This window comes from Chiloscyllium plagiosum, chromosome 41 (assembly GCF_004010195.1).
Source record: "Chiloscyllium plagiosum isolate BGI_BamShark_2017 chromosome 41, ASM401019v2, whole genome shotgun sequence".
NCBI classification, from domain to species: Eukaryota; Metazoa; Chordata; class Chondrichthyes; order Orectolobiformes; family Hemiscylliidae; genus Chiloscyllium; species Chiloscyllium plagiosum.
Window position 1 is genome coordinate 19,737,973 of NC_057750.1, and position 72,089 is coordinate 19,810,061.

A 72,089-nucleotide genomic window follows, 5' to 3' on the forward strand; every position below is an offset into this window, starting at 1 on the left:
CAGGTCGATGTGTTTGTTGATGGAGTTTGTGGATGAGTGCCATGCTTCTAGGAATTCCCTGGCTGTTCTTTGTTTCGCTTGCCCTATAATGGTAGTGTTGTCCCAGTCAAATTCATGTTGCTTGAATTCATGTTGCTTGAATTATAAGTGGCTTCGTATGTTATATTTGGGATATCGGTATATATATTTACCACCTTTTGTGCGAGAGCTCGGATTGATGCTTCAGCTCCCGAGTTGTTGCACAAACACTTGTATATATGCAGTGACCCAGAATAAATTCAGAATACAGATAATAAATGCATTAACGTATCCTTTTGTTGTAATATTCAATTTCATTAAATTTATAAAGTAATGGAATTTTCTTGCCTGCAAGTATTTTTTGTCTGATTTGCTGATGTATGGTGCATATGGGTGGTTGTGGCACTGCTATTTACACGCTTGCAATTTAAATCGGGCTGTTACAGATTCCCATTCCATTCCTGGCCAGTCTTGTCGGAATTTTTTGTCTTCTAACAAGGCATCTCTCAAATTGAACAATATGGAAATCTTGCATTCACTTTCTCAGATAGAGGTTACATATTCAAAAACACGATTCTAAAGCAAATTAGAGGCATTATTTATGAAGTCCTGGTCAATCTATATCCTAGAAATTTAAATCGTGTTTTGTGGGTTAACAGTACAACAACGCCATGCTTCAAATATGTTCCGCTGGATGTGAACCACTGTGACGAAACTTTGGAAGTGCATAGTGCCATATAGACATTTACCTCCTATGCTCTGTGGAATGTGGTTTCTGCCCACTGTATCACTCTCTCTTCAACTGAAACAGAACTGTTGAGATAATTTGACTTCTAATTTAGGAGTCTTAATTTATAATAAGAATTAATCTGGGGGAGTTCTGTAATAATGAAACAGCCATTAGCCTCAGTGTGGCGTTTCCGATGAGTGGGCCAGCGTGAATATTTTCTGGCTCAGTCACAAAGTTGTCACCTCGATGTTTTATTTACAATTTGCCAGTGACTGGGCGTTTCTTCCACAGCACGACTCACAGAATATGTGCACTTTGCCAGCTTCGACTATTCCTGGAAAGTGGTTTAATGCATGAGACCCAGACAAAGCATTGGCAGTTAAAAGGGATAAAAGGCCAGGTCATCTAGAGTGAACGCCTACATTTGCACACTGACCACTTAACTGCGAATTGTACAGGACTCCTTTGTGAAAATATGGATCGGCTACTGACATTCAGTTGCACTGAGAGTGTACACTGGCACCAAGATAATGCACATATACTGTCAAAATTACACTGCAGGGTCTCCTTCAGGAATGCTGCAATTGCCTTCAGATCTACCATACCATCTTGCTCTCTTGAAGCTATCCATCCTTCTCTCAATTCTTTATCCATCCATCGCAGTTGAAAGTATCCAGTTTCTAGACGTGGCTATATTTCTCTCCGAGTCTGAACTGTTTTCCTGCCTGGAGCAATTCAGTCCAAGTCTCTCATTCATCTGAGAAGCTGTTAATGCAGGCTGATAAGTATTATTCCTCCTTCGCCTTCTTCATTCTCATCATCTATGAACACACATGCTTTCTGGACTTCTCTTTTGTCCCAGTCTGGTGGTGAGGCAAACGTTCGCTCTCGAGTGAAGTCGAACTGATACCAATACATCTCAGGGTTGTAATCCTCTCTTCTCACTATCTCTTACAGCATGCAAGCATTCTTATATATCCCCACAAGGGGCAACACAGTAGTTCTTCTGAGTTGTAAATGGGGGAAAGTGTTGTAACACAAGTATCAGTTCCGGCACCACTGCTCGTCAAAACTTACACTGATCATTCCTACATCAGCAAAATCACCATTATCCAAACTTTGTGAATGGCAATCACTGATTCCAATGCAAATAGATGTTCAAGGGAACTTGAGCAGAGGACTAGAAGAGAAGGAATTCCTCTGATGGAAATTAATGCAGAGAAATGTCCGGTGAGGAATATCATTTTCAAAGAACCTAAAAGAGTGCATGTTCTGATCACATGCACACAGTCACGCAATTATGTGCAAAGAGAATGGTTTGACAGATGAGAATAGTGGACGATTGATGTTTGTTGCTCACAACGTGACAATGTGACAAGCTGCAGGAACATTGCAACCAGACAACAAAGCATGATTTAAAAGGTAAAAACAATGACTGCAGATGCTGGAAACCAGAGTCTGGATCAGTGGTGCTGGAAGAGCACAGCAATTCAGGCAGGATCCGAGGACAGGCAAAATCGACGTTTCGGGCAAAAGGCAGCATCCGAGGACAGCTCTTGCAAGGATGCCTGCCGTGAAGAAGTTTTCCTCCTCTCTCTACAAGCTCTGCTTTTATTCCTGATGAAGTGCTTTTGCCCGAAACGTCGATTTTGCCTGTCCTCGGATGCTGCCTGAATTGCTGTGCTCTTCCAGCACCACTGATCCAGAACAAAGCATGATTGCACGCTGTGAGAGAGTGTGAGAATAGAAGCTTGCAACTTTGTGGCATATTGGTATCAGTTCTACTTCACTAGTTGAAGGAAGTTGCAAGAAAGCACGATAAGTCATTTTGACTGAAAGTTGAGACAAATTAGATTAGATTAGATTAGATTACAGTGTGGAAACAGGCCCTTCGGTCCAACAAGTCCACACCAACCCGCCGAAGCGAAGCCCACCCATACCCCTACATTTACCCCTTACCTAACACTACGGACAATTTAGCATGGCCAATTCACCTGACCCTGCACATCTTTGGACTGTGTGAGGAAACCGGAGCACCCGGAGGAAACCCACGCAGACACGGGGAGAATGTGCAAACTCCACACAGTCAGTCGCCTGAGGCGGGATTCTGACTTCCTGATTTTTCTCTGCCTAAACGCATGTGTGCAAGATAAGATAATACATGCTGCATTGATACCTTGTGAAGGGTTTGTGTTACTTCGTGAAGATTTCGTGTCCCCTTGTGTTTCTAAGCAAGAAATTTCCTCCTGAGGCAATAAAGTGATGATTGTACTGTATTGCAGTCTCTGCTAAATCCTCTAAAACTGAAGACAGTTAGTTTGTATAGTCAATAGGATACTGCTATTGGACGTTCGATTAATTGAAAGTGTAATAATCATTTTGATTGAAGCATAGTGAAAACGAAGCACACAGGCAGGCAATGCTTTCAAAATTATGTGTCATGCTGATCCAGATGTAAACAGGAAGTCAAGACAAAATTCTGGAGACAGAGAGCAAATTCGTTTCCGGATTGGGGACAGGAGAGAATGATGTATTTGGCTGTGGGTGGAAGGGTCAATTTAGTGGGATTTTTGTAGATGTTGGTCTCGGGAACAGGATATCTCGCACATAAGGTCAGGAACCAATTTGAAACCAGAAGGCATTGTGTTTCCTTTACAGGCGGAAACCCGGAAGTCCAGAAAGCAAGTGGGTTCATAGAAGTTGAGAATGCGGAAGGCGAAGGAAGAATAGTCCTTATCAGCCTGTATTAAGGACTTCTCAGATGAATGATGGACTTCTGAGTCTTCTGACATGAATGGCTGCATTGCTCCAGTCAGGAAAAGATTTCAGGCTCGGAGAGAAATGTATCCACGTCTAGTAACTGGAGTATTGCAGGGGGGATTCATAGATTAAAAAATGGAGTGATGGATGGATACCATCAAGACCGAAAGACAGCAGAAATATTGCTTCAAACATTGGACTGACCAGGCTACCAGCACTGGAGTTATTTATTGAATTCACTGAGCATTTGGAAGCAGTAATTCACACTTGGATAAGGAACTAGCCTCCAGCCTTTTCTTGGAATCAAATCGGAGAGACCCCCCAGTGTGATATGTATCTCAGCGCTTCAGCATTTGTCCAGCGTCATGATGCACATCCATATGTGCACTCTTGTGCATATGAAATATCATTAAATCTATTTCAAAGATTCTTCAAAGACATTAAGTGCAAGAGGCTAACTAGACAGAAGATAGGGCTCTTTACAGATCAAAGAGTTAGTCTTTGTGTTGAACCCTGGGAGATGGGAGAGATACTAAATGAATATTTCCCATCAGGCTTTAATGCGGAGTCGAGGGAATACAGAGAAATAATCATTTAATGTTTTAAAAACAGTTAATATCAGTGATTAGGAAGTTTAGGAGGTCTTAGAGAATATAATGGTGATTTAATCTCCAGGACCTGATGTGGTGCATCTGAGAACATTGTGGGAAGTAAGGGAAGGAATTGCAAGATTCCTTGCAGAAATATTTATATCATGTATAACTATAGTTGAGGTGCCCAGTGACTGGTGGGTGGCTAACATGGTATCTTTGTTCAAGAAAGGTTGGAAGGAGAATCCAGAGAACTCTCAACCTATGAGTCTGCCTCAGTTGGGGGTAAGTTGTTGGAAGTGATTTTAAAAGATAGGATTTCTGGACATTTAGAGAGGCAAAAATGATTAAGGATAGTCAGCATGGTTTCATGTGAGAAAAAATATGACTCACAAACTTGGTTGTGTTTTTGAATGAAATAACTAAACAGGTTAATGAGGGCAAAGAAGTAGACTTCACTTGAACTTTAGCAATGTCTTCAATAAGGGTTCTGCATTGAAGGCTAATTAGTACAGTTGGCTCACATGGCATTCGGATGAGCCTACTATTGGATACATAATTGATTTAACAGCAGGTGATAGAGAGTGATGGTGGAGGGTCGCTTTTTGGATTGGAGACCTGTCACCAGTTGTGACCCACAGGGACGTGTTCAGGGTCCCCTTTTGTTAGTCATTTTTATAAATGATTTGGATGAGAATATAGATGGCATGGTTAGTGAGTTTGTGGACATCACCAAAATTCTGGCATAGTAGACAATGAAGAAGGTTTTCTCAGATTCCAAAGGGATGTTGATTAAATGGGTCGACGGGCTGAATAATGGCAGATGCAGTTCAATCTGAATAAATGTGGGGTATTGAATTTTGATAGAACAAACAAGGGAAAGGCCTGTGCAATTAATGGTCAGGTCTGGGATAATACAGATCAAATCAAAATAACAAAAGAAAGGTGCAGCACAGAAACAGGCCCTTCGGCTCTCCGAGCATGTGCTAATCATTGTGCCTGAAGTACAGTAAAGAACAAAACTTATCCCCTCATTCAGTATCCCTCTAATCCCTCTTTATTCATTTAACCATTCAGATGCCTCTTAAATGTTGCCAATGTGCTTGCTTCTACAAGCTCGTCTCCCAATATATTCCAGGTCTCTACCTCTCTCTGTGTGAAAAACGCCCTCATACATCTCCCTCAGACTTGCCGCCTCTCACCTTGAACCTGTGCCCCCTTGTAATTGAAACTTCAATCCTATCAGTGTGAAAAAGCCTCTGACTATCCACTCTCATAATTGTGAAGAACTCTATCAGGTCTCCTCTCAGTCATCGTCTTTCCAGTGAAAAGAATCCTCCTCTTTTTAAACATTCCTCATGGCCAATCCGCTTGAGACCAGGCAACAGCCTGGTGATTCTTCATTGCATTCTCTCCAAAGCTTCCACGTGTAGCAGCTGAAATACCATTCTGCATTCCTAAAATGAAGTGTCCAGCTGGTGCAGCCACGAAGTAAGGCCGAACTGTGTGACAACACGTATAAGCAGTAAGCATTAGACAGAACTAAACACTCCCATAACAGGAGGCTCAGATCAAAATTTTTCTGTCCTGCCACAATAGGCAAGGTATCTCACATTTGCAGTAATGGTCATGTCCCATATTATCAATGCAAAATTCAAGGTTTTAGAATTTGAAGCACTTTTCAACCAAATCTGTGGAGAATGAATCCGTCTTGAAATTCTTCTGTGGTTCCAATATTACAAACACTCGTCTTCAGCTTGTTAGATTCACTCCACCTGAGTATCAAGAAAGTGCTGAAGGGACTGAGTACTGCAAATTCGAGGAACACTGACAACGTTCTGATAATTATCCTGATGTGGTATACACAACAACTGGCTATATCCCTGGACAAGGCCTTTGAACCCAACAACAGCACTGGAACCAATATAGCTGTGTTTAATATGTTGTCAAAGTCTGCTCTTTGCATAAATGATTAAAAAAATCAAACCCTGCCAAAGGCTGCCCTATCATTGATGATATGATGGAAAAGTTGTGAACAGTACTATTATAGAACATAGAACATTACAGTCACAGAACAGGCCCTTTGACTGACCTGTGGAACCAATCCGGAACAACTATTCCATGCTCAATGATATTCAGTGTTTCTGTCACGGCCACTGATTGAAAATGTAATCTGGTAACAAAATAATCTTAACTGCAGAGTTCAGTTGAGAGTCACTGAGTCCGCACTTGACAAAAATATGAAGTTCATTAAATCTGGAATCAACTGGAATTGGAGGAAATCTCTCCATTTGTGGCCGTCAAAGCCCACATACAACAAAATATTTTTGGTCCTTCTAGTTCCGAGATATCACTGTAAAACTATCTTCAATTAATAGCCCAGACCAGAACATGTTCATTGCTCATCAAAGGCCTTTTTTGCCCATCACAAGGTCATAACTGGGGCTATTTGCTCACTGACTTCCACAAGCCTACAAACCTATGCATCTTCTCCAAGACACTACCCAGGAGTGTGACAGAATTCCATGCTGTGGCTGGGATGAGTACACCTTCACCTATATTTATGAATTTTATGCTATTCATTGCAAAGCAGTTGGCTTGATTGGTGCTGCAACTGTAAATGATCACCACCTCCAGCTCTGGTGAACAATAGTAACAGTATGTTTCATACACAAGATGAGTGGAAGAAATTCTCCAAGGTTTCTTCTCAGCACATTAAGAGCAGACTAAGTTTCACTTGGAAAGACAAGTGCAAGGGGCATGGGAAAATGCTGCCGACAAGATCCCATCCAAGGCAATCACAATCTTGAAGGAGAAATATAATGCCATTTCTTTCTGTCACTGTGCAATCTTCTGCAAATCCCTGCTTTACAGCTTTGTGGGAGTGTCAATACCAAATTAGCTGCATTGTCTCAAGCCGACAGCTAACAATCTCTGAATAAGACCCTTTAGGGTTGAGCATTCCTGAAGAAGGGCCTGTGCCCGAAACGTCGAATCTCCTGTTCCCTGGATGCTGCCTGACCTGCTGTGCTGTTCCAGCAATAAAGTTTCAACTTTGATCTCCAGCATCTGCAGACCTCACTTTCTCCTTGAGCAATAAACCCTCCCTATTGAATTAATTCACCCATTCTGAATCAACAAAAAGGCTTGTTTCAGAAATAAAAACTCGACATTTTGTTGAAACTTTTCATTTTAAGAAGTTAGCCCAGACCTTAATGTTTCTAGCTGTTTGAAGGCGATTTATGGTGAATATTCCAGGTGCGACCCAGTTGGTCAAACCACTCAGTTTTAAAGAAAACTGAATTTTTTTACACATGAACAAAATAAAATCGAACTGAGAATAACAAAATTATTTGAAAACCCAACCGACACATGAACACAGCTTAAAAAAAAGAGCTGGTCTGATTTCCTTCAACATCCCGTAAACACCCCCCACCCCCCGGCAAAGTGGTAAATTCAAACACAAATTCTTGCAGAAAGGGGATATCAGAGAAAGAGAGGATCAGCAGAAAGCTGTTTCTTTGGGTCCCCAGCTGAACCAAAAACCAAACCAGAAAATCCCCTGAACTGGGAGAACTGGCCACTCCCATTTCATTGTTGTTGTTGTGTCGCCATAGCATGGACTGCTCTCTCATTAGAAATAAGCAGTGGTGATTCAACCTGAGGGCCAACAAACCTCAGGCGAGTGAAGAGGTTGAGAAGGAAGGTCCTTCATGGTAACCTCAAACAGATGATGGAAATTGAACCCATGCTGTGGGCATCACACTGTTCTACAGACCATTGATCCAGCCAAACAAGCGAAACCAATTCCCCAGCTCATTGTACAAGTGTTGAAAAAAACCCAAAACCTTTTTCTGATTTTTGACTTAGGGAAAATCTGTTTGCCATTATTAAAGTAGCCAATTCAGACATTTCGGCACCTCTGCCTTTATGACCCCTCTCAATAAACAACCAAGGACAGAATAAACTTGTTAAAGGAACAGCGTAATCACACATTGGAGAAATCAGACAGGACTGGGAATGTTAACTTTGTTTCTCTCTCCACTTATCCTGTCAGACGTGCTGATCACACATTGGAGAAATCAGCAAGTCTGACAGAATAAGTGGAGAGAGAAACAAAGTTAACATTCCCAGTCCTGTCTGATTTTCATTCAAAAGAGACAACAGAGGATATTGTTTATATCACACGAGAGAATAAAAATGGACTGTGAATGTTTGCGGCATTGCTGTGGTGAATATATCAGATGATGAATGAGGGTTAATGTTAGATTTAGCTGAGACTTACACGCATGCAGTTAGACCACCATTTGTCAAGGGATTGTCCTGGGAAAGGAACTAGAGAATGAATATACTGCATTTCCTTGTGTTAAAGTAGGCACAGTTTGTATTGTATTGCGTCTATGAATAACACAGGTACTTATATTTATACATGTAGCTTCTTGTACATATAACTGCCCTTCGACGTTAGCAGAACCAAGAAACTAATTCGGTTTCCAGCAATCTTTCATGCACTCGGGATTATTTAGCAGATTTTCATCATTCTGAAATCTCACCCAATATTGGTCAATGCATTTTGAGTTTTTCGGCTGATCTTAACCAACTTCCTTTGTGTCACAAAGATCCAGACATGAACGTTGTTTGAAATAATTGAATTCATATCTGATACATGACAACAGTTAAAGTGTTCAGGGCACTTTTTGGTATAAACTCTGAGACAGTCGGTCCTGAAATTGTCAGATGTCCATGTATTTGAAACTATTCAGAGCAAACTGAACATTTTTGGAGAATTCAAAATAGCATCTTATTGCTCAGTACTGCATTCAACAGATTTATTTGTTGAAATGCTGTAAGTAACATCACACTCAATGATACGATATCACAAAGCACTGTGCTGCGTTAATCAGTCAAAAATTGAACTCGACATTGTGATGCATAACGTTTCTGTAATTCATCAGATCGTGTAGATGATTAAAATTGGAAGATGGTAGAGGAAAAACAAACGAGTGGTGTTCAGTTGGATCTAATGAAGGTGAATATTAATGTTGTAGCTTCATTGGCTGCACACATTGGGGTAGCACGATTACTGCTTCAGTATTTTGCGGGAGTTAGTCTAGTATCACAGGATGTACATTCAGGTCTCCGATTTTCCGTTTCTCTGAGCAGTTTTGGACAGCATCCATGCTCGTGATCCTACAACCTGTTTTATATATGTTTGCTGTAATACATTGTAAAGTCAACATGTTTGTTCGGTGACTGTAATGCATTCCAGTTTCCATGGGCTGGAGCCTTCCTCAGCAGGATAAAATCTCTGTCGCTTCCTGGTAGTTGCACACACTCTCTGGAGTCCCGACCGATGACTAAAGTGGAGAATCTCCTGATTGTAAAATAATGAACTGGAGTCTAATCTTCCAAATAGAAGATGTTCTTTATAATTCCCAAAAGGTATACTACCCTCTACTCCCCACTATTTCAATTCCAAGTAAGCCTTTTTATACAATTATCCATGGTATTAACTATATATTGTTGTTATTCTGCCTGCCATTCTATGGATGTTATGAAATACATGGTGTGCTGTACCTGCTGTACATGGAGTTTTTAAAATTGGTTTTCATTTAAATTTAAACAGAAATCTTCATATTCAGTTTTGTCTTTTAAAACTTTCAAAATGTATCACACTTGTGATTGCTTTATCAGTTTGGATTTCTATTTCAATGGAATGCACAGTTTATTGAGATTCAATGAACGTAGTTTGTCTGTACAGGAAACCTTTGTGTGCTGCAAATTGCTAAAGCCAGTGTTTGGCACTATTAGTTTTCCAGTGCACCAAGCTTCATAACACTTTTTCAATTTCCATTATTCAAATATTCACAAGCGACTGTTGAAATGCTTGGTATTAATCAGACACTAATTAAATTGTCTGCAAGCTGAGACAACTATAGAATCTACCAGCAATGACGAAGATACTGAATAACCAGATTTTTAAGACTGCTTTCTGAAACTCAATATAAATAGTTTGATGCAGAATCTTTGTAATCTGTTAGTATTTACAAAAACAAAAGTTCCACGACTGTCAGAGAATCTGTGGAGAACGTATGTTTTTAGAACAACAATATTACTTTATCTACATTGTGGTGGTTGGAGAAGATAACTTACTGTTGCCTTTCTAAATGCAATTAGATGTTAGATATAAATGCAAACTAATCTAGTGGAGCAATAGAAAGAACAGAATTACTATATTGCTAATATTACTAATATAACTGTTGGAGTAGCAACAATACTTATATTTCTCACCGGAAATCTGCAAATTTATATTGAACCCATGTAATTTGGAAAATTTTGTAAATACGTTGGGCAACGTATTAATCCTTACACATGATGTTTAGTATATTTTCTTTTGCAAACATCATCCTTTGAATATTTGCTAAAATTCTTGGAGGATGCACGTCATTGATTCTTCCCAAGTTTACTGTGTGCACAATGCATCCATTGTCTTATTTCTTAGAGTTAATGCTTCAGTATTTCCACAGAGTATTTGGATAAACCCACTATCTTCAGAAATAACAGCGTTTCTTTGGAGTTTATGGAAAAACTTTGCATTGTGCTATTATGAACAATCTCTAAGAGTGCTTCAGTATTTGCACCTGACACATAAACTGTTGGTCTTTACAGGGTATTTCTAACTTAATACATCTATTTACATTATATTGCTCAGTGAATTTGACCAGCAATGACAGCAGGTAATTTTCATACTTGTGCAATAAATCTCAGGAGAACCTTTACTGTAAAAAATGCGACAGATTAAAGTCGAGGTGAAGACCAAAACATGATGTCCGTTCATTCCATATTACAAGTTGTTAATGAACACCTTGCAGTACGTTTCATGTGTCTGAAATAAATGTAACCGACATTATTTGGAGAAACCATTCAACCTAACAAAGTGTGCAGAGATTAGTATCAGCATTTACACCGATTTGAGCATCTGGATATTTTGTGAAATGTGCAAATACTGCACATTCTCGTGTACAGAATCAAACTTCTCAGCCAAGTTTTCCTCGATAGGTTGCTGTAAATAGGGACAAGCAGATACAATGAAAGGATTGAATAGAAGCGATGTATTACAAAATATTTTTCTTCTGTTCATTACATTTAATTTTGCATTGTTTACCCACAATCTATGCTTCAGTTAAAAGTTGTCTCGAATGGGAAGTCTTTGCATCAGTATAAAATTAACATCCTAAAGTTGGATCATAAAGGAAACGCCTTGGTGTGGGAGAAGTTCATGAATTTCTAAGGAATTGGATTGGATTATGGGCTTTAAATACTGAGAAAGCGAAAACAAAACCAAAAGCTTATTCACAACACTGGGGGGAATTGCTCTGAAAGACACCTAATTCAGTGATGACTGTTATGACAATCAGGTGGCAAAACCTTGGAGATCAGGAAGTTCTTTGCAAGTGATCAAACACAGGACAAGTAGCAACAGAGCATAGAACCATTTCTTTTATACTGGTAACCAAGGTGATGCTGAAAGAATACTGTCTCAGTAATAATAACAAGGCTGACAATGGACAACACAAACAAGAGTACTGCTCTCACATTACAGAGAGAAGGCTGGTTGTGGTTTAACTGCATCTTGGGCATCGGAAGACGTTGAGAAAGAGGAAGCTTCATTGTCATCACAGTCAGTCCTAGAACTGAAGAAGCACTGTTAGCATCAGTGTGCCATCCCAAACCATCCGTGCACCCAACTGATCTAACTGACGCCTACAACATGGAGGAGAGAGAGGGATAGTACAGAACTTTTACTCATAGCTTGTAATCATAACCTGAGAAGACAGGCCGAACCAGTTTCATGGTTCTTTCAAAAAGATAATTATCTTCAGGGTCACAAATATAACAGTGAGATTTGGACTGACTATATCTGTTAAATGTGGTCAAAATGCATCATTTCACCAGCTCCTCATCAATCTTCTGAGTCTTGTTTTACTGTTTGAGTGATAATAATCTTTTGCCTCTTTATATGGCAGTTAACATTCTAACAGTGGTGATCCTTTCACGAGACAACTGTGGTCTCTCCAGGTGTGTCACTTCCTACCTAGTGGCCATGGCAGCAGCTGATCTCCTAGTGGCCATATTTGATCTAATCTTGAAGCAGATTCCAATTACATATTGGAGACATTTTACCTTTATTGGAATGTCCCCATTTGTAACATCCATGCTGTCTTGTTTTTTGCCAGCACAGATTGTTCTGTTTAGCTCACTATCAGTTTCACCTTTGATAGATTTGTGGCAATTTGTTGTCAGAAGCAGAAAATCAAGTATTGCACACAAATAACTGCAATTGTTATTATTGGAATAGCAACCACATCCAGCTGCTTAAAAAATATTTTCTGGTATGCTTTGTTTCGAAATACCACATGTTTCTGATATTCAAGATGGTGGGCTCTGTACTCAAAGCAATGGATTGTTGTCGAACTGCTTCATTATATTCTGAACCCTTGTGTACCATTTGCCATGGTACTGCTGCTTAATACCTTGATTATTAGATGTATTTTATTGGCCAGCAGAGAACGCAGAAGCATCCGGAGTGACAGCAGTGGAGGAAGTTCCAGAGATCCAGAGTTGGAGAACAGAAGAAAATCCATCATTTTATTGTTTGCTATCTCTGGGAATTTCATCCTGTTATGGGCAATATTTATGTTATATTATATGTGGCGTCGTATGTTACATTTGGTATATTGGTACATATATCTACCGCCTTTTGTATGAGAGCTTGGATTGATGCTTCAGCTCCTGAGTTGTTGCACAAATACTTGTATATATGCAGTGACCCAGAATAAACTCAGAACACAGATAACAAATGCATTATTGTATCCTTTTGCTGTAATGTTCAAATTCATTAAATTTACACAGTGTAGGGATTTTCTTTCCCGCAAGTGTACAGGTTATTTTTTGGTCTGATCTGCGGATGTTTGATGCATTTGGGCGAGTTGTGGCACTGTTGTTTATATGCTATGTTACTAAATTGGGCTGTTACAGGTTCCCATTCCATTCCTGGCCAGTCATAAGAATTTCTTATCTTATAACAAGGCATATCTCAAATGCAAGAATACAGAAATCTTGCATTTTCTTTCTCAGATAGAGGTTACATATTCTAAAACACTGTTTCGAGGCAAATGCTTCAAATATGTTCCACTGGTTGTCACCCACTGTGACAACACTTTGGCAGTGCAAAGTGCCATATAAACCTTTACCTCTTATGGCCTGTGGAATATGGTTTCTGCGCACTGTATCACTATCTCTTCAACGAAAACAAAAATGTGGAGATTGTATGACTTGTAATTTAGGAGTCTGAATTTATAATAAGAATTAATCTGTAATAATGTGAGTTCTGTAATAATGAAACTGCCATTAGCCTCAGTGTGACGTTTGTGATGAGTGGGCCAGTGTGAATATTTTCTGGGCTCAGTCACAAAGTTGTCACCTTGATGTTTTATTTACATTTTGCCAGTGACTGGGCGTTTCTTCCACAGCACGACTCGCAGAATATGTGCACTTTGCCAGCATCGACTATTCCTGGAAAGTGGGTTAATGCGCAAGATGCAGACAAAGAATTGGCAGTTAAAAGGGATAAATGGCCAAGTCATCTAGAGTGAAAGCCTACATTGGATCACTTAACACTCAAGTGCTAATTGCATGAGACTCCTTTGTGAAAATATGAGTCGGCTCCTGGTGTTCAGTTGCACTGAGTACAGTGGCACCAAGATAATGCACATGTACTGACAAATTTGCACTGCAAGGTCTCCTTCAGGAATGACTTTAGCTCTACCCAATCATCTTGAGCTCTCCTCTTTTTTCCTAGTCTGATCGTGAGGCAAACGATAGCTCTATCTCTCACAGCAAGCATTCTTGCACAGTACATCCCAACAAGAGGTAACGCAATAGATCTTCAGAGTTGTAGATGGGGAAAAGTGTTGCAACACAAACATCAGTTCCAGTACCACTGCTGCCCACAACTTACACTGATCATTCCTGCATCAGCAAAGTCACCATTTTCCAAACTTTGTGAATGACAATCACTGATGCCAATGAAAATAGATGTAAATGGGAACTTGACCAGAGGACCAAAACAGAAGGAAATTAATGCAGAGAAATGGTGAGAAATATCATTTTCCAAGAACCTAAAAGAGTGCATCTTCTGATCACATGCCTGCCGTCACAAAATTAAGTACAGAGATGATGGTCTCGCAGGAGAGAATGCTGGACGATTGATGTTTGTTGCTCACAATGTGACAAGCTGCAGGAATACTGCAACCAGACAAGAAACCATGATTGCACGCTGTGAGAGAGTGAGGAGAGGATTGCGACTTTGTGATGTATTGATATCAGTTCTATTTCACTAGTTGCAAGTAAGTTACAAGTAAGCACAAGACATTTTAACGAAAAGTTGAGAGCAAATTCTAACTTCCTGATTTTTTTCTGCCTAAACGTATGCGTGCAAGATAAAACAATACAAGCTGCATTGATACCTTGTGAAGGGTTTGTGGTACTTCTTGAAGATTTCGTGTCCCCTTGTGTTTCTAAACAAAAAATTTCTCCCCGAGGCAATAAAATAATTGTTGTACTGTATTGCAGTCTCCGCTAAATCCTCACATCAATACTGACAGTAATTTTGTTTAGTCTACAGGATACTGTTATTGGACGTTCGAATATTTGTAAGTATAATAATTGTTTTGATTGGAGTATTTTGAAAACGAAGCACATAGATAGGCAATGCTTTAAAGTTATGTATCTTTCAGTTCCAGATGTAAACTGGAATTCAAGTCAAAATTCAGGAAACAGAGAGCAAATTCAGTTCCTGTTTGGGGACAGGGGAGAGGGATGGGTTGAGGGTGTAGTGGGAGGGCCAATTTGTGTGGTTTTTGGGAACAGGATGTCTGGCACATAAGGACAGGAACCAATTTGAAATCAGAAGGCATTGTGTTGGAATTACAGGCGAAAACCCGGAAGTTCAGAAAGCATGTGAGTTTATAAAAGATGAGAATGAGGAAGGGGAAGGAGGAATAATCCTTATCAGCCTGTATTAAGGGCGTCTCTGATGAATGAGAGACTTGGCCTGCAATTCTCCAGCCAGGAAAACATTTCAGTCTCGGAGAGAAATGTATCCACAGCTAGTAACTGGAGTATTGCAGGGGAGATAGATGGATAAAGAATGGAAAGAAGGATGGATAGCATCAAGACAGAAAGACAGCAGAAATATTGGTTCAAATATTGGACTGACCAGGCAACCTGTATTGAAGTTATTCATAGAATTCACTGAGAATTTGGTAGCAGTAATTCACACTGGGATAATGAAATAGCCTCATGCCTTTTCTTGGAATCAAATCGGAGAGACCCACCAGTGTGGTATGTATCTCAGCACTTCAGTAATTGACGAGGATCAATGTGCACATCCGTATGCGCACTCATCTGCATACAACATAGCATTAAATCTATTTCTAACATGGGGATATCCCTGTCAACGTTTGTTCTCGCTCCTGTTATTGCTGACAGGATGGTACTCTGGGTGTTAGCCACTTTCTGCAGAGTTCCCATTGCTAAATTGGAATCTTACTTGCCCGGCAGTCCCAAAGGAAATGGCTGCCAGTCCCAAAGGAAATGGCTGCATTGGCCAGAGATACAGTACATATTGGGTTGGGGTTCATTTGTGGCAGTCTGTGCTTCTGGGAGCTGAGGACTTTTATGGAAGGGGCTTTGTGGGGCTCTGTGGTATATTCCTGCCCCATTTGTGAGATAGCATTGCCAGATACTTCTAAGGATAATTCAAAGAGATTCTACAAATACATTGAGTGCAAAAGGCTAACTAGACAAAGGGTAGGGCCTTTTACAGATCAAGGACATTGTCGTTGTGTTGAACCCTGGGAGATGGGAGTGATACGAAACGAATATTTCTCGTCAGTTTTTAAGGTGGAGAAAGTACAGGAGTTGGGAGGTCATGTTGCGGCTGTACAGGACATTGGTTAGGCCACTGTTGGAATATTGCATACAATTCTGGTCTCCTTCCTATCGGAAAAATGTTGTGAAACTTGAAAGGGTTCAGAAAAGATTTATAAGGATGTTGCCAGGGTTGGAGGATCTGAGCTACAGGGAGAGGCTGAACAGGCTGGGGCTGTTTTGACTGGAGTGTTGGAGGCTGAGGGGTGACCTTATAGAGGTTTACAAAATTATGAGGGACATGAATAGAATAAATAGACAAAGTATTTTCCCTGTGGTTGGGGAGTTCAGAACTAGAGGGCGTAGGTTTTGGGTGAGAGGGGAAAGATAAAAAAGAGACCTCAGGGGTAACGTTTACACACAGAGGGTGGTACATGCATGAAATGAGCTACCAGAGGATGTGGAGCAGGCTGGTACAATTGCAACATTTAAAAGACATTTGGATGGGTATATGAATAGGAAGAGTTTGGAGGGATATAGGCCGGGTACTGGCAGGTGGGACTAGTTTGGGTTGGGATATCTGGTCGGAATGGACGGGTTGGACCGAAGGGTCTGTTTCCATGCTTTACATCTGTCTGACTCTAAATGGAGTCGAGAGAATACAGAGAAATAAACTTTGATGTTTTAAATACAGTCAATACTACTGAAAAGGAATGTCGGGAGGTCTCAGAGAAAATAAAGGTGGATAAATCTCCAGTACCTGATGTGATGTATCCGAGAACCTTATGGGAAGAAAGGGAAGGAATTGCAAGATCCTTTGCAGAAATAATTACAATATGTATGACTAAAGGTGAGGTGCCCAATGACAGGTGGGTGGCCAACGTTGTATCTTTGTTTATGAAAAGTTGCAAGGAGAATCCAGAGAACTCTTGACCTGTGAGTCTGCCTTCAGTTGGGGGTAAATTGTTGGAGGTAATTTTAAAAGATAGGATTTCGGAACATTTAGAAAGGCAAAAATTGGTTAGGGACTCACAAACTTGATTGAGTGTTTTAAAGAAATATCTAAATAAGTTAATGTGGGTAGAGCAGTAGACTTCACTTGGACTTTATTAAAGCCTTCGATAAGGTTCTGCTTTGAAGGATAATTAGTGCAGTTGGATCAAATGGGATTCAGGCGGACCTTCCTATTGGATACATAAATTAGTTTAACAGCAGGCAGTAGAGAGGGATGGTGGAGGGTTGCTTTTCGGACTGGAGACCTGTGATCCTCAGGGATGGGTTCTAGGTCCCCTTTTTGTGATTTATATAAATGATTTGGATGAGAATATAGAAGGCATGGTTAGTGAGTTTGTTGTCATCACCAAAATTGGTGGCATAATAAACAATGAAGAAAGTTTTCTTAGATTCCAAAGGGATTAGATTAGATTAGATTAGATTACATTACATTACAGTGTGGAAACAGGCCCTTCGGTCCAACAAGTCCACACCGACCCGCCAAAGCGAAATCCACCCATACCCCTACATTTACCCCTTACCTAACACTACGGGCAATTTAGCATGGCCAATTCACCTGACCCTGCACATCTTTTGGACTGTGGGAGGAAACCGGAGCACCCAGAGGAAACCCACACAGACACGGGGAGAACGTGCAAACTCCACGCAGTCAGTCGCCTGAGGCGGGAATTGAACCCGGGTCTCAGGCGCTGTGAGGCAGCAGTGCTAACCACTGTGCCACCGTGCCGCCCACTAATGTTGATCAAATGGGTCAATGGGCTGAACAATGGTAGATGCAGTTCAATCTGAATAAATGTGAGGTATTGCATTTTGGTACAACAAACAAGGAAAGGATTTGTACAATTAACGGTCGAGCCAGGGATAGTACAGACCAAGACAAAACATCGAAAGGGAGGTACATCACAGGAACAGGCCCTTCGGCTCTCCAAGCCTGTGCCAATCATCGTGCCTGAACTGCACTAAAGGACAACGCTTCTGCCCTCATTCAGTCAGTATCCCTCTAATCCCTCGTTATTCATGTAATCATCCAGATGTCCCTTAAACGTCACCAATGAGCCTTTCTTGGACTAATGGGGACAGGACCGTGTCGGGGTATGCCGAGATGAGTTCGGTTGGGCAGGAGCAGGCTGAGACGATGGTTCGTCCAGGGCAGTCCGGTTTGTGGATTTTGGGCAGGAGGTAGAAACGGGCGGTGCGGGGTTGTGGGACTATGAGGTTGGAGGCGGTGGATGGGAGGTCCCCTGAGGTGATGAGGTTATAGAATATAGAAGGCCTGGTTAGTGAGTTTGTTGTCATCACCAAAGTTGGTGGCATAATAAACAATGAAGAAAGTTTTCTTAGATTCCAAAGGGATGTTGATCAAATGGGTCAATGGGCTGAACAATGGTAGATGAAGTTCAATCTGAATAAATGTGAGGTATTGCATTTTGGTACAACAAACAAGGAAAGGATTTGTACAATTAACGGTCGAGCCAGGGATAGTACAGACCAAGACAAAACATCGAAAGGGAGGTACATCACAGGAACAGGCCCTTCGGCTCTCCAAGCCTGTGCCAATCATCGTGCCTGAACTGCACTAAAGGACAACGCTTCTGCCCTCATTCAGTCAGTATCCCTCTAATCCCTCATTATTCATGTAATCATCCAGATGTCCCTTAAACGTCACCAATGAGCCTACTCCCATACTTGTTTTGATAGCATGTTCAACGCTCCTACCGCTCTCTGTGTGAAAGATGTCCCTCGCACATCTCCCTCAAAGTTGGACCCTCCCACATTGAACCTGTGTCCCCTTATAATTAAAACTTCAATCCTGGGAAAAAGCCTGCCTCTCATAATTGTGTAGAACTCTATCATCTCGTCTCAGCCGCTGTCTTTCAAGTGAAAATAATCCTCCTCCACCCCCCCCCCCCCCCCGCCACCTCGTCGACAGAGAAAAAAATCTGTTCTTCTGTTTTGCTCCATTACCGAGACCTGAGTATGGAACTGCTCAAATTTTCCAAGTGTTCGGAAAAGGATTCAAGAAACAAGGATCCTGATGTTGCTAGAGGAACAGCTTGCATCACCATCAGAGGAGGTATCTGGGGAATAAGATGTGAAACAACTTAAGTGCATGTGAATCAGTGCTAATGGTTTATGGATTTATGAGGGACCTTGTTTGAAGGGATCAAATAAAGTAAATTGGCGAGGTGGATAAGGGTACTGATAGTAGATCAGGCATATGATGTTCTTCGAGAAAGACTGCCATTTTGGAGGAATTCAAAGTTCACTTCCTGAATTTGTGAGAACTGATGTGGAAGGGCAGAGAGTTACAACTGCAACACTGGCAGATGACATGGCCAATGACATGAGGTGGTTCATGAATCAAAGTTTGGCTCCCAACTTCAATTTCAATCTGTTAAGGATAGAAATTGGGAAAAAGAGAAATCCTCAGAAGGTGAAGGAAAAGGAGATGTCACTGAAGATAATAAAGATAGCTCACCACAAAGTAAAACAGATACCCCAGAAGGGGAAGAGACATAAGAAAACCTCAGAGTGTTTTCACTGCAAGAAAATAGGACACACAAAGTCACGCAATGCTGGTAACCATGACAATTCACCCGACTCCCACAGTTATCTTCCGTGTACATCTTCATATCTTATTTCTTATAAAGATTCTATTCCATTTTGCCAGTTTCACTGTCTCCATCGGAAGAGGTGATACTCGTCATTGCAATGGGTCCCAGCTCTGTCTTTATGGCTTCTCACACTCCCTCTCTCCCAAGAAGGACAGATCATTCTCCTGGGGTTTACTTCAGCCTGGGGTTGCTTCGGGTAGGGGTGGGGGAGTGGTGTAAGGGATCAAAACTGGTATTGATATCTTAACACACACACACACACACCTGGTTTATAAACCTGCACGATATCATCTGTCACTCAAACCCCTTCCTAATCCCTTATCCAAGCTCATCCAGTCAGCTCCCCCTGATATGGAGCAAACAAAGAGGTTTCTTTGTGAGATTAATCATTTATCTTTCCCCCAATTTCTATCCCTCATGGATTGAATTTGAGTTTGGGAGCCAAACTTTGATTTATGAACCAACGCATAATGATCAACCATTTCAGCTGCCAATCTTGCTGTTTCAGCTCTCTGCTCTTCCACATTTAGTTCTCACTACCTCAGGAAGTGAATTTTTGAACTCCTCCAAAATAACCTCTCTCTAAGAAGCATCATAGGTTTGCTCTCTTATGAATGGCCTTATATATCCATCAAAATTACTTTTTTTGACCCTTTCAAACTCAATGTAGTTTTGACCTGGGTCTCTCCTTAGATCCCTAAAATGTTATCTGTAGGCATCAGGCACAAGCTCATATGCACTTAAAATGGCTTTCTTTACCTTTTCCTCCATCTCAGATACCTTCTTTGATTGTGATGCAAATACTGCACTAGCTCAACCTCACAGATTTGTTTGGATCAAGAAAACCCACATGGTCACTGGCCACTTTATTTGTTTAGCCACTTTCTCAAATGAGATGAAAAACACTTGTAGACCCTTCTCAACAAATTTAAGCAATGTTTGAATATATTTGAACAGAACCCCAGCAGCCCTTTGGCTAAGTTTACCATCAGCCTTCATGTCCATTCTTTTAAACTGACTTTCCTGTCTACGTACAATTTTATGATGTTCAAACTCCCTCTCCTTCTTCGTTTCCACTCTGACTCCTTCTCTCTGTTTTCTCTCACTCTCTTTCTCTTTGTTTTTGTTCTGCTAAAGCAATTCTGTCCTTTCCCTTTTGTTCTGCAAGGACCATTCATTCTTTTTCTCTTTCCTCTGCTCTTAATCGTAATTCAAGCTGCTTCATTTCTTTGTCCCTTTCTTTCTCTTTTGCCTCAAACTCAAGCTGTTTCATTTTCAATTAAGGTTAGTCCATCTGCAAAGATTCTGATGGCATGTCCTGCAAATTTGAATGCTGAGCAATTACTGTAATCAGCTCTCCTTTTCTTCTGGACACAGTTAACTTCAACTCCAGCCTGTTTGCCATTTCCAGAAGCTTTGCCTTGTTCACCTTTTGCAAAATCCTCAGAGTCATTTTTCACCACCAGCAAAACACTCAGTCACTCAAAGAGTCATTACCAAACCAAGTGCTGTAAAACCAACCAAATTCAACACCCAAGACAAAAGACAATAAAAGTTGTCACTCGTTGCCTTTGAGTCAAACAACCCTAATCCCAAATCAGACTGTAGAATCAATCGTGTGAAGAGCCCCCAATCTGTTATGGACCAGGCCAGACCTCCTCAAAATACTTCAGGAAGGAAGCCTAGACTCTGCCATTCCTATTGCTTTAAGCAGTTGCAAGGTGGATATTCCAGGAGTGATGCAGCTGGACAATCCATTCAGTTTTAAACAAACCAGAATTTGTTTACAACACAGACAAAAGAAAATTAAATTGAGAATAAAAGAACAGTTTCTTTCTGTCCTCAGGTAAAAATTAAAGCCAAAATGAATGATAATGCATTCTGAACTGAAACAACTGGCCACTCCCTTTCATTGTACAAGTGTTTAATTAAAAAAAAATTTAAATTTTTTCAAGTAGATACATCCAGATACATCAGAACCTCTGCCTTTATGACCCTCGAAAAAATGAAGGGCAAAATAGCCTTGTTAAAAGGAAAGTATAATCACAACACCAGTTGCTGAAGGTAAGTATGCAGGTGCAGCAGGTGGTAAAGAAGGCAGATGATCTGTTGTCTTTCATTGCGAGAGGTTTCAAGTACAGGAGAAAAGCTGTGTTCTTGCAGCCTTTCTCCTGTACTTGTTTTAGTCTCCTGTTCTGAGGAAGGATGCTCTTGCTCTCAAGGGAATGCAGTGACGGTTTGCCAGGCGGATTTTGGGGATGGCAGGACTGATGTATGAGGGGAGGTTGACTAGGTTAGAATTATTTTCACTAGAGTTCAGATGAATGAGGATGGCATCTCACGGAAACTTAGAAAATTCTAACTAGACAAACAGGGTAGGTGCAGGGAGGATGTTCCTGATGGTGGGTGCATCCAGAACCAGGGGTCACACACTGAGGATTTGGGGTGGACAATTTAGGACGGAGATGAGGAGACATTTCTTCACCAATGAGTGGGAGCCTGTGGAATTCATTACCACAGAAAATAAGTGATGTCAAAAAAATGAATGCATTCAAGACGTAGCTCGATAGAACACTTCTGACAAATGGGATCAAAGATTATGGGGAGAAAGGAGGGTTATGCTATTGACTTGTATGATCAAACATGATCGTGATGAATGGTGGAATTGGCTCAAAGGGCCAAATGGTCTCCTCCTCCTATCTTCTTTGTTTTGAGATATTATGGACTAGGTCAGACGCCACAAAACATTTTTAAGCAGATAGCCCAGATCACAACTTTGCTATTTGTTTCACTAGGTTTACCACCAAGCCTGCCTTTTGAAATCGATCAAGCAAATCTGATAAATGTTGTAAATGTTTCTTCCACGCGTGACTAAATATCACCAGGTCATCAATATACACAAAACAGTTTGGTAGCCCGGCAGTGGTCTTGTTAGTTCGTCTCTGAAATGTGGCTGGAGCGTTTTTCATACCAAATGGCATGACCTTAAACGGATACAGTCCATTTGGCATTACGAAAGCCAAATTTGCCTTTGCTCTTTCTGACAGAGGTACCTGCTAGTAGCCTCTGAGCAAGTCCAACTTAGAAATGTAAATTGCTTGTGTCATCTTTTCAACACAGTCTTACAACCGTGGAATTGGATATGCATCAGTCTTTGTAACTGCATTGATTTTACAATAGTTCACACATAACCGTTGGGTAACATTTGGCTTCGGCACCATTACTATGGGTGAGCTGCAGTCACTGTAATTCACTTTGATTTTGCCACCTTGGAGAATGCGCTCTATCTCCTTCAGAACCTGTGCCAACCTCAGAAGGTTATGCCTATTAGGATGTTGCTTAATTGGAACAGCATCACCTATATCTACAGCATGCACAATTAGGTTAGTACTTCCCAGTTTATTTATGCATATCTCTCCATGTGATAGGAATAACTCTTTCAGGTCATTTTGATATTTTTTCCAGGACGATAACTCAATATTTTTCCCCAATTTTTGACAGTTTCCTCATTGTCCAAATTAATTTGAAAAAGGTCCAATTCAGAATCCTCTGAACTTGGTTCTTCCTTCTGTGCTGTAACCCTTAACACCTCTTGCTTTCCCTCTCTGGCAAAATACCTTTTGAGTATGTTCACATGACACACCCTGTGAGATTTCTTCCTGTCTGGAGTACTCATAAAATAGTTCACCTCACTCAATTTCTTTTCGATTTGATAAGGTCCACGAAACCTTGCTTTTAAAGGTTCATCTATTACTGGAGGTAACACCCATATCTTGTCCCCAGTTGCAAAATTGTGATTTTTTGGTTTCTTGTCTGCTTCTTGTTTCATTGCATGCTATGATACTTCTAAACGCTGTTTAGCCAACTCCCCAGCTCTATTTAATTGTTCTATATAAATTGGCACACGATCCAAATTTCTAATTTCTCCTTAATTCATTTAATGGCCTTTTCTCTTCATGCCCAAAAACTGATTCAACTGGACGTAATTTGGTCGATTCATTTGATGCTTGGCTGATCACAAAAAGCACAAACTGAATTCCCTTATGCCAGGTATCTGAATAATCCTGATTATATGCCCTCAACATGGTCTTTAGTATGTGATGCCAACTGTCTAGTGCTCTCTGCGATGCTGGGTGGTACACAGTAGCTTTAAATTGTTTTATGCCTAAGCTGTCCATAACGTCCTTGAATAGTGTGGATGTGAAGCTTGACCCTTGATCTGCCTGTATCTCTACTGGTAGTCCATATCTAGTAAAAATTATGGGTAACTCCTGTACAATCCTTTTAGCTATGATATTTTGTAATGAAATGGCCTCTGGAAATCTCATTGATACATTCATTATTGTTAACAAATAGTGATTCCCGGTTTCTATTTGGTGTAGGGGACCTATGCAATCAATTAAGATTTTGGTAAAAGATACCTTAAATGCAGGAATAGGTATTAAAGGTGTAGGATTTATTGCCGCCTGTAAGTTTTCCAATTACCTGGCATGTATGACATGTCTGGCAAAAATTCAACTACATCCTTGTGTAGTCCAGACCAGTAAAAATGTCTTGTATTTGAGCCTGTGTTTTCCTCACTCTTCAATGACCTCCAAATGGCACTCATGCGCCACTCACAGCACCTCCTTTCTATACCCCACTGGCAATATAATTTGGTGAATCTCTGCCCATTTTCATCTGCTTGAATATGTGATGGTCTCCATTTCCTGATTAAGACATCATTTTTCAGGTAATAACAGATAGGGATGCATTCAGACTGTTTCCCAGTAAATGCCTTTTGATACAACTGATTTAAATTTCCATCTTTCTGCTGCAACTCAATGACTTTTGCTGAGGGAATTATATTTGCATGATTATTTATTTGCTCCAGTTTTATCTCAATTAACTGATCAAACACAGTCTCTGTTAATGTTATTTCAGCTTCCTTATCTGTATCCTTTGATCTCTCCTCCTTCAACTGGCGTTTCTGTGACCTCACTACTACACAATCAGGGATGAGTGTGAGATAAGAATCCTGCAGTGCTTCAGTTGCTTGAGTCTCCACTGGGTTTTCAATTACAGTAGGCAGCATGCCGACCAGTGAATCAGCTTTATCATTCTCAAGGACAAATTGTATTCCTGGAGCTGAGAGTTAGATTTAGATTCCCTACAGTGTGGAAACAAGTTCTTTGGCCTAACCAGTCCACACGGACCCTCCGAAGAGTAACCCATCCAGACTCATTTCCCTCTGACTAATGCACTGAACATTATGGCCAATTCACCTTACCTGCACATCTTTGGACTGTGGGAGGATACCGGAGCACCCGGAGAAAACTCACGCAGACACGGGAACATAGAACATAGAACATAGAACATAGAAGAATACAGCGCAGTACAGGCCCTTGGGCCCTCGATGTTGCGCCGATCCAAGCCCACCTAAACTACACTAACCCACTATCCTCCATATACCTATCCAATGCCCTCTTAAATGCCCATAAAGAGGGAGAGTCCACCACTGTTACTGGCAGGGCATTCCATGAACTAACGACTCGCTGAGTGAAGAACCTACCCCTAACATCAGTCCTATATCTACCCCCCCTTAATTTAAAGCTATGCCCCCTTGTAATACCCGACTCCATACGCGGGAAAAGGTTCATACTGTCTACCCTATCTAACCCCCTAATCATCTTGTACACAAATGTGCAAAATGTGCAAACTACACACAGACAGTTGCTTGAGGCTGGAATCGAACCTGGGATCCTGGTGCTGTGAGGCAGCAGTGCTAACCACTGACACACCATGCCGCTACCCAGTAGCTACTGGGTGTCCTTGATATGTATGTACCTGCCAGGCAGGGAGGAAGTGGTCGAGTAAGGCAGCCATGGTTTATTAAAGAAGTTGAATCGCTTGTCAAGAGGAGGAAGAAGGGTTATGTTAGGGTGAGATGTGATGGGTCAGTTAGGGTGCTTAAGAGTTACAATTTACCAGAAAAGACCTAAAGAGAGAGCTAAGAAGAGCCAGGAGGGAACATGAGAAGTCGTTGGCAGATAGGATCAAGATAAAACCCAAAGCCTTCTGTAGAAATATCAGGAATAAAAGAATGATGAGAGAAAGATTAGGGCAAATCAAGGATTGTCGTGGGAAGTTGTGTGGGGAGTCCAAAGAGATAGGGAAATCTTTAAATGAATATTTTTTGGCAGTATTCACACTGGATAATATTGTTGAGGAGAATATTGAGATGCAGGCTACTAGACTAGACAGGATTGATGTTCACAAGTAGGAGGAGTTAGCAATTCTGGAAAGCGTGAGAATAGATAAGTCCCCGAGACCATGATGGGATTTATCTTATGATTCTCTGGGAAGCCAGAGAGAAGATTATAGAGCCTTTGACTTTGATCTTTAAGCCATCATTGTCTACAGGAATAACGCCAGAAGACTGGAGGATAGCAAATGTTGTCCCCTTGGTGGAGAAGGGGAGTAGAGACAACCCTGGTAATTATCAAATGGGGAGCCTTACTTCAGTTGTGGGTAAAGTGTTAGAAAAGGTTATAAAAGATAGGATTTATAATCATGGAGAGTGTGTCACAAACCTAATGAGTTCTTTGAGAAGGTGACCAAACAGGTGGGTGAGGGTACAGCAGTTGATATGGTGTATATGGATTTCAGTAAGGCATTTGATAATGTTTCCTATGGTAGGCTAATGCACTAAATATGGAGGCATAGGATTGAGGGTGATTTAGTGGTTTGGATTAGAAATTGGCCAGCTGAAAGAAGACAGAGGCTGTTGGTTGATGGGAAATATTCATCCTGGTGTTCAGTTACTAGTGATGTACTGCAATGTTTTGGGGTCACTGCCGTTTGTCATTTTCATAAATGACCTCGATGAGGGTGTAGAAGAATGGGTTAGTAAATTTGCAGATGTCACTATGTTCGGTGGAGTTGTGGATAGTGCTGAAGGATGCTGCAGATTACAGGGGGCATTGGTAATCTGCTGAGTTTGGCTGAGAGATGGTAAATAGAGTTTAATGTGGAAAAGTGTGAGGTGATTCACTTTGGCAGGGGTAATAGGAATAAAAAGTATTGGGCTAATGGTAAGATTCTTGGTAGTGTGGATGAGCAAAGAGATCTCACTATTCATGTACATAGATCCCTGAAAATTGCCACCCAGGTTGATAGGGTTGTTAAGAAGGCATACGGTATGTTAGCTTTTATTGGTAGAGGGATTGGGTTTCGGAGTCACGAGGTCATGCTGCAGCTGTACTAAGCTCTGGTGCAGCCACACTTGGAGTATTGCGTACAGTTCTGGTCGCTGCATTATGGGAAGGATGCGGAAGCATTGGAAAGGGTGAAGAGGAGATTTGCCAGGATGTTGCCTGGCATGGAGCGCAGGTCTTGTAAGGAAATGGTGAGGGACTTGAGGCTGTTTTTGTTAGAGAGAAAGTTTGAGAGGTGAGTTAATTGAGACATTTAAGGTAATCAATGTCAATGCCCCTCTGAAGTCACTCAGCATTGTTCTGACAATTCATTATTCTCCCTCATTTAGTACTATCTGCAAATTTCGAGACTTTTGCCTCAACACCCACCTCCAAACTATATATGTAAATTAGAAAAGGTCCCAACATCAATCTTTGGGGAGCATCACAAAAAAACTCATCTCCAATCTGAGAAATGTCCATCTATATCTCTGCTCTGTTTCCCATCTATTTAGCCAACTTCTCATATGTGATGCTATGGAGCCATCAATCCAAACAATTCCAATTTTCTCACCAGCCTGCCATTTGGCATCGTATCAAATGTTATTATGATGGATGTAACGGCAGACATTTAGAAGTCGATCACATTTAGAATGTGATCATACAGAGTCAGCAGCATGGCTTCATGAATGGGAAATTGTTCCTGACAAATTTATTCAAATTCTTTAATTAAGTAACAAGCATGATAAATGTATTCTACTCTGAATTTCAGGATATATCTCATGAGGTACCACAGGAGAGGTTGGTTTATAAAATAAGAACTCATGGAGCTCGAGGTAATTTATATCATGAATGGAGGATTCATTACCCAATAACATTTGAATAGGTGGGAGTCAATGATGTTACATTGACAGTTTTACAATCCTCAGGACATTTCCTAAATCGAATGACTCCTGGAATATTACTACCAGGCGCCCACTATCTTTGTAGTTACATTGCTTAATATCCTAGGATGCATCACATCGGATCCAGGAACATATCAATCTTTTAGCCTCATTAGATTCCCAAGAACACTTTTCTCTAATAATAGTTATTGCATTTATTTCCTTTTGCCTTTTGACTATTTCATAACATTGAATTATTCTCCTCTGCTGTAAATGATTTCTAACATATAACTGGTAGGTGGTTGTAAATTTTGTCAGTGAAGTGGGAGATATTACAATTTTTCCCTTGTCTAAGTCATTGATATTGATTGCAGTGGCTGTGGTTTTGGCAGTGCCCCTTCTGGCACTCTCACTAGTACCTGCTCGCCAAGCTGGACATGACCCAGTTTATTATCCACCAGCAAATTCTCTATCCATAAGAACATACTACATACATAGTCTGCCTTAACATTGGAATAGATCGAATGACCTCCATCTGTACTGTAAAACTTAGTGATTTCTCTGATTTTATGAAATGGGCCAATGTTAAACTGTGTGCTGAAGCAGAGACGCCTTTAATTTGGGACTGGAGTTCTGTCAGCATAGAGTGAAATATCATGCATTCCTGGATTCTAGAAATGCTAATCTGCTTCAAAGAAGCATGGTGTGTGGAGGACTGTTTGAAGGGATGTGCAGGTTTCCGTTGATTAAAATGTACATTCCAAGACCTATTTTTGAGTAACTGTGCTGAAATAATTAAATGCTTCAGCAGTGTGTGACTGACTTTCCAAAATACAAACAGGCACGTCTGGTCAGCCACTGAATTGTAATTGTGAGGGCTTGTTCAGAATTTAGCCCATCAATTTGTGAGTGAGTGACTCACCCCCTGCAAATCTAGTTTCAACTCTCCCTTGCAGCACTAACGAACCTGTCCGCCAATGTATTGGTCCCCCTGCAGTTCAGGTGCAACCTGTCCCTCTTGAACAGATCATTTCTGCCCCAGAAAAGATCCCATTGATTTAAAAATCTGAATCCTTGCCCCTGCGCCAATTCTTTAGCGATGGATTCACCTGTCATTTCCTACTGTTCTTACCCTCACTAGCCCATGGCAGTGGAAGTAATCGGGGAGTGTCACCATCAAGGTCCTGGTTTTTAACTTTTTTCTTATCTCTGTATAATCACTCTTCAGGACCTCATCCCTATTTCTGCCTATGTCATTTGTGCCAATGTGCAGAATGACCTCTAGCCATTCCCCCTCCCCATTGAGAACATTCTGCAGCCCTCCAAGACATTCTGGACCATGGCATTTGGAAGGCAACACACCATCCTGGATTCCCATTTACGGCCACAGAATCTCCTTTCTGTCTCCCTAATGAGTGAGTCTCTTATCATTCACATCCTGTTTACCTTTTCCCTTTCCCGCTGTGCCCCAGAGCCAGTCCTGATGCCATTAACCTGAACGGTTCACCACTCCCCTCCGCCCCAAACAGCATGCAAAATGGTAGACTTGCTTTCGAGTGGAATGGCCACAGGGATTCCTGCAGTCTCTGCCTACTCCCTTTGCTTTTCCTGGTGGTCAACTAGCTACTCTCTGCCTGAACCTTAAATGCAACTCCCCACGAAAACTCTTATCTATGAAGTGCTCAACATCTCAGATGATCCTGAGTGCATCCAGCTCCCTAAAACGGTCTCCAAGGAGCTGCAGCTGGGTACACTTTCCCCATGTGTTATCATCAGAGACAATGCAAGTCTCCCTGAGCTCCCACATCCTGTAGAAGCAACATGCAATTGGCCTTATTGCCATCACTGCTGTAAAACTGAAAAGGAAATTTAAAAGGTCTTGATCTGAACTTTTTGCTGAGCTGCTGCTCGCCAAAGTCTCTCAAGGAAATGCTTTAATTCTTACTTTGCTACAAAAAAAATGTTGGTTTGAGGACAACAGAAGGAGGGAAACACCACAATGATTTTTTAAACATATCAAAAATATACTTTAATCACATAAACCTTTGGAACATGTACAGTTGATGATGCCATTCAGATGTCTTTATATATTGTCTTTACATTCAGAGAACAGATTGAGTTGTTGATATTTACAATATGTTATGTTAATCGCTTGGTGTTTAGCTGAGTTGACAGCAGGGCCTAATTACTGATTGAACCCCCATTCTTCTTTGATAGGAGGACCTTACACGGTGGTCTTTCCCAACATGCCAGTTTGCAAGACTAACTTTGCTTAACTCCTTCAACTGGAACAGCAGCAAGTTTCCAGCAGATCAAATGGCGTCATTTACTGAGTTGATGATCTTCTGGGCACAGCTAATGTTTGTCTGGGTGTGCGTTCCGGGGAACAACCATAGAGCACGGCATCTGACGTTACAGAATCGCTCAGGACGAACCTCGACAAACACCACTGTATTCCTCTCCAGACTTCCCTTGCATAGGCACATTCCAGAAGGAAGTGTGTGACAGTCTTATCCCCTCCACAGCTGCTTCGAGAGCAGAGTGCGGTGGTACAGAGAGTCCGGGCATGCATAAAAGATCTCTCAGCCAGAGCCTTCTCATCATCAGCCAAGCAATGTCTTGGTGCTTGTTCGAAAGTTCTGGCGATGAGGCATTCTGTCAAATGACTATGACAATCTGCCCAGGGAACCGCTCGACAGGATCCGCCCTCTCCTTTTCCCAAAGTGTCTCAAGAACACTATGTGCTGACCACTGCCTGAAAGACTTATGGTCAAAGGTGTTTTTTTTCCCACAAATGTCTCTACAAAGGACAGATAATAAGGAGCGGTCCAACTACTTGGAGCGTTCTGTGGCAGTGAGGCCAGGCCCATCCTTTGCAACACTGGGGACAGGTAGAACCTCAGTATATAGTGACACTTGGTGTTTGTGTATTGGGGATCCATGCACAACTTAATGCAGCCACACACAAAGGTGGCCATCAAGGTAAAGATTGCATTGGGTGTATTTCTTCCCCCTTTCTCCAGACCTTTTTACATGGTGTCTCTTCGGGCATGGTCTATCTTTGATCTCCACATGACGTGGAAGATGGCCTGGTGGCTGCACAGACTACCTCAAACCAGATGACAAAGATTTTACCCATGATAGAGAGCGACCATTGTTCCCATCTGCCCAGTTTCTGACTCGCTTTGGTGACGTGCTGCTCTCAAGACTTGGCATGCACTCCAGCTCCTCTGAAGCAAATACCCAATTACCTGATGTAAGCATGATACCAGAGCAGGTGACTGCTTGTCCTCGGAGGGTGTCCTGCTATGGTTCTCTTTCTGGTAGTGGTGATTGTGCTGATGCAAATCTTTACCCCGACAGCCATTATAGAATTGTACTGAGTGTCAATAAATGGTCAAATCGGATCTTCTGATCCAGTGTTCTGGCTTTTCTGCGGTATTTGTAAATGCACCATTGTAGCAAGTGTGGAGCACTGACAGGGGAATAACCTCAATTGCAAATATTACTGGGAATATCTTTTACTGTAGAATTGTATTGCTTGTCAGTCAATGCCCTGAAGGGAGCATTTGATTCCAGACCAGTGTGATTCAGTCAGCATCTTTCAATTCGAATTTTACTAAGTGTGAATTCCTCGACAAAGGGCAACAACTAACCTCAGTATCCAAGTGTTATCGGGAACATCTCTCAAAGTAACATTACACTGAGTAGGGGTTACTAACTGAAGGGGAACAACTTACCCCAATAGACTTGCCTAAGTAGAAATATCCCTGACTATAGAATTTAACTGTTTGTGGGGAACTGAATTAAATGGAATGTCTGACCGCAGTGAGAACTAGTACCATAACAGTCTGAATCATGCAGGATTTCAGATATATATCATTCCTCATTTCTGTCTGTCCACTGATGGAGCTGTCAATATAGTTTGTAAATATACAATGGATTGCAAGTCGGAATACCTTTGCAGCTGGTTGTGTATGTTTGGTGCTAAATTTACAAAGTGAAATGTACTATTGGAGTGAAAAATGAAAATGGAAGAGCAAAATATTAATTCAATAAAATGCTCTATTGACATATTCTGTTGTCTCAAATAATATTTTTGGTAATGATTACTCTTTCAGTAACCTCAAGACAAATTGTGGGACATAGTTACACTAATTTATTATCTGTGCTTTAATAAGGATGAATATAGAGCTGGAAATGTTGGCATGATTTCACACCTGTATGTGGTCAGACGTAGACTAACAATTTTGAATCTGTAATTCATAATCTTTCCACCTTAGATTTTCAGGGATTGCTGCTTTTGGTTTGCAATGTATGTCCTCTTTGGGAGGAAGAAGGTTTGATGAGGAATGTGCATCAATCAGTTTTAAGGAAATATATAAAAATAATAATATTGAATCTAATAGGAATAAAAATGTCTGTTTCAAAAAATAATGAAATTAAGGAGCTTCGGTTTTATAATTATGGTTTATAATTTTTCTTCCCCTCATTCACGGGATGAGGGTGTCACTGGCTAGGCAGAATTTATTGCCCATCCCTAATTGCCCACAAAGCAGTTTAGAGTCAAACATGTTGCTGTGAATCTGGACTCACATGTCGGCCAGACCAGGTAAGGATATCAGTTTCTTTCCCTAAAGGATGTTAGTGAATTGAGTTGGAGAGCATTAAGTAGAATTAACAGGACAGAATACAGAACATTTAAGATGGTATTTTCATATATGAAGCAAGTCTCTTGCATTATCTAGTATTCCAATCCTAAATGAGTATTAATAATCTACATGTTAATCTACAGTCGCAGTCTGTCTTATTAGTGAATATGATTTACATATTTGAATCTTGAAGTTATTTATATTCTGTATACATCTGCATACAGTGTCACTAACACAGCTCACGAATCCAATTTCCAGAATTGTGAGCATTTCTCTTCTTTTTGTCAGATAATGACAAACATTCTGACACTGCCAGGAGCCCAAACTCTGTCAATCGTTGCTTTATTTCTGTACCATAGCCTCTGACCTTCCGACAGAACCACATATTCTGATGTAGGACATCAAATTCAAGATTGTTGAACTTGCATTTACAAAATGATTGATTACCTGTTCCTCAATCGGTCGCACCTATTTTTACAGTTAAATTTTAAGTCGTGAAATGTTCAACTCTTAAACATGTAAATTATGATAACATATTCACAATAAGGACCCCTAGAAAAACTAGGCTCAATGAGATTACAACTGTCTTTGGTTTCATCCTGTCTAATGGTTGTGGCTGCTGGAGGTCAATCATCTCAACCATCATGCATCTCTACAGGAATTCTTCACAAATGTATATTGGTCCTAAAATCTGCAGGTGCCTTATCACTGTCCTTCCCTCCATCATAATTTTGAAATTAAATATGTTTGGTCATGATTGCACCATGTTCAGTATCATTTACAACTCCTTAGGCAATGAAAAGATCTGTGAGCAAGTACAGCAAGATACCACCTGGTCCAATAATTGACAAGTAGCATTCACATCCCACAAGCATGACACAATGGTAAATTCTCAATTTTTGGAAACGGTCCATCTCACAAAGGCTTATTATGACATTACCATCACTGAATGCACGGCTATCAACATGCTGGGTCATTGACAAGAAAATGACTGGTCCAGCCATATAAGTGCTGTGGCCACAAGAGTATGTCAGACTCTGATTACTGTAGCAATGAGCTCCCTGCCAGCCTCTCTGATCCATGTCCACCATCCAGAAAGCATTGCTTAGGTGAGGGCTGGAATGCTCCCAACATATCTGGCTGAGTGCATCTCAATTGAAACGCTAAGTAAAACACTCACAAAGCTCCACATTGTGCAGGACAAACACTCAATTAATTAGTGTGCCAATCACCACATTCAGTACTCATTCCCTTCATCAATGACATGCCTGACCAGGAATGAATGCCACCTCCAAGTTGCAAAGCAGTAAGGCTCCAAGTCTCTTTTGACAGCAACTCGCAAACCCCTATGACCTCCACCATCCAGAATAAAAACAAGAGCAACAGATGCATAGAAACACTTTCACATTTCAAGCCAGGTTTCATTCTCACTGGGAAATATAGCATTGTTACATCACTGTTATTGAGTCATAGTCATAGACTCATATAGTACAGAATCAGGAAAAAAACACAGTAGTTGCTGGAAAACCTCAGCAGATCCTTCAGCATCTGTAAAGAAAAATCAGAGTTAAAGTGTTGGTGCAGTTCTGAGGGAGGGCTCCTGGAGCAGAAATGCGAATTCTGATTTTTCTTCACACATGCAGCCAGACCTGCTGATCTTTTCCAATAATGCCTGTTTTTGTTCCTGAGTCTGGAGACAGTCCCTTTGGTCCAATCAGACCGAGCTGAACTTAATTCCAAACTAAACTAGTCTCAACTGCCTGCACATGGTGCATATCCCTCCAAGCATTTCTTATTAATATACTTATCCAAAGGTCTTTTAAAAATTACAATTGCTCCCACACCCACCACTTACTCAGGAAGTTCATTCCACATGCGGACCACCCTCTGTGTAAAACAAAATGCCCTCTAAAACCTCTATGGGTTTTCCTGCACCCCAGGCAATTGCAGATGTTCACAAAAGCAGATCTCCATCCCCATCAAAGTTGAAACTTTATTGCTGGAACAGCACAGCAGGTCAGGCAGCATCCAGGGAACAGGAGATTCGACGTTTCGGGCACAGGCCCTTCTTCAGGAATGAGAGGCAGAGAGCTTCTTCAAGGAAGGCATCCTTGTAAGAGGATTCGCAGTAGGTTGAAATCTTCGAGGAGAAAGTGAGGTCTGCAGATGCTGGAGATCAAAGTTGAAACTTTATTGCTGGAACAGCACAGCAGGTCAAGCAGCATCCAGGGAACAGGAGATTCGACGTTTCGGGCACAGGCCAAAGAATCCTGAAGAAGGGCCTGTGCCCGAAACGTCGAATCTCCTGTTCCCTGGATGCTGCCTGACCTGCTGTGCTGTTCCAGCAATAAAGTTTCAACTTTGATCTCCAGCATCTGCAGACCTCACTTTCTCCTCCATCCCCATCACAAAGGCGAGTAGATCTGGACAATGAATACTGGTCTGGACAATTGTGCTCACATTCCATGAGTACTTTCAAAAATAAACACCATTCCCACATCTGCATTAGAAAGATCATTTTGCTTTGGTTGTCTGTGCTGCAGGATACTACACTGATTCTAGTGGTGGACCTCCTAACTTCAAAATTGGATCAAATTGGGAAGTTTCATACTTATGACAATGGACTCAGTCCAGGATATGCAATCTGAGAGAGTGGTATAAAAAAGGAGCAGTCATCAGCACAGGATAGTTGGCTGTGCATACGGAGGTCCATTTTCTTTAATCCTTCAAAGGGATGTGTGTGTCGCTGGTTAGGGCAACACTTACCAACCTTCAATTATTGTCCAGGGAGCAGGAAATAGTCAACCAGGTTGTGGGTCCTGAATCACATGAAGCCACACCAGGGAAGGATGACAGATTACCTCCCTAGAGGATATTCGTGAATGAGATGGGGCGTTAGGTGTGCTTTCTTACATTAGTCAGCGTATTGAGTACGGAGTTGGGAAGTCATGTTGCGGCTGTATAGGATGCTGGTTCGGCCACTTTTGGAATAGTTTGTGCAATTCTGGTCTCCTTCCTATTGGAAGTATGTTGTGAACTTGAAAGGGCTCAGAAAAGATTTACAAGGATGTTGCCATGGTTAGAGGATTTGAGCTATAAAGAGATGCTGAATAGGCTGGGGCTGTTGGCCCTGAAGTGTCGGAGGCTGAGGGGTGACCTTATAGAGGTTTATAAAATCGTGAGGGGCATGGATAGGGGTGGATGAGTCCAGAACTAGAGAGCGCAGATTTAGCGTGAGAGGGGAAAGGTCTTAAAGGGACCTTAGGGGCAATTGTTTCCACGCAGAGGATGTTGCATGTATGGAATGAGCTGCCAGAGGAAGTGGTGGAGTCTCATACAATTTCAACATATAAAAGGCATCTGGATGGGTATATGAATAGGAAAGGTTTAGAGGGCAATGGGCCAAGCACTGGCAAATGGGAATAGATCAGGTAAGGATATCCAGTTAGCATGGACTGGTTGGACCGAAGGGTCTGTTTCCGTGCTGTTTATCTCTATAATGCTATGAGTCGATATCAACTGAGAACAGTTTAATCGTCATCATTGATCATCAGAATTCCAGATTATTATTGAATTGAAATTCCATCACTTGGATTGTGGACGTGGATACCAGCTCCCCAGAACATTATCAAAGTCGCTGTATTAACATTCCTGATGAAGGGCTCTGGCCCGAAATGTTGATTTTCTTGCTCCTCGGATACTACCTGACCTGCTGAGTTTTTCCAGCAACACACTCTTGTCTCTGAATTAACAGTCTAGTGACAAGGTCATTAGGCCAACATCTCCCCTAATCTTTAGCACTGGCCAGGATCCAGAGAGGCTGACTCTGTTGTCCAGCCGCAATACAATGTTTGGGTCTCCTCGAACAAGCTATGGGAAAATTCTGGTGATTTTCATTGGAAGAGCTGGTTAAACTATGGGGATACTCTGCCTCAGCATGTATTTCAAATCTGGTAGCAGAATCGCCTCAGAGAGGAACTTGGGTATATGAGCCTGGACATCTGTCAGGAAACTTTGCTTCATCCCAGATAAAGTGTCTGATTTTTAAACGGGAAAGTTGCAATGACAATTTCTGCATCGATTCGATTTGATTTGAGTGAGGGACATGGTGTACAGTCTTGGACAGGTGGGAGGGGAGGGGTGGAGGAGGAGGGGTGTGGTCTTTGCCATATATTGAACTTCTTCTAGGGTGGCTATCCAGTCTGGGACATGATGATTTGATTTAAGAAGGCACAACAACGCCTCTTCTTCCTCAGGCAGCTTGTGAAATTTGTCATGTTCATAAGGATCCTCACCAACTACTATAGATGCACTGTTGAAAGCATACTGCCTGGCGCCTAACTGTCTAGAATTGCAACTGCTCTGCCCAGGACCATAAGAAACTACTGAAAGTTGTGTGCATAGCCCAGGCCATCAAAGAAGCCAACCTTCCATCCATGGATTACATTTACATGGTTTGCTGCTACAGTAACATCATCAAGGAACCATCGCACCATGATAATGATTTCCTACCACCTCTTCCATCAGAAAGAATATACAAAGCCCGAACACATGCATGAGCAGGTTCAGACACAGCTTTTTCTCAGTCATTATTAGACTATTGAATGCACCCTCTAGTCTCAAATAATACTGATGTTGTTAATATTGACGTTGCCTAATGCATGCTGTGTGCAATGTAATCTGAATACCTCTGTCTAGGTTTCTTTTTTAGCTGCACATCTTTGTTTACTAAGAACTGTCTATATGTCTCATAAACAAAGCTTTTCACTGTATTTCAATAAATATAATCATAATTAAATCAATCAATCAATCAATCACTCCTGAACACCATCACAGTTCAGATTGTCAGAATGTTCAATCCGGTGAATGAGGGAGGAACTCAATGCCCGATCATTTGTTCATCCATATTGTGGAGGACATCCATTCTTGTACACTGTGGAGTGCTTTAATACCCTGTACTGTCGTTCATATGGAACAGATGTACAATTCTGGAAGTAATCGGAACTTGGAGACTCCAAGACCATATACAAAAATGTTGCAATCAATGTCCATTTTCGGTGCCTTTGTTCTACTCATCCCAGGCATCTTTGTGTGAATGCTGTCATCTTTAGGTTACTCAGACAGGTAAGAGTATCCCTTTAGAGACAATAAAAAACTGCAAATACAAAGTAGACACAGGAAGCTGGAAGAACACAGCAAGCCAGGTAGCATCAGGAGGCGGAGAAGTCAACATTTCAGGTGTAACCTATAAAGCAGACGAAATCAACTGCTGACAACCCCAATAAAACATTGCTCACAAAAACATAGTCATGTACTCAATCTGCTGCTCATGTTCTTCCCTACGTCTTTGAAAAATGCAAATGATTCATTTAAAGGAGAGTTTGCTGCTGTGGTTTAGATGCTTCAAACTTCATAAGACATGGAACAACAATTATCTTTGTTTTGGAATCCATCACTCACAATCTGGGCTCAGGTACAGCGAATATTTGACCAGTGACTTCAAGTCTCTTTTTTTCCTTGTCTCTCACAGTTAGTCTGGTGGTGATTGTAATCTTAGCTCGAGGCAAGTGTGGTCTTTCTACATGCAGCACACGCTACCTGGCAGCTTCTGATCTACTGTTCATTGTTGTTACTGTCATATTTCACCAATTTCGACATTATTCTTTTCCATAGTGTTTCCTGGACATCACTCCTGTTGGTAGTGTTATCTATGCCCTGAGCTGCTGGACTGTTGATTGTTCTGTCTGGTTCACTGTTGCCTTTTCCATTGATCGATTTGTCGCCATTTGCTTTCAACAGATGAAAACTAAGTATTGCACAGAGAAAACTGCAATGATGATGCTAGTAACAATCTGCATTTTCTTTTCTTTAAAGAACATTCCAAACTACTTTCAGTATAAACCTGGAAAGATGGTCAACAATGTTCAATGGTACTGTTATACAAGGTACAGTTATTTTAAAGATCGTCGGTGGGCAAGTTTTAAATATTTTGAACATTTTTTAACACCACTTCTCCCATTCACTTTGATTCATTTTATCAATGGTCTGACTGTCAGGAGAAAGTGAGGTCTGCAGATGCTGGAGATCAAAGTTGAAACTTTATTGCTGGAACAGCACAGCAGGTCAGGCAGCATCCAGGGAACAGGAGATTCGACGTTTCGGGCACAGGCCCTTCTTCAGGAATGAGCAGAGAGTGTTCAGCAGGAGAAGATAAAAGGTAGGGAGGAGGGACTTGGAGGAGGGGCGTTGGAAATGTGATAGGTGGAAAGAGGTCAAGGTGAGGGTGATAGGTCGGAGTAGGATGGAGCTCTTTCCACCTATCACATTTCCAACGCCCCTCCTCCAAGTCCCTCCTCCCTACCTTTTATCTTCTCCTGCTGAACACTCTCTGCTCATTCCTGAAGAAGGGCCTGTGCCCGAAACGTCGAATCTCCTGTTCCCTGGATGCTGCCTGACCTGCTGTGCTGTTCCAGCAATAAAGTTTCAACTTTGATATCCAAATGAATCCAACAAGAACTGGACCAAGCATATGTGGTACTCATAATCTTCTTCATCCTAAGTATACGCATGATTTTACTACAACTGCTAAGTATTTCATCAGTAATATTTTCAGCAACATAACACAAAACATCGCAGATAAGAAAAACTGCAGCATATTAACATGCCAAATTTCCCCTAAAGTAAATGCATTAAAATTCCATCAAATTTGACAATATTGTTATGTATTTGGCTTTAAGGGGTTAACACGTAGGGGGTTCCATACAACAGCCAAGCAGGGTGAGATCAATAGTTGTGATGTTGAGAAGATATGCTCTTCTTCATTAGGGTAAATAAAACCACAGAAAGTAGACAAAATCAAACACAAAATATTGCTGAGGAAAGGAGTGAACAAAGACAGAAATGGGAACTATTTAAATGTAAATCTATGATTCGCTCCAGTAATAATATCTAACAATATTCAATATCTAGGATCATACCAAAAGAGTACTTTGAAGTATTAAAGGGATTTTCTGCTATCTAGTGATCTCTGAGGCATGAAGTTTCCCTTTCTTGATATGTGCAAGATCAAGACAAACACTAGGCATACAGTAACAGTGATATCACCGCAGGGAGTTGGCAGCCAATTACACTGAAGTATTCTCAAACAGCAAATCAGAAAGTAAAATGCAGTAAAATCTTCTACTCAATTAAAATTTCCACAGAGTAAATACAAATCATCAGTGATACACATGGGATTAAAGTAGCTGAAATATCATAACTTTTTTTTAAATTTGAAAAAAACATTATTGCCATAATAATGGCAAAAAAGCATCCCAGTGATATAACATTAGATTTCTATGAGTAACTATTGAGTTATTAAAATTAAATTGCATTTATATAGTAACTGTTATGGCCACAGAAAGATCCAAAATGCTTTACAGCCAATAAAGTACTTTGGAAGTACAGTCAGTGTTGACACATAGCAGGCAATTTACATGTAGCAAGCTCCCACAAAAAGAAATGCTGTACTAATTATTGAAAAAATATTGACTATGACACCTGGAACAACTTTCTCATCAGTGGTGAGGTTCTGGAACCCACGAGTTCAAAGGGTAATACAGGCAAAAACCATAATCACATTAAAACATGCGGTGGAACAGTCAATGGGTTTAGGAATCAAAATTTGGAGAGTGGGATTAGTGTGACGAGGTATTCATCGACTGGTATGGACATAATGTGCCAGACGACTACCTTCTGTGCATGAAATCTTACTGTGTTTTCTATGTATCTATAACTCTTATTAAAAATAGTGCCATTGGCTCTTCTATGTCTACATTAGAGGACAGACAGGCCTTCACTTAGTAGGCTCTCGTCAAAAAGATAGCAGCTTAAATCTTCCAACTTCCCTCACTGGATTGGAATGTGTTGCTGGAAAAGCGCAGCAGGTCAGGCAGCATCCAGGGAGGACCAGTTCGGTCAGTCGAAGGAGGGTGTCGGTGGAAGGGTACTGGGTGGTACGGCGGGAAAGGAAGAAGCGGAGTGCTTTGAGTCCTTCGTGATGGGGGATGGAGGTGTACAGGGACTGGATGTCCATGGTGAAGATGAGGCGTTGGGGACCGGGGGAGCGGAAATCCTGGAGGAGGTGGAGGGCGTGGGTGGTGTCACGAACGTAGGTGGGGAGTTCTTGGACTAATGGGGACAGGACCGTGTCGAGGTATGCCGAGACTGTCAGACATACCTTTGAAACTATGAAGATGAGTGAGGGACTGAGAGGTCAGAGAAAAACAGAGAATGACCCACAGGTAGAGAGTAGAAAGAAAGCTATGATTTTACTCTTTGCCATATCTGCCAACTTCATACTTCTCTGGTTTGGGCATATTTTACTTTTCTTTAATGTTGATTATACCTTGGATTACACTGCTTTGCAACTCTTTGTACAAATTGCATATATGCTGCGGAACTTAAGTTGCTGCAGAAATGCACTTATTTACGTGGTGACATAGAAAAAATTCAGATACCAGTTAAAGTATGCAGTGAAATATCCTGTTATAAAAATAATTCAATTGGTGAATACATCCATATAACTGAGACACAACATTAAATGCAGCAGATGATGGAATGAGGAATCCAAGTGAGGACTGGAGCGAAAGGAGAAGGAAAAGTGGCAATATGATGACATGATGTGGAGGTGCCTGTGTTAGACTGGAGTAGACAAAGTTAAAAGAAAATCACACAAAGCCAGGTTATAGTCCAACAGGTCTATTTGGCAACACTAGCTTCTGTAGCACTGCTCCTTCATCATAAGGCAGAGAATTTATAGCAAAAGAATACAGTGTCATGCCACTGAAATAATAATTGAATAAACCTGGATTATTGTTAAGTCTTTCAACTTTTAAAATAGGTTGCAGGTTTCGGTTCATTAATATGCAAAATTCAGAACGTCTTCTAGGATTGAACACATTCCAGAAAACATTGATCAAGACTTTTGATCCAATCCTTCAGAGTTCCATAAGTGCTGTCATCCCACATACTTCTCACGTAAGTGACTTTTACTGCCTTCTGAAGATTCACAAGCCATCACACCTGGATGTCCCATCGTATCAGGCAATGGGACCCTATGTGACAACTTCTCTGGCTATGTCAAAGGCATCTTGAAACCCATTGTACAGGGGACCCCCAGCTTCTGTCACAACACTACAGATTTCTTACAGCAACTCAGCACCCACAGACTAGTCAAACCGAGCATATTCTTCATCATAATAGACGTTTAAACACTGTACACTAACATCCCTCACAATGACAGCATCTTGGCAACAACCTCAGTACTCAATACCAAAAACTGCCAATCTCCGAGCACCATCCTACAACCATTCCACTTCAACCTCGCCCACACATTTTCATCTTTGACAACCAGTTCTTCATCCAGACACACAGAACAGCCATTGGGACCATATTTGCACCCCAATTTGCCAAGATTTTCATGCACAAGTTCGAAAAAGATTTTGTTGTTGTGTTAAAGAAAAGATTTGAGACGACCCAGGGAATTACTTTTTTTTTAGATTAGATTACTTACAGTGTGGAAACAGGCCCTTCGGCCCAACAAGTCCACAGCGACCCGCCGAAGCGCAACCCACCCATACCCCTACATTTACCCCTTACCTAACTGTACGGGCAATTTAGCATTGCCAATTCACCTGACCTGCACATCTTTGGACTGTGGGAGGAAACCCACACAGACACGGGGAGAACGTGCAAACTCCACACAGTCAATCGCCTGAGGCGGGAATTGAACCCGGGTCTCAGGTGCTGTGAGGCAGCAGTGCTAACCACTGTGCCACCGTGCCGCCCATAAGAACACAATCTGTAAGCGTCTCTTATGATTAGTCCTGGAGATCATACTCTTTGGTGGTCTGGAATAAAAAAAACTCTTAGACAGTTTAGTTAAATTTTAATCATGCCTTTCATTTACTAATAGCAGAACTGTTACAGCATAACACTGATACCTATGAATTAAGCTAACTTGATTCTAATAATCCAGGGAGGTAGGAATCGCTCTTCTTGCAAGAGCCCAGGCCAGCGACATCGTTGTATTATCACAATCAAACTATCTTTATTCACTACCTTACAATGGCTGTATTGTCACAAACACAAAATTTAACGAAAGCACTGCATGTTCTGAACTAGACAGATAATAATTCAGGACAGAAGTTAATTGATACTGAGTTTCGCTCCCCGGTCAGAGTTAAACATTAATTATTAATTTCACAATGGAACAGCCATGAATGTTATCATTCGTTGTCTTGTTCATACAGGTTCGCTGATGTTAAGGCAAATGTTCTTATTTACCTTGTCTTTCCTGCCATATCGTTTTCTAATATGCATCAAATGTGTTATATAATTCAAAATTACATTTTAGTTTAAACGTTTAAGGACAACATTGAAGGCTATTTAGTCGATTTGTATTCTTGATAAGTCAAGCCTCCTCCAGCGAGTCATCATCCGAAGGAGCAGAATCTGAAAAATACTGGATTTCAGCATGGAAGTTCGGGCAGGGTGGTAGAGAGGTAGACAAGGGTCGATTAACCAGATTCCTCTTTGGCTTAGGTGAAAAGCAATATACAGTCTATTTCGTGTATAAGCGGATGACAATGTATATTCCTAGGATGAGACCAAGGACTATCAGTGCGTCGCACATGATCCATCTGCACAGCGACTACAGTCAGCAAGTAACACTCCATCCACATGAATCTAGCAACAGTGGGGCAGGCATCTTCCCTGTGTCTTTACACATTTCATTGATAACATCTGTGTTCTTCTAAATATCTTTTGAGAAATCATCGATGTAGGTGCAACATTGCGGGTCAATGACTGAGCAAGTGCCTCCTTCTTTAGCAAGGACGAAATCTAGCACTAGACCATTCTAAAGTGTCATTATCCGGGCCTCCTCTAACTCTTTGTTCACCAGCTTCAGAACGTAAATGGTTGAGTTGGTAAAGTTTTCGATGTCATACGCAAGGTCACTTATCTCATCAATGGCCATCTCAATACTCCAGCCAGGAATAAGATCTAACACCAACCTGGACCACCAGGTTTGTTGATAGAAGAAGTTGTGTAAATCTCGTTTTGTTTTTCCTCTACTTTTGTTCTGTACTGATTCACATGTTGGTGGGCATTCCATTCATCAACTACTTCAGGTACTTCATGGTGGAGGGTTAAAAGTGGTAAGGTGTTTACTAGGTTACAACGTCCGTACGAGTCATTGGGCAAATATGGGTAGGCTTGGTTTTCGTATAGCCAATGAAGGCTAAAAGGAGTTTCAAGGGCGCACTTCTGTGAGGGAATGACTAGTCCACTTAACCCTACTCGAATCCTTTTGCAAGGATGCCTGCCTTGAAGACGTTTTCCTCCTCTCTCTACAAGATTCTCAGGGAGTCCCTCTCCCACTGCAACTCTCTCCCCACCCCCACCCTCCCCTAGCTTATCTCTCCACGCTTCAGGCTCTCTGCCTTTATTCCTGATGAAGGGCTTTTGCCCGAAACGTCGATTTTGCTGAAGCTCCTCGATGCTGCCTGAATTGCTGTGCTCTTCCAGCACCATTGATCCAGAATCCACTTAGAGCGAGAGCTGAATGTTGTAAACAATGGGTGCTATGAAATGTTTGGTTGTCCAAGTGCATTAATGGATGGAGAGTAGGAGTACGAACGATGTCATTGATAATATTTTACACAGCTTTTGTTTCACTTGCCCCATATTGTTGGTACTGGAAAGTCTTTCAGTGCACCATTTTAACAGCAGAACAACGTTAATGTTGAATCCTTCAGGTTTGTTAGTGCACTTCATACAGCGATGAGCTTATTCTTTCGAATGGTTTTTTCCATCACAAATGAGGGACTGCATAAGTGGGTGAATCCTATTTACACACTGTACATGAGGATGATAGAAGAGTGAATAGATAACACATGGATCAGGAGGCTTAGCTTGAATAAAGAAACTATTAGTAACAGGAGGAGGATTGGGTGTACTTAGTATTTTTGGACTTTCTTCAGTTTTCCAGCTTGTCTTGTTGATTATAGTAGGTACTGAATACAAGAAACGTGTGAAAATATTTCTGTCAGTGGTGCTAGGTCAAATAGGAAACGATTCCTTCGATAGTGTACAGATGGTCAGTCTCATTGCAATAGCTGACTTAATGTTTCGTGATTTTGCTACTATCTGCTCAACATTGCAATCTGTACGGTTCATTTTGAGAGGGGAACAGACATACATTTCAAAAGAACAGTTTTCAGTTGACGGAGCGGATGACATTATGGAATTGTGCCATCTCATGATGACTGGCATAAGAGTGTTGTGCGGATGACAATAAGGTCAAGAGTGACGTTTGGACGAGCAATGTGTTTAGTTTAAATGAGTTTCAGCTAGGCAGCTGCATTCATAACTTTCAATTATATTAGTGTAGGTTTCAGTTACACAGTCACATTGGAGTTTTGGCCGGTCTGACATATCACAGATGTGTTGGTTACCTCTGGATGCATGTACTTGGGTGGGTTTTCATCAGATGCCTGTATCAGTACTAACATTAATACTGTGAGGGAGATACAAGCGTGAAATGACCTTTGTAGACCATATTAGACCATAAGACCATAAGACATAGGAGCGTAAGTAAGGCCATTCGGCCCATCAAGTCCACTCCGCCATTCAATCATGGCTGATGGGCATTTCAACTCCACGTACCCGCATTCTCCCCGTAGCCCGTAATTCCTTGTGACATCAAGAATTTATCAATTTTGAAGACATTTAGTGACCCAGCCTCCACTGCACTCTGTGGCAATGAATTCCACAGGCACACCACTCTCTGGCTGAAGAAATGTCTCCGCATTTCTGTTCTGAATTTGCCCCCTCTAATTCTAAGGCTGTGTCCACGGGTCCTAGTCTCCTCACCTAACGGAAACAATTTCCTAGCGTCCACCCTCTCCAAGCCATGTATTATCTTGTAAGTTTCTATTAGATCTCCCCTTAATCTTCTAAACTCCAATGAATACAATTCCAGGATCCTCTGCCATTCCTCATATGTTAGACCTACCAGTCCAGGGATCATCCGTGTGAATCTCCGCTGGACACGCTCCAGTGCCAGTATGTCCTTCCTGAGGTGTGGGGACCAAAATTGGACACAGTACTTCAAATGGGGCCTAACCAGAGCTTTATAAAGCACAACAGTGCTTTTATATTCCAACCCTCTTGAGATAATTGACAACATTGCATTCGCTTTCTTAATCACGTTAATCACGTGCATGTTTACCTTTAGAGAATCCTCAACTAGCACTCCCAGATCCCTCTGTACTTTGGCTTTACGAATTTTCTCACTGTTTAGAAAGTAGTTCATGCTTGTATTCTTTTTTCCAAAGTGCAAGACCTCGCATTTGCTCACATTGAATTCCATCAGCCATTTCCTGGACCACTCTTCCAAACTGTCTAGATCCTTCTGCAGGCTCCCCACTTCCTCAGTACTACAATTGGATAGACAATTGGCTTGATGGTAGGAAGCAGAGGGTAATAGTGGACGGATGATTGTCAGACTGAAGGCCTGTGACTAGTGGAGTGCCTCAGGGGCCAGTGCTGGGCCCATTGCTGTTTATTATCTCATCAATGATTTGTTTGATTAGTAAGTTTGCAGATAACACTGAAATGAGCGGTATCATGGATTGTGAGGAAGGCTATCAGAAATTGCAGCAGGACCTTGATCAGCTGGGGAAATGGGCCAAGAAATGACAAATAGAATTTAATATAGATAAGTGGAAGGTCTTGTATTTTGGAAAGTCAAATCAAGGTAGGAGTTTCATGGTGAATGATAGGGACTTATTGGAGCAGAGGGACCTTGGCATTCATATGCACAGTTCTCTGAATGTGGAGTCACAGTAGACAGGGCAGTGAAGAAATCTTTTGGCACACTGGCCTTCATCAGTCAGAGTATTGAGTATAGAAGTTGGGAAGTTATGTTGCAGTTGTACAGAATGTTGGTGATGCCACACTTGAAGTATTGTGTTTAGTTTTGGTCACCTTGCTCTAGGAAGGATGTTATTAAACTGGAAAGCGTTCAGAAGAAATTTACAAGGAAATTGCCAGGACTCAAGGGTCTGAGTTATAGGGACAGATTGGACAAGCTTGGACATTTTTCTTTCGGGCGTAGGAGACTGAGGGGGGGAGTCTTATAGAAGTGTATAAGGTCATGAGAGGCATAGATAGGGTGAATGCACTCAGTCTTTTCCCAGGGTTGGGGAATTGAGGACAAGAAGGTATCAGTTTAAGGTTATTGGGGAAACAATAAAAGGAAGCCTGAGGGTCAACATTTTTACATGGAGGGTAGTATACATATGGATTGAGCTGCCAGCGGAAGTGGTTGATTTGGTTACATTAACAATATTTAAAAGGCATTTGGACAAATACATGGACAGGAAAGGTTTAGAAGGATATGGACCAAGTGCAGGGAAATGGAGTTAGTGTGGACAGACATTTTGGTCAGCATGGACCAGTTTGGGCCAAAATGCCTGTCTCCATGCTGTAGGACTCTATGACTCCATGAGTCTATGATTGGATCTTCTATCTGCATCACTGGCTATTTCTCCTCAGCCCAAAGGTGGCACTGACACGATTGGAGACGTCAGACCATGCTGGTATGGCCCAATTCTGCTGGTCCTCCAGGAAGATATTCCTGCCAGGAAACACAATGCCATCTTACACTTCCCCACCATGTTTTAACTCTGGCCATCCTTGAACAAGGAAACACCCAGATGTACTGTGCATTTTAAAGATGGCACGGGCACAAGGGATGCTGGTCTTGGGACAGATTTTTACTGAGGGGTGAGTTGTTTCAGGAAAGGCACAAAAGCTGGAGCAGAAATTTGGTGTGTGAATTGTCGTAGGGCATAGTAGGTAATTCTGCGCCCACACCTCTTCCCTCACCTCCATCCAAGCCCCTAAAGGAGCCTTCCACATCCATTAAAGTTTTACCTGCACATCCACCAATATCATTTATTGTATCCGTTGCTCCCTATGTGGTCTCCTCTACATTCGGGAGACTGGACGCCTCCTAGCAGAGCGCTTTAGGGATCATCTCTGGAACACCCGCACAAATCAACTACACCGCCCTGAGGCCCAACATTTCAACTCCCCCTCCCACTCTGCCGATGACATGGAGGTCCTGGGCATCCTTCACTGCCGCTCCCTCACCACCAGTCGCCTGGAGGAAGAACGCCTCATCTTCTGCCTCGGAACATTTCAACCCCAGGGCATCAATGTGGACTTTAACAGTTTCCTCATTTTCCCTTCCCCACCTCACCCCAGTTCCAAACTTCCAGCCCAGCACTTCCAGTTCTACCTGCCTATCTTCTTTCCCACCAATCCACTCCACCCTCCCCCCTAACCTATCACCTTCATACCACTTCATACTCTATGCTACTTTCTCCCCACCCCCACCCTCCTCTCATTTATCTCTCCACCCTACAGGCTCTCTGCCTGTATTCCTGATGAAGAGCTTTTGCCCGAAATCTCAATTTTCCTGCGCCTTGGATGATGCCTGAACTGCTGTGCTTTTCCAGCATCATCTAATCTAGACTCTGGTTTCCAGCATCTGCAGTCATTTTTTATTTACCTGGTTTCACCTGGTGGACACCTTACTCCTTTCACGGGATTATGTTTTTGACAAATTAGGCAATTTGCAGTTGCTTGTTTTGCTCTTTCTTGCAGATGGGGATTCCACCAAGTTTGGAGAATTCTGTCCACCATTCTCTCCTTCCTGACATGCGTGTGTATATAAACATAATCAACTAGAATAGGGAAAAATGAGTCAGGCAGACATGTCTGTCCGACTGGCGTAACCAAAAGCTTATTTTAACTATTTAAATAACAACTATGGTTCATTCATCTTTGTCTTTCCTCATCAGAGGCGCCTGCCTGATGGGTCCATATTTACTTTCGGTCAGGCATGGTCGTGTGTCAGCAGAGGAAGTATAAGAGTTTTCCTTTGATTTCCTATTCATCATTTGAGTAACCATGTCTTTCTGTTCAAAAGCTGCTTTCTTAGCAGCCGCAAAGGTAGAAGACAGAGGGTGGTGATGGAGGGTTGTTTTCAGACCGGCGTACATTTAGAGGTAAGCAAGGATACCACAGAATGCGAGGTACAGATTTCTACATTTTGATGTGAAGTTATATTAGAGGCAGCCACTACCATAGTATGGATGGTGGAGAGAATCTGGGTGCAGGAAGCCATACCCTGAGCAACAGGGTCAAGCTTAGTAGAATAAAATGCAACAGGGAGCCAAAAGGAGCCATGTTGCTGGGAGAGAACAGCTGTCGCACAGGTGTCAAGGATGGAAAAGGGTTTTGTATGGTAAAAGGGGCATCCTGCTGAGGTCCCTGCGGAGGGCGGCCAAGGGGTTGCCAGTTGCTTCTACTCTGGTGATCAACGGAGGGCTGCTTTGGGAAAGGGCAGTTCTTGGACCAATGTCCAGGTTGATTACAATTGAATCAAACGTATGATTGTTGGGGGACTCTGGGGGATGGGGGAGTCAGTGAAGAGTAGTGAGAGGATGTATAGGGAGTAAGGGGCATCATGGATTGCTGAGGAATATACATAGGATGACCCCAAGAACCATTGGGATGTTGTGAATACACAGTACCAATCCTAACATCCTTCCATACTGGATGACAGTATGAGGGTTCCATTTGATAACCTGACTGATTTTGCAGGTGGAAAGGTCTATTTTGAATCCTGGGTTTAGGTTTAGCCCATGTAGTCTGGGCAAGTTCTGTCTTGATCTTGCCAATGGTAGCCTTACTGTTGGGACCCTTTAGTTCCCAGAAGTAACAAACCTCTCGGCTGAATTGTGCAACCTCAGCATCTTGCCAGTGGATGTTGTGGGTTTTAATTGCTTTCTGTACCTGATCAGGTAAGACAGTCATACACAGGGCATTAAACTGGGGTGATCACCCTTGTGGGTAGTTAGCGTCACCAGAGTAAGTGCCATAGCATTCCTCAAAATAGGTAAGGAACTCCTCAGCCCCTTCGCCCAATACTTTACCCACATCAACTGCATGATGCACTGCTAGGTGCAGACAGGTAATAATCCAATCTGATGGTTAGGTTTGGCCTGGTGCCGGACTACAAGCTGGGTGTGATTATTACCTTGCAAAATTTCTAAGAACTCAGCCCATTTTTCAGGGCTCCTAGTCCTATGAATGTAATTAACAAATCCCTCAGGATTCTTTCCATTATCTGGAGCCTTATTGATAATGCTTGAGAGTTCATGAGGTTTCCATGGTTGATAAAGATCCACAAATTGGGTTTGTCCCGGATTCAGGGCCTGTGGTATAGGAACTCTTCTATTCAGGAAATTTCGCTTTGGCACTTCCCCATCAGGGTGAGTGCAAGGACTGATATTAAGATCTCGAAAATTTGATTGAAGATTTGAAATGTCTTTGGATTTATTAGTATGGGGCAGTGGAAATCAAAGGATTTCCTTCAGTGTTCCCTCCACATTTTAATTTTAATTGACTCCTAGTGCGGTGGGCTACTGGTTCGTGGTAAGCTGAATCAGTATTTAGTTGAACACAGATGTGTTCCTCCTCCTCTAACCTAATAATAACATCTGTTGTGGCAAGCAGGTAAGTGCTGAATTTTGCTTGTATTATTTAGACACAGTTTTTGTTTAAACAGTTAGCTTTAGAGGTATGTTCTATGTTCTATGAACAGTTGGGGGAAGGGCATGGGCCTTGGCACATTTGTCATCAGAGTAGGGAGGGGAGTTCAGGCGACTTTTTGTTTTATGAAGTGTGTTTGCCTTGACCGTACTGTTGGTGAGTTTTGACAGGGGAATTGAAGGAGGTCGGGTCACAGGACGGAAGGCATAAAAATTTCCTCCTCCGATTCAGTGTCCCATTTCTCATTCGCAGATGGATCAGGATTCTTTAGTAATTGATCTTTGGGAGAGAAAAGGGTGTGGTATAAGGAACAGTCTTTGTCCTTTTTTTAATTTTCTCCCTAGCCAATTCCAATTCTGTTTCTAAATCATGCGCTTCACATTTGCATTTTAGTTCTGTCCAATTTAGTTCAGATCCTTCCTCAGTTAATGGACTAATACTCCATTTAATACAGTTTTGTCTCCATGAAGATTGCATGGACTTTTCCAATTTTTCCTTAGCAACCTTTTCCCACACTAATATGGCTTCTTTCTGCTTACTTCCATTTCTTTTTTCCCAAGTCTTTTGTCAATTTTAATGAGTAGATTTTTATCATGTGTTCCCCTTGAGGCCAATCCTTATTCTGTTGAGCACTGCGGTTGATTTTTCTTATCTAAGGTCGTACCCATATTTATCCTACTTACTTTACACCTTCACAAACTACTGGTCTACAGGGGCTCCAACCCCAATTACAACAGGGGCTCCAACCCCACAAAACACAAAACACCAAAACAAAACAGAAACATTCGCTCACCAACAAGCAAATGTGCATCCAAACTGAATTTCCAAGGGATAAGATTTCTGCAAGCTGCAGGGATGAATCTCTGTCTGTATGTCTCACTCGCTTATTCCCTCTGTCTCTCTCGCACACACACCTGAACATTTTACAAGATAACAAGACTAATTATTTCTGCAAAACATTCTTGACATTCTAAAACACTGACAGTTTCTGATTTTAGTACCTATTTAAACAATCTCATTTCGGGTTCTGTCAGGGTACTGTGACAGTGAAATGGGGGAAGTATCACAAAGATGCACACAGAGAGCAATCAAGGTATAACCTTACCTTGTGGGCCCATTGGTCTCGAGTCTGACCCTTAAGTGAAACTCCTCTTTTCCAGTTTCACTCAAACGTATATCTTGTTGGAACCCAGCTCACAGCGCCAAATTGTTGAAGTACAGATTTGAGACGGCCTAGGGAATTCCTTCAGAATTCATCCTGTAAGCCTCTCTTACGGTTCATCCCAGAGATCGTACTCTTTGGTGGTCTGGAAGAAAAAAAAACCTCTTACAGACAGTTTAGTTTAATTTTAGTCTTGCCCTTCATTTACTAATAGCATCACTGTTACAGCATAACATTGATAACTATAAATCAAACTAACAGCATTGTATTAGTCCAGGACAGTGGAAATCCCTCTTCTTTCAAGAGCCTTGGCTAGCTACTCCGTTCTCCTATCACAAACAAACTATCTTTATGCACCACTTTACAAAGGCTGCATTGTCACAAACACAGAAATGTTAACGAAAGCATTGCATGTTCTGAACTAGATAGATAACAGCGAAGGACAATAATTCGGGACTGAAGCTAATTGGTACTGAGTATTATTCCGTGGTCAGAAGTAAACATTGATTATTAATGTCACAAAGGAACAGCTGTGAATGTTATCACTCAGTGTCTTGTTCATATAGCTTCGTTGATGTTAAGGCAAATGTTCTTACTTATCTTATCTTTCCCGCCAAACCAATTTCTAGTATGCATCAAATGTGTTCGATAATTCAAAATTACATTTTAGTCTAAATGTTTAAGGACAAAATTTAAGGCTATAAACTTTCTCAGCTGCACAGGACCTCTAACCAACAATATAAACAAGATATATTGACAACATTTTCTTCCTCTGGACCCATGGCGGGGACTCAGAAACAAAATACACAGTGATTTTAACGGTTTACATCCCACCATCAGACTTTTCTTTAGTATCTAAAGGTGGGCACCTCAGTACATCACCCTTCATCAAGGGTGGGCACCTCAGTACATCACTCCATTGCACAGCCACAGATAACCTCACAATGCTACCCTTCTCTCGCTTCCACCCGGAACATATTAAAACAACCATCCCCTATGGACAAGCATTACACATACACAGGATCTGTTCAGTTGTGGAGGAACGTGACGGACACCTGAAGGTGCTCAAGGATGCCCTTATAAGAATAGGGTCCAATGCTCAACTCATCAAATGCCAGTTCCGATGTGACATGGCAAGAAACTGTAATGACCTCCTCAGGACACAGACATGGTTGCAACCGATAGAGTGCTCTTTGTTGCCCAGTACTTCCCTGGAGCTGAAAAACTACACCATATTCTTCACAGCCTGCGACACATTATCAATGATGATGAGCATCTCACCAAAACCTTCCCCACGCCTCCACGTCTCGCCTTTAAACAACCACCAAACCTTAAACAGACAATTGTTCACAGCAAACTGCCCGGCTTTCAGGACAAGATCGATCACAACATTGTACAATGTCAACCACTGCAAGACGTGTCAGAGTGATAATATGGATACCGCCATTACCTGTGGGACACCACCAACCAAGTACGCGGCAGGTACTCATGTGACTCGGTCAACATTGTCTATCTCATACGCTGCTGGCAAGAATACCCTGAGGCACGATACATTGGTGAGAGCAAGCAGATGCTACAACAATGAACGAATGGACATTGTGCAACAATCACCAGGCAGGGGCGTTTATTCCCAGACGGGAACATTTCAGTGGTCAGGGAATTGGGTCTTGCATCTTCCGGTGAGCAGCCTTCAAGGCAGAGTTCAGGACAGGCATCACTAGAAAGTCGGGAATGTGGTGCTGGAAAAGCACAGCAGGCCAGGCAGCATCAGAGGAGCAGGTAAATCGAAGTTTGGGGCAAAAGCCCTTCATCAGGAATGAGGCTGGGAGCCCTGGGGGTGGAGAAATAAATGGGAGGGGGTGGAGCTGGGGGGTAAGGTAGCTGAGAGTGCTATGAGTGGAAGTGCATATGGAGTGGATAGGTGTGAAGGAAGATGGACCGGTGGGACAGGGCATGAGGGTGGTGCTGAGCTGGAAGGTTGAAACTGGGGTAAGGTCGGGTGGAGGAGAAATGAGGAAACTGGTGAAATCCACATTGATGCCATAGGGTTGAAGGGTCATCAGGTGGAAGATGAATCATTCTTCCTCCAGGCATTGGGTGGTAAGGGAGTGGCGATGGACATGGCCCAGGACCTGCATGCCTTCGGCACAGTGGGAGGGGGAGTTGAAGTGCTCGGCCACGGGGCAGTGGGGTTGGTTGTTGTGGGTGTCCCGGAGATGTTCTCTGAAGCACTCTGCAAGTAGGCATCCTGTCTCCCCAATGTAGAGGAGACCGCATCGGGAGCAATGGCTACAGTAAATGACATGTGTGGAAGTGTAGGTGAAACCTTGATGGTTCCTTTGGGACCTTGGACTGAGGTGGGGGGGAGGGGTCGATGTGGGCGCAAGCTTTGCAATTCCTACCATGGCAAGGGAAGGTGCCAGGATGGGACGGTTGGTGGTGGGGGGCAGGGACCTGACGAGGTAGTTGAGAAGGGAGCGGTCTTCACGGAAAGCAGATAGGAGTCGGGAGGGTGGTGGGTCCCGTTTGTAGCTGGTTGAAATGGCGGAGGATGATGCGATATATACGGAGATTGGTGAGGTGGAAGGTGAGGATCAGGGGGTTCTGTCCTTGTTGCGGTTGGAGGAGTGGGTTTCGAGGGTGGTGATGTGGGAAGTGGATGAGATGCACTGGAAGGCATCATCATCCATGTGGGAGCGGAAATTGCAGTCTTTAAAGAATGAGGCCATCTGGTGCGTTCTGCAGTGGAACTGGTCCTCTTTGGAACAATGGAAATTTACCGAGCAAAGGCTGACAGCCAAGTTTGGTACTTATGGGCATGGCCTCAACGGGAACCTTGGGTTCATGTCATCCTACAGGTGACCCCACTACACGATACACTCACGCACACATGCATACACACATGCGCACACACACACTCACACACCGATATACTCACTCACTCATGCAGACCCTCTCTCATACCCACACACATACACTCACTCACGCTAACATCCATGCACACACCCTCTCACAGGCTCATATTCCATCACAGCCACACACACACTTTACCAATCTTTCATACACGTAAACACACACTCTCTCACATGCACTCAGGCACTCACTCTCCCTCATGCACATGCACACACATACAAATCTATGGGGCAAATTTGTATTCACAGAATTATGTTTGCAGATATATTCTGTTTTGCTCAAAAAATGCACAACCTGCAGGCAGTCAATACAAGTAATACTTGGTAAATTCCACTTTGGAAACAGAACCAGTCTGACTCAAGATTGGGATACAGACAGACCATAACCTCAAACCTTTAATGCATTGTCTGACCTGAGATGTCACCTTTTGTTATGAAACCTTAAGTTATCTCAAGAAGGTGATTTAAAGAAAAAGTTCGAGGATTTACATATTAATGAACCAAACCCCGTAACCCATTCTAAAAGGTGAAAGACTTAACAAAAATCTAGGTTTGTTCAAAATATATTTTCCGGTGCATGACACTGTAATCTTTTGCTATAAATTGCATATGTTATGGTCCTGCTCCACAGCTATCTGATGAAGGAGCAGTGCTCCAAAAGCTAGTGCTTTCAAATAAACCTGTTGGACTATAACCTAGTGTTGTGTGATTTTTAACATGATAGCACTCCTTTTCTAATGGACAAGGAATGACACTGAGGAGCAAAATGAAAGAGAGTGGAGAGTAAAGTAGTGTCAGGTGGTGTTAGCAATGAGCAACAGTTAGTAAAAAGCTGAACAACAAAAGCATAACCAAAAAAGAAATTAGACATGCATGAGAAAGGATATTAATCTAAAGTAATCACTTCACAGTGATTGATGCAGGTACAAAAAAGAAAGAGTAGGAAAGGATAATCGTTTCCCTGCAGGCCAGAGTGGGAACAGCAACATCGGGCTCCTGTGCATTCTTCCTCATGGAATTCTCTGATCCACAAATCTGGAAAAAAAATTTAAGAAGTGAGAAATTTTCCTATTATAAAGATTAAATAATATACTGTATAAAACATCTGTGTCATTTGATCATAAATGTACTTTCAACAATATTTTGATTCCTTTCATTTCACCCTGTCCTGATGGCCGATATCACCACCTTTCTTTACTTGTTCTTTCCACAAATCAGCTAATGTATTGATGGAGAATCCAAGATCCAACCAGTGGGCTTGTTGGAAGGCGGGATCCAACACTTGGGGATGGTGTCGGACAAGGTAGATGAGCCAACATCCTAAGTACTTGTATAGAAAAGAGCTTTGAGCCTCTCACAGAATCCATTGAGTTCATTGGGAACTGACTTTGGATGAAAACAGGAAGGACTGCAGATGCTGTAAATCAGAAACAAAAACAAAAGTTGCCGTAAAGGCTCAGCAGGTCTGACAGTATTTGTGAAGAATAATCAATGTTAACCTTTCAGTCCAGAAAGGTTTCTCTTCACAAATGCTGCCAGACTTGCTGAGCTTTCCCAGCAGCTTCTGTTTCTGATACTGGATTAACCCTGCTTGTTTGTGGCTTGATAATGGAGCCTGTGACCAATTCAAAACATTTTCATATTACCACCAAGAAATATTGCTTCCAACTGCAAAACAACTCCTAAATCCATTCCTGCCTCAGCTCATCATTGGTGAAACAGTCATTCGTTCCACTGTTACCCTTGGACCCTTGTATCCAGTTCCCAAATGGGCCTGATACCAGAGTATAAACTCCATACATTTGCTTTGTTTTAATTTTTTCCTCCCTCCTGGTTTGCTTTCCCAACAAATCATCTGATCATCTACTGACCGTTTTAATTTTATATTCTCGTTTTCTACTCAAATTGTTCCAAAGCAATCCATTGATTCCTTTGCTTTCTTGGACTGATGTAAATCTTGTTTTTTAAAATCTCCATGAAGTTGTTGGATGTTCTGCTGTGATGTAAATGTGTAGTGTTTAGAACGAGGGCCATGTGAATCTCATTGACTATGAGATTCTTCATTGGGGCTGTTAACCTGGGCCCATTTGGGAACCCAGTCTGACAGAGATAAACAGGAGATTTACAGAGTCTCATAGAGACTGGCTCGGAACTGGCTCTTCAGAATCCATATACAGACCACATATGAATAAAGGATGACTTGTTGACAGGATACAACCTCTGTGCAGTTATTTCAAAATGCTACCAGCTGACGTGAAATTGAAAGAAATTACAGATTGCACAGACAGAAGTCAAATATGAAATGGCAGGTAATAATGCCAGAAACAATAATGAGTCTGACGATTTGGAACAATTTGGAACAATTACAAGATAATACATGGCTTAGAAAGGGTGGACGCTAAGAAATTGTTTTCGTTAGGCGAGGAGACTAGGACTCGTGGGCACAGCCTTAGAATTAGAGGAGGTCAATTCAGAACAGAAATGCGGAGATATTTCTTCAGCCAGACAGTGGTGGGCCTGTAGAATTCATTTCCGCAGAGTGCAGTGGAGGCCGGGACGCTAAATGTCTTCAAGGCAGAGATTGATAAATTCTTGATGTCACAAGGAATTAAGGGCTATGGGGAGAATGCGAGTAAGTGGAGTTGAAATGCCCATCAGCCATGATTAAATGGCGGAGTGGACATGATGGGCCGAATGGCCTTACTTCCACTCCTATGTCTTATGGTCTTATGGTCTTAATCCCCTGTGTCACTGACCTGTCTGCATTTCCAGATTCCTTTCTAAGTCCTTCCGATTTCCCAGCTCATTCTCCTATTGATGGCAGTCCTTAAACTTTCTCTCTCTGACTAAGTTATTGTCATCTGACCTAATATCAGCTTTGGTGGGTCAACATTAACTCTATTTAGTTGGTCATAATAAAAGTATTTTAACTATGTTTATAGAGTCATAGAATTGTACAGCAAGGAAACAGAGCTGTTCGGTCCAAGCAGATATCTTGAATTAATCCAGTCGCATTTGCCAGCATTTAACCCATATCCCTCTAAATCCTTCCTATTCACATACTCATCCAGATGCATTTTAAATGTTGTAATTGTGCCAGCTTTCACAATTTCGGCTGGCAGCTCAGTCCATACATGTACTACCCACTGCATGAAAATATTGCCTCTTAGGTCCCTCTTAAAATGTTCCCATCTGGCCTAAATCTAATCCCACCAGTTTTTGATTCCCTTAGTCAGGGAAATACTTTGATTAATCATACAATCTTTGCCCTTCATGATTTTTATAAACTTCTTTAAGGTCCCCTCAGCCTCCGATGCTCCAGGGAAAAAAAGGCCCCGCCTATTCAGCCTCTCCCTATAACTCAAAACCTCCAACTCTAGTAACATCCTTAATAATCCTTTTGGAAACTCTTAAGTTGAGCAACATTTTTTTTCGTATAGCTAGGAGACCATAACTGAACACATTATTCCAAAAGTAGGCTTAACAATATCTTGTATCGCAGAAACATGTTTTTCCAACTCGTATACTCAAAACACTGAACAATAAAGGGAACATACTAAATGCCTTCTTCACTATCCTGTTTACTTGCAACTCTACTTTCAAGGAACTATGAAACCGCACTCTAATGTCTCTAAGTTCAGCAGCATTCCTCAGGGCTTTACCATTAGCCCATCTGATCAAGGTCCCATTATGTGAGGTAACTGTCTTTGCTATCCACTACACCAGTTTTGGCGTTATCTGCAAACTTACCAAACATATCTCCTATGTTCACATCCAATCATGGATATAAATGACTAAAAGCAATGGACCCACCCCCAATCTTTGTAGCACATTGCTGGTCACAGTCCTCCTGTCAGAATAGCAACACTCCACCATCACCCTCTGTCTCCTACCTTTGAGCCAATTTTGTATCCAAATGGCACGTGATCAAAGCTTGCTAAGCAATCTCCCATACAGAACGTTGCCAAATGTTGTACTGAAGTCCATATAGACAACATACACCTCTCTGCCTCAATCTTTTTTGTAACTTCTTCAAAAAACTCAATCAAGTTAGTGAGACACGATTTCCCATCCACAAAGCCATGTTTTTTTCATCCTAATTAAACATTGCCTTTCCAAATACATGTAAATCCTATCCCTCAGGATTCCCTTCAACAACTAACCCATACTGAGATGAGGTTGACCAGTCTATAGTTCCTTGGCTTTTCCTTAATACCTTTCTTGAATAACAGCACCACATTATCCAAACTTCAGTAATCTAACACAAACATGTAGCTCTTGATGATATAAATATCTTAGCAAGGAGCCTTGCAATCACTTCCCACAAGGTTCTCAGGTACACCTGATCAAGTCCTGGGGGTTTATCCACCTTTATGGATTTTAAGATATTCAGCACCACCTCCTCTGTAATGTGGACACTTTTCAAGATATGGCTATTTATTTTCCCTAGTTCTCGAGCTTCCATATCCTTCTCCACAATAAACACTGATGTAAAATACTCATTTAGTATCTCAGCCATCTGGTGCAGTTCCACAGCAGCCTTGCTGATCTTTAAAGGGACTGTATTCTCTCCCTTGTTACCCTTTTATCCTTAATGTATTTGGGGAAACACTTTGGATTTTCCTTAACCACATTTGCCAAAGCTATTTCATGTCCTGTTTTTGCCTTCCTTATTTCCTTCTTCAGTATATTCCTATTGCCTTTTCATCCTCTAGGGATTCACTTGATCCCTTCCTTCTTTTTCGTGACGAGAACCTCAATTTCTCTAGTCACCCAGCATTGCCTACATCTTGCCCTTCACACTGACAGGAACAGACTCTTGTTATGTCATTGTTGAACGCTTCCCACTTCCCAGCCATCCCTTTACCTGTGAATATCGGTCCCCAATCAACTTTTGAAAATTTGTGCTGAAAACTGTCAAAATTGGCCTTCCTCCAATTTAGAACTTTTATTTTCAGATCAGGCCTATCCTTTTCCATCAGTATTTTAAAACTACTGGAATTATGATCACTTGCCCCGAAGTGCCCCCCCGCACCCACTGATATCTCAGTCACTTGCCCTGCTTTATTTCCCAAAGAGAAGGTCATGTTTATCTCCTTCTCTCGTACCCACCTGCATCTACCTTTTTTCTCCCACCGGCATCTGCCCATTGCCTTCCCAGTTACCTCACACCTGTACTGCTATTTATCTCTTAGCCCCTTCCTCTCCCCCGAACCCATAATTCCTGATGAAGGGCTTATGCCTGAAACATCTACTCTCCTGTTCCTCGGATGCCGCCTGACCTGCTGTGCTTTACCAGCGCCACATTTTCGATTCCTTTGCATGTAGGTACATCTTCATACAGAATCAGAAAAATTTTCTTGTGCACGCTGAACAAATTTCTTTTCATCCAAGGATTTAATACTATGGCAGTCCCATTTTATGTTTGGAAAGTTAATTCCTACAGTTACCACCCTATTAATTTTACAGATAACTGAGATCTCCTTAAACTTTCTTTCTCAATTTCGTGCTGACAATTGTGAGGGCTATTGTGCAATCCCAACAAGGTGATTACCTCTTTTTGATTTCTTAGTTCCGGCTAAATAACTTAACTGGATGCACTCCCCAGGAATACCTTCCTCAGTACAGCTATGATGTTGCCCCTGATTAAACAGCCCGCCCTTTCCATCCTTCCTATAGCATCTATGCCTGAAACATTAAGCTGCCAGTCTTGTCCATTCCTGAGCCACATCTCTGTAATTGCTATCATATCTCAGTCGCATGTTCCTAACCATGCCCTGGGTTTATCAGCCTTACATGTCAGGCCTCTTGCATCGAAATGAATAGTTTAATTTATCAATTCTACTTTGTTCTCTGCTTTGCTCCTGCCTGCCTCGACAATTTGACTTGTTCCTTTTCTCAATTGTACCAGCCTGCGTCTGATCCCTTTTCTCACTCTCTCTCTCTAGGTCCGACCCCATCTGCTAACTAGATTACATCATCCTGGATGGCTCTAGAAAATCTCCTCATCAGTATATTTGTCCCATTCCAATTCAGGTGCAACCTGTCATTCTTATGCAGATCACCTCCACCACAGAAGAGATTCCATTGATCCAAAAACATATATCCTTCTCCCTTGCACCAGTTCCTCAGCTACGCATTTTACTGCTCTATCCTCCTTTTCCTACTCTCACTTGTGCATGGGACCGGGTATAATCCAGATATTGCTGCCCTTCTGGACCTATTTTTTAACCTCCTGCCTAATAACCTATATTCTCTCCTCAGAGCCTCATTCTTTTCTCTTCTTATGTTGTTGGCACCAACGTGAACAATTACCTCCTGCTGGTCACCCTCCCCTCTGAAAATGTTCTGCACCCTGTCCAAGACGCCATTGATGCTGGCACCTGGGAGGCAACACCATTCTGATATCTCATTACTGGCCACAGAATGTGCCTCTGATTGAGAGTCCCTTACAACAATTGGTTGCTTGCAATCTGGCGTACCTCTTACTATAGCGGTAGTATCGGAACCAGAAATGTAGCTGTCAGTGCGACATTGCCCTGACAGTCTGTCACCCCCTACGTTTTCCAGAACAGTATATTTCTTTAAGATGTGAAAAGCCACAGAAGCCACCTGCAGTACCTGTCCACCTCTCCTACCTTTCCTAGAGGTAACCTATCTACCAGATTGTATCTGCAGTTTTTCTATCTTCCTGAAACAGCCATCCATTACACCAGTTAACTCTTGTCAATTCTTCAATGTCACAAACTACTGCTCCATGCGATCTGATAGGATTTGCAACCAAACACACTTAATGCAGACATAATCATCAGTAATATTGAAATTCTCCTTAATCTTCCACATCTGATTGAAACCATGCAACAGTCACTGTGCTTAAGGCCATTTTTGCAGCTTAAATATCTACAGACCCACAAAATAGTTCAGTCTTACTGCTCTGAAAATGCTGCTCTTGGGTAACTTTGTAAATATATATTAAAATTTCAAAGATTAGATCTCGACAAATATTTTATATTCAGTCACAGCATAAGGGTGTTGCTGGCTAGGCTAGCAATTATTACCTAATTGTCCAGAGGGCAGTTAAGAGTCAACCACATTACTGTGGGTCTGGAGTCACATGTAGACCAGACCAGGTAAAAATGACAGTTTCCTTCCATAAAGGACATTAGTGAATCAGATGGGTTTTTCGACGATTGGTCATCATTAGATTCTTAACAACAGATTTGTTTTAAAATGTGAAATCAAATTCCACCATCTGCCGTGGCAGGGTTCATACCCACATCCCCAGAATGCTAACCGAGTCTCTGGATTAATAGCCCAGTGATAATATCACTAGGTCATTACCTCCCCTAAATGCATAAAGCAAAAAGAGAACCACCTTATTCACTATTATAGGTTTACAAATAAAAGGTATGGTTAGACTTAAAATAATATACTTAACTGTTATCCTGCATGGCTCGCTCCCTATACATGTTTCTCCAAAGTCAGCTATGAATTTTCCTGTTTGTTTATTGGTCTTCGACTGAACTCCAATGGCCAGTAAAACTTGAAATCAAGCAGCAGATGAGATTAGCTGTGAAAGTTCACTGCCTGGTCAGTCAGCTTTGCAGTTTCACTGCTCCTTTTTTCACCTTCCATGTGGGACCTGCTCTTCTTGTTTTAATGTACCCTTGTTCTGATCTTTTTTATCAATGTTCCAAAACCATGCAACAGCTGATTAAATAGCAATGCTTCAAGAAACTGAGGAAATCAGCTCCAGCATTGAAAACACCTCAATAAAGGAGCAACTCTAAAAGCCAGAATTTTCTCTCGCCCTCCACAGTCACACAGTCATACAGCATGGAAATAGACCTTTCAGTCCAACCAGTCCATGGTGAAGATAATCTCAAATTAAACTAGTCCCACCTGCCCGCTCCCTGCCTATATCCCTCCAAAGCTTTCCTTTTCATTTATCCGAATGTCTTTTAAACATCGTAGTTATGCCCATATGCACCACTTCCTCAAGAAGATCATTCCACACGTGAACCACCCTCTGAGAATGAGGACATTAGCAAATAGCAAATGTTTAGGCATATGTTGTAATAAGGCTGTTGCAGTGCATGATGATGCAGAAAGGCTTGCATGTGTCAAATGCCCAAGTTGGGTGCAAGTTTCTATAGACATGGGGCTGTTGCCCATGGAGCATGCACCCGAATGTCGATGCCAGATGTCCAAGACAGATAGTTGGAAAAGCAAGCAGTGAGTAGCTGTCAGAGGTACCCACTAATATTTCTGTCGAGAATTTTCAGTGCCTTGTTTCTACTTGGTGGTAGAATAGGATTCTATGCATTTCTGAGGTCAGATTAAGTAATAATGAGCGCCGTTAATAGTTCTGTTGCTACTTACTATAATAAGCTCATCTCAGCCTCCAGAATTTGCTTGACAAATGTGACTTGTCGGTCTCAACAGCAAGAAAGACCTCACTTTACAGAATCAAAGAGTGTAAAGTGCGCTTTTCTGGCCCTAAACGTTTGATTCTGATCTCCAGCACCTGCAGTCCTCAAATTCTCCACATCCATCTAAACAGCCATCTGTGTCTCTGTCCAAATGATGTTGATAGTTAGAGTCGTCAGTACACCAGGATGAAATGAGATGCAGCCAAGGACTTTGAGTGAAGTGTGACGATACTGTCACTTTAAAAGTGCTATTTTGTCCTTGATTTTGTTTGAATAAGAGGATGTAAAAGCAGGTGAATTGGCCGTGCTAAATTGCCCGTAGTATTAGGTAAGGGGTAAATGTAGGGGTATGGGTGGGTTGCGCTTCGGCGGGTCGGTGTGGACATGTTGGGCCCAAGGGCCTGTTTCCACACTGTAATGTAATGTAATGTAATGTAATCTAATCTAATCAGAGATGTTGAAGAATCTATTTAACAATGGAGGGGGAGTGGATAATTCTCCCCAGCCCCATCCCCTTCCCGTTTACCTCTCCAGCCTGGAGGCTCCATGCCTCCATTTCTGATGAAGGGCTTTTGCCCGAAACATCGATTTTCCTGCTCCTCGGATGCTGCCTGACAAGCTGTGCTTTTCCAGCACCACTCTAATCTAGACTCTAATTCTTCCAATATTTAAGTATTCTAAATTCTGATTTTGTTTGTATGTGTTTTAACTGTAGTGTTTAAATAAATTCTGTTTTGCTTAAAGCTGAGTGGTTTGACAGGCTGCATCATACCTGGAACACCCAATTCACACCTGCCTTTAAAATAAAAATAAGTAAGGGCTAGGCTACCTTAAAATATTTTGGGAGTGTCTGCCTGGTCCATAACAAATTGTGGGCTCTTGTTGTGACTGATCCAATAATTCCAATTTGGGTTTATGGTTGTTGGACTCAGTGACGGTGAGTGGTAGATGTTAGTGTTCCGGGTGTTGAATTCAATTGGTTTAAACAGTGCTTTGTGTAATTATGGTTCTATCAGTCACAAAGTTTTCTAGGGATGGAAGAAGTGACTTTTGGGGTTTTACAAAGAGTGAGAAAGGCAAAGCCATTGGAATTGGCAGACAATCTAGAGTTGTGGTTGCCTTCATCTGTGTGAAAAGAAGAGCTAATTACAGCAATAGCTCAGCATTTAAATTTGCTGGAAACGTAATCAGAACGTTTTGAAATAGCTAGAATTTGATTGCTGATGAAGCTGTTTGAACACAAAGGAATTGAAACAGTTTTAATTATAGTTAAAAGCAAAAGAACGGTTGAAAGAGAGACAGTTTTAACTTCAGAAGATGGCAATTGGACAAGAAAGTTGGCTTAAAAGGATGGAGGTGAAGGCAGAAGGCGGGGTTGATGAGAAGGATATTGATGAGCAAACTGATCGTAGACAAATACCTGATAGGGATCTGTATAAATAAATCCAAACATTGCTTAAATTTTGAGAAGAATGCAGAGACTTTTTCATTTCATTTGAGAAAGTGGTTAAACAAATTAAGTGGCCAGTGACCATATGGTTTTTGTTCATGCAAACAAAGTTGGTAGGTAGAGCTGGTGAGGCATTTGCATCACTATCAGAGGAGGCATCTGAGTCATATGAGGTGTTGAAGAAAGCCATTTTAATTGCATATGAACTTGTGCTAGAAGCCTACAGACAATGTTTCAGGAATCTGAGAAACCCTGGTCAAACATACATTTCATTTGTAAGGATCTAACAAAACAAGTTTTATAGGTGGATAATGGCATTAAAAAATCAAACATACGACACTCTTTAATGTATTAAGTCATTTATATGTATCACAAACAGCAGAGACCCCAGTCCAGATCCCTGTAGAACACCAATGCTCATGGAACTCCAGCCAAAAAAATCACCTTCAACCACGACCCTTTGCCTTCTATGGGCAAAACAATTCTGAATCTAAGCAACCTAATTACGTGGATGCCGTGCATCATAATCTTCTGGATGAGTCTAACATGAAGGATCTTACTATAATCCATGTACTATAATCCACTGCGCTATCCTCATTGATCACTTATGTCACCTCGTTGAAAAATTAAATCAAGTTCGTAACTCATGAACTGATCCACAGAAAGCTATGTTGACTGTCCCTAATTAGGTCATACTTATTCAGATGTATGTACATCCTGTCCCAAAGAATTCTCTCCAATAGCTTCCAAATCTCAGCGGTCTGTAGTTTCCTAGATTTCTGTTTCCATTCTTGAACAGACGAATATATGAGCTACTCACCATCCTTCAGGATCTCTCCAGTGGCGAGCGCCGAGGTGATCAAGGCCCCAACAATCCCTCTCTTGCTTCTTCCAATAACCTAAGATAGATACCTTCTGGCCATGGAGATTTATCCATTTTAATGTTCTCCAAGAGACCCAACACTACTACTTTCTTGATTTCAAAATGCCTTAGCGTATTAGCATGCTCCACACTAATCTCACTATCTTCCAAACCCTTCTCTTGGGTGAATACAATGCAAGATACTCATTTAGAATCTCACGCACATCCTCTAATTCCAAGTACGAGTTTCCTCCTTCATCAATGAATGGTCCTTCCTTTTCCCTGTTTATTCTCTTACTTTTAATGTATGTACAGAATGCCTTAAGATTCTATTTAATCCTACTTGCTAAGGTCCTTTCATATCCCCTTCTGAGCTATTCTCCTAATTTCCTGCTTGAGCTCTTTCCTGCTATCTTCATATTCCTCACAGGCACTGTCAAATTTTAGCTTCCTAAACCTTACATATATTTCTTTTTCTTTTTGACTAAATTCACAACATCCAAGGGTGCCTTATCTTGCTATCCTTTCCTTCCTCCTTTCTGGAACATTGCCAGTCCCAATATTGACTCCCTGGGATTTCTGCTCTAAACGTTCCTCTAGCTAGAAAAATATCGATTGATCATTACTCTCTCTTTCATTTTAAACTTGGTCAATGTTGGATTCGTGTTGCCACTGCCTCTTGTATCATGACCTATAGACTTCCTCACAAGTTTGTTGTGTGGAACCTTCTGATAATCCACGTGGACTACATCAATAGCATTGCCCTCATCGAGCTTTTCTGTCAACTGATCAAAAAGAAACTTGAAGTTAGTTATGCACAATTTCCCCTTGACTTTTCCTCACCAACCCACCTTTTTTTTCAATGTGACGACTAGGTTTATCCCAAGTAGTTGTTGCCAGAATCTTCCCCATCACTAGAGTTAAACTGACAAAGCCATAAATGCTGGGATTGGACTTACAAACCTTTGTGGAATAAGGCCGTATGTTGACAATCCTCAGTCTTGTGGTACCTCCACCGAGACCAAGGGAGTCTGTACTGTTAGGGTCAGTGCCCCCCGAAATTTCTCTTCTGACTTCATTCAGATTGCTTGGATTATCTCATCCTGTCCTGGTGTCCTACTAGCTCCTAGTGCCACCATCAAATAGATAGAAAAGGTTTCTTCCAGACTGACTTCTCAATATATGTGCACATTAACATTTTGCAGATTAATATTGAAGCTGTTTTTTCGTCAAAACTTTTCTCTCACTGAAAAGATTTAAAAATAAACTTTCATTACTCTCCAGTACAAAAATTCGAAGTGCCCTCCCCCCTGCGAGCTCGTGAGCAGTCAGTTAAACCGCCACACGTTGAGTTACAGCATCAACCGTCAGGGTAGGCTTTAGCAGTCATCCGGCTCGGATTCATCAGAAAGTCTGCGAATCTCGTGATTACAGCCAATAGAAAGGCAGGTCCTGCCCAAGGACCGTCATCTGGAGATGAAAGTGGCTGAAAATGAAATCGGTGGAGGAAGTGAGCAGCATCTGTGGAGTTAAAGCAGAGGTAACGTTTAGGATGCAGTGACAGAACTGATAATGGAGCCCAGAAAGAGAGAGAAGTGCAGTCAGGCAGACAATGGGGCTCGCTAATTGTGAGCATGGAGAAAGGAAAGTTGATCATGGCGTTACAGGTGAAAATGGGGTTGGCTGTGCCCGAAACAGCCTGTGTTATGACCAGGGCCGGTCTGTGGGTAAAGGACACAGAAGAAGGTCTTGAGGCTTTAAAGTTGTTGAACTCGATATTGAGCCCTGAAGACTGCAGTGTCCACAAGCAGGAAATTAATTTGTTCTGTTCTTCCAGTTTGCGCTGAACCTTGCTGGAGCCCTGCAGCAGGGCGAGGGAACGCGGTGATTTATGGAAATGGCAGGAAACAGGGAAGTTCGGGGCCATTCCTACAAAAGTGTATGGGTCCTGCAAAGGGTTCTCCCGGTCTGTGTCTCATCTCCCTGGTATAGAGGAGAGCACGTTGTGAGCAGCGAATACAGTAAACCCGATTGAGTGAAGTGCAGGGAAGGTGCTGCTTCACCTTGAAGGTGTGTGTCTCGGATACTTAGGAGGGAGGAGGTAACCGTAAATGATGGGAAGCTGCCATGGAAGATCGAGTTATAGTGGATGAGGAATGGACCAAGAGGGAACAGTCCCTGCCGAATGCTGACAAGGGAGGGAAGGAGAACATGTGTCTGGTGGTGGTATCTCGTTGGAGATGATGGAAATGGCAACTAATAGTCCTCGGATGCAGTCAGAAAGCATTCTATTCAGATGCATCAAAGCCTGCATGGCAACTGATGTTCCTAAGACCATGAGAAACAAAGTTGTGAACGCACTTCAGTATATCACGCAAAACAGCATTCCACCCATTGATTCCATCCATACTCCCAACAGCCTTGGGAAAGCAATTGACAAATCAAATCAAAGATGTTGGGTGGGGTGTATAGTAAAGATTGGTGAAATCTTCATCTGAGGTAAAAATGGACATTTCTGAGTCTGCCGCTGGGATTGACAGGGCCATGTCCTATCCATTTTCTGCACTTCATCCACCACCGACCCCCTTCTCTTCCCTCCCACAACACCAATAGCATTCCTCTGTCCTCACTTTCCATGTCACAAGCGTCCACATCACCTCCAATGTTGTTGTCTTATGGCCACTGGCCAAAGGAGTTCAGACAATTTATTGGCACAATCAATATGACAATAAGGGCTGGAGCAGAGGGAAATTCTCTCAAAGGGTAGTTTTGATCAAGTTAACCTTGTAGAAAACAGATCTCATCAGTCCGTCCCTTGAGAGGGTTCTTTATTGAGCAGTCCTTACCAGGTAGATGGAAGATGGACCAAAAGAAGAGGAGGAAGACCAAGGGAGGAGCTACATACCACCTCAGTAAGAAAGCCCCCATCACTTCAATGAAATTGAAACATTTAAAACATCTGTTTGTCTTCCAGTATCAGTCACTAATACAAATTGTCAAAGTTGTATACTTTCTCTACCTGATTATCTAATGTGTCATACCTAAACAGTCGCTTCTTTGCAAACTCAATAAACCAAAAGCCAATTGCTTAAAAATTGTTGACTGCATATATTAGCTAACTGTGAATGCAAACCCCAAAAGAATCAACAATGGTGAATGATTTGGAAAAATTGCATTTGACGTAGAGTGAGGCCTTTCTTGCCATTGAGACCAGCAATTCACACTTACTAAGCAAATCCTAAAATGAGATTATTACTAATAAATAGCAAGAGGTCTATAATTGGGGACTATTTCTCATTACAATTCTCATCATTACTTAATATCATCTCATTAATACATAGGTTCCTATTCTATCACACACAGAATAGAAACTCAGTGCCGACAATTCTCGACAAAAACGTTAGTGGGTACCTGTGACATAAGCTTACCGCTCCTCCAAATATCTAACTTGGACACATGCCAACAACCTCTCAGGGCATGCTCCATGAGCAACAACCACACACACTGTATCTATAGACACTAGTAACCAACATGTAGCACCTGACACATTCCAGCATTTTTTCATCCATATGAACAGCAATGGACCTCTTAGAGCACACGTCTGCATTGCCGTGCTGCTAGGAAAATCTGTGCAAAAGAACATGCACCTCGCACGCAGATTTGACCAGACTATATACCAGAGTCGAAGATGTGCGGTGCTGGAAAAGCACAGCTGCTCAGGCAGTATCCAAGGAGCAGGAGAATCGACCCTTCGAGCATAAGATCTTCATCAAGAATGAAAGTTTCTCTTCGACTGTATATCAGGACATCAGTTGATGTTTTAGTGCTCACTCAGATGCGCCTTTCTGGTGCCTTGCTTTGCCTTTTTGCGATTTGGTCTCTCAGCGACATCTTAAATGATTACACAATGTTGTCTTGCCATGACGTTCACAAAAATGCAAGCAACTTCAGCAGCGACTGCAATAAGAAAACAGAGTTATTATTTCAAGTCTGGTGAATCTTCATCAGAATGCCAGACCCACTGCATATTTTACAGGAAAGCTTTGACCTACAGGCCTCCTGGAATAGTCACCCTCTCAGGCTCATATCCTTCCTGATGGACTCAGAAAACATCTTTTTAGAACACATAAGGAAAGTTAAGAGAGATTGGGCAGCCCTGCCTGACTCCAGATCTGATCAGGAAGCTTTCTGATTCCCACTGAATGATTAAGACTGGACTAACGATGTTGGTGGAGAGCAGTCGGATCCAGTTGGAAATTGTCTCCCCAAAGCCCATTTTGCAAAGTACAGTCCAAATGAATGTGTGAGATATCCTGAGAAAGCTCTTTGCCTGGTCCAGACATATGCGATAGGCAACCAACAACAAGCAAACACACGCACATAACCACCAACCACTCCACCATAGGTGCGTGATGCTGTCTGACACCATCGCGATTGGTACACCACAGGTTTTATCAGGGTCACTCACCAATCGTAGACCAGACCTGACCCATTCGGAAATTGTCTTACACAGGTTTTGTAGTCTGCCCTCGGCAGTGAAATTGGTCACTTATTTCTGTTGTCCTCCCTCTTCCCCCTTCCACTTGTTGATGGGGGTGATATCTTTCCACGTGGATTTCACGTGCTACCTGTCAGAAGCATATGATTGCTATCCTTGTGCATATTCTGGAACAATAAACTTGAGCATATCTCGTCCTGCTCCGCTATGCACTGGAAGAATATCTTGGAGACTTCCAAGGCAAAGAGTGAGGTTTGCTGGTTCTTCACCTCATGGAGATCCTCTGTGATGTCGACCCCCATTTCCCGCATCAAGAGAACATTCTGCATGCGTTTTAGGAGTGTGGACAGTTTTGCCTCCCCTTGTCTCTTGCCTATGAACACCTTAAGGATAAAGAAACTCTTCATTTTCCCCTTGGCTGTTTCTCAGTAGTTTGGTGGTCTCAAAGAGGGGCTTCACAGTTCTCCAATCTGTGCAATCACTTTTGAGCTCCTCAATGTTTTCTAGCACCAGCAGTTTCACATTCAGCTTTTATGTGTCATAGAACATTACAGCGCAGTACAGATCCTTCGGCCTTCAATGTTGCGCCGCCCTGACATACTAATCTGAAGCCCATCCCACCTACACTATTCCATGTATGTCCATATGCCTGTCCAATGACGACTTAAATGCACTTAAACTTGACGAATCTACTACCATTGCAGGCAAAGCATTCCATACCTTTACTACTCTCTGAGTAAAGAAACTACCTCTGACATCTGTCTTATACCTATCTCCCCTCACTTTAAAGTTGTGTCCCCTCGTGTTTGCCGTTCCCATACTTGGAAAAAGGCTCTCCCTGTCCACCCTATCTAACCCTCTGATTATCTTGTATGTCTCTATTAAGTCACCTCTCAACCTTCTTCTCTCTAACGAGAACAGCCTCAAGGTCCCCAGCCTTTCCTCGTAAGACATTCCTTCCATACCAGGCAACATCCTAGTAAATCTCCTCTGGACCCTTTTCAAAGCTTCCACATCCTTCTTATAATGCAGTGACTAGAACTGTACGCAATACTCCAAGTGTGGCCGTACCAGAGCTTTGTACAGCTGCAGCATAACCTCCTGGTTCTGGAATTCAATCCCTCTATTAATAAAGGCCAAAACACTGTATGCCTTCTTAACAACCCTGTCAATCTGGGTGGCAACTTTCAGGGATCTTGCCGACCCTCACATCATCCTGTAGGTGACAGTTGGCCAGTGGATGTAAGTGGTCAGAGAAGAACACAGGCTTGATGTCTGTAGATCTGACCAAGAATGTGCAGGGCACAACCAGGAAAGACAGAAAGACAGCAACACAAAGGTGTTGTCAGTCCACATTGTAAGAGAATAATGCCCGGCAGAGTCAGGCTTAAACATTACTCTAGGTGTGTAATTCTGTCATTCAAAGCCCATATCGTCCCAAATCCCAGTTCTTGCAGTCACCTTCCAATTCCCTGTACCTGGAACACACCTCCCCCGGATGTTAAACACACCAACAGTCATCTTTGTGGAATTAGAGGAGCGTGTGGGAGAACACAAATGGTGTTTGCCTCTTTAAGGCTTTTGAGGTAAGCGTCCAACCTCAAACAAACAAACACACACACACACACACCACCCTGGTGCGTGAGGCTTTCTGAGATCATCGTGCTTGGTACACCACAGGCTTAGCCAGGGTTTGCACCTCTCCCTCCCCCACCCTCACTCGACCCAAGCTTGGAACACATAGAGACACAAAAATGAATGAATCCCCAGTGGAGTCTAAAGTCAGTATGAGTATACTCAAGGGAAATCAGGAGGGCAAAATGGGGACATGGGATCGCTTTGACAAATAGGATCACCCGAAGGGACTCTACAAATACATTAAGGACAAAAGAATACCTGGAGAAAGATTAGGATCCCTGAAAAATCAGAAAGGCAGCCTATTTGTGGAACCGCAGGAGACGGGGGAGATACTAAATGAGTATTTGGCATCAGTATTTTATGTGGAGAAAGACATGGAAGATAGAGAACATGGGGAAATAGAGAGCGACATCTGTAAAAATGTATGTATTACAGAGGAGGAGGTAGACATCTTAAAATGCATAAAGGTGGATAAATCCCTGGGACCTGAGGTATACCTGAGAACTCTATGGGAAGCTGGGGAAATGATTGCTAGGTCCCTTGCTGAAATATTTGCATCATCAGTAGCGAATTTATATCATCAAGTCCCAGAAGACAGGAGGTTGATTAACGTGGTGCCACCATTTAAGGAAGTGATAAGGAAAAGCTAGGATGTCACTGGTGGGCAAATTACTGGAGGGAATCCTGATGGACTGGATTGACGTATTTGAAAAGGCAAGAACTGACTGGGACAGTTAACATGGCTTTGTGTATGGGAAATTGTATCTAACTGACTTTACTGAGTTTTTAGAAGTAGCAAAGAGGATTAATGAGGGCAGAGTGCAGGCTTGAAGGAAGAAGAAGGTGGTTGTGGAGGGTTATTTTTCAGACTGGAGGCCTGCAACCAATTGTGTGCCACAATGCTATGAGCTGGTTTCACAGCTTTTCATCTTTTATATAAATGATTTATGTGTGGGCATCAGTATGGTTAATAAATTTGAAGATGACACCAAAATTGGAAATGTAGTGGATAGTAAAGAAGGCCATCTCAGTGTACAATGGGACATTGATAAGATGGGTAAATGGGTCAAGGATGGCAGATGGAATTTAA